At 40.5% G+C, this 72,089-nt stretch overlaps 4 protein-coding genes and 1 non-coding gene across 6 annotated transcripts; 1 reads left to right on the top strand and 4 right to left on the bottom strand.

Moving 5' to 3' along the window:
• Window positions 1–6,446: 6,446 nt before the first annotated feature.
• LOC118984604 (olfactory receptor 7D2-like) lies at window positions 6,447–7,385 on the bottom strand. The gene has a single exon (XM_037042746.1). The coding sequence runs from the start codon at window positions 7,383–7,385 to the stop codon at window positions 6,447–6,449; it is 939 nt and encodes a 312-aa protein (XP_036898641.1).
• A 13,951-nt stretch (window positions 7,386–21,336) lies between these two features.
• LOC118984603 (olfactory receptor 7D4-like) lies at window positions 21,337–22,558 on the top strand. The gene has a single exon (XM_037042745.1). The coding sequence runs from the start codon at window positions 21,337–21,339 to the stop codon at window positions 22,279–22,281; it is 945 nt and encodes a 314-aa protein (XP_036898640.1). The 3' UTR covers window positions 22,282–22,558.
• A 25,139-nt stretch (window positions 22,559–47,697) lies between these two features.
• Window positions 47,698–47,827, bottom strand: LOC118984665 (small Cajal body-specific RNA 24). The gene has a single exon (XR_005065960.1).
• A 519-nt stretch (window positions 47,828–48,346) lies between these two features.
• On the bottom strand, window positions 48,347–59,709 carry ZNF317 (zinc finger protein 317). 2 transcript variants are annotated; one of them, XM_037042725.1, is made up of 8 exons: window positions 59,520–59,696; window positions 55,639–55,735; window positions 54,270–54,389; window positions 53,628–53,767; window positions 53,119–53,245; window positions 52,517–52,612; window positions 51,938–52,023; window positions 48,347–51,457 (listed from the first exon to the last, which is right to left on the bottom strand). In XM_037042725.1, the coding sequence occupies exons 3-8, from the start codon at window positions 54,298–54,300 to the stop codon at window positions 50,141–50,143; spliced, it is 1,797 nt and encodes a 598-aa protein (XP_036898620.1). In that variant the 5' UTR covers window positions 54,301–54,389; window positions 55,639–55,735; window positions 59,520–59,696; the 3' UTR covers window positions 48,347–50,140. The 2 variants fall into 2 exon arrangements, with proteins under 2 accessions (XP_036898620.1, XP_036898619.1); XM_037042724.1 differs by lacking the exon at window positions 55,639–55,735 and having other exon boundaries at window positions 59,520–59,709.
• Window positions 59,710–66,179: 6,470 nt separating this feature from the next.
• On the bottom strand, window positions 66,180–67,124 carry LOC118984643 (olfactory receptor 7G3-like). Its single transcript, XM_037042778.1, has one exon. It carries the CDS (start codon window positions 67,116–67,118, stop codon window positions 66,180–66,182), a length of 939 nt encoding a protein of 312 aa, XP_036898673.1. The 5' UTR covers window positions 67,119–67,124.
• Window positions 67,125–72,089: the final 4,965 nt, after the last annotated feature.

Genomic DNA, 72,089 nt, shown 5'->3' with positions numbered 1-72,089 from the left:
CTGTCTATTACAAGAAAAAAAGAACAGTTGTTTCAAAGCTGCACACAACAGAATATTCTGCATTAATTCACTAAAACATTTGTGTTAAATTCATGAACACACCAGTGCAGTCAACTCCAACTTCAATCACTTGAAATTCTGCTATACATTAAAAGAAACTGGTCAGATGAGGAAAGGAAATCAGCCTGACTACTGAACATCAGAAATAATTATATTACTTGTAGATAATATTATGGACACTGAGGTGAAACAACAATAACATCAATATTGAAGTGCTATCAACGAGTCAGATGTGCTGCAAAATACTTAGGGAATATAACCCAATCACATTAGGGACAAAACAGACGAGGGACATGCAGCATAGTAGAGGTCAGAGTTGGAGATTCTCTGGAAAATAATTGTTATTGTAGAGAGGCTGGCTCTAGGTTATAAAAAGAGAGAGAAGGAAACAGAACAAAGGCTGGAAAACACCAGTTTCAGTGGAAACTAAAGTACCTTCAAGGAACAGGGACTTGATTGTTGTAAGCCATGTAATGCAGGTCTGTCCCAGTCTAATTATTCCAGAGGTAAAGCCCGGTACCCATATTGTCTTATTTCCTTTTCATTCCAGGGGCCCTCACTGGAACACAATGACTCTCTATTAAGGATACCACTCCATTGAAACTTTCTGGCCTCCAAGGTCTGAGCCCAGGAAACCCAATTCATTGGGTTTGTATTTGGCTGGCATCAGAGAATTAAGGAAAGGGGCAAAAAAAAAAAAAACCCAAACCACATTTAAAGGTTCCACTATATCCAGGGTTGAATTCTCAGGGCTCCCATTAAATAAATTGTTCTCTTGTCTTTTCACTCTCCAAACTATTCAGGTTTCATGGGATGCAAAGATTAAAGAATGAAAATTTTCATCTAGTGTTGTGTCTGTATAAGCATCAAGGGGTGAGGTGGGCGGGGGGAGAGATCAATGTATTTCCTTCCATCAGAAACTCTTGTTTCTTTGGCTTGACTCAAAAGCGACAAGGTGTCTCCTGAGGAATGCATAATTTCCTCAGGAACCAAAGCTAGAAACCAACTTCCTTCCCTTGTTCTTCCTTTGAAAAGCCTTTGCATTTCATAAATTCCTTGGTGTCTACAGTGTCATGTAGTGAAGAGGTCCTTTCAGAAGACAAGCAGAGTGGTTAACAGTTCAGTTCTGTCAAAAGGACTAACCAAATGAGGGCTGAAAGTTTTTTTCACATTTGCTGGTGACATGTACCACCTGTTGACATTAATGAGGGCCATTTATTATCTCTAAACAGAAGAGCAAAGACTGAAATAATCCAAGTAGAATGGCTTAAAGAATGGGCATTGGGGAGATATAGGTGACAAACATAACACACCTGTAATGCTTGTGGGAGAAGGGAAGGAGAAAGTGAAGCACTGTGTAAAGAGAGTATGGAACATGAGAGGGTTTAAGGAAAATTTTAATGGAAGATAGAGAAACAGGTTAGTTTAAAAGAGAACAACCAAATTTAGTGCAGGCATTTGAATACACAGGAAGTGCTGACTACATAATCCACAGGATGCAGCATGCACTCTGAATCACTGACAGTAGTGTGCTGTATCTTTGATCTATAGCATATGTGGGTCCATAAATCAAGGGTTGGAAGTAGAAGTGGCCCCTTCTGATGACACCTCCACTGAGCCACTTGGGAAGTTTGTGCTGCGGATCTCCACAACTCTGGCCTCTGCAGGTTCAGAGGCCTTGACTCCTAAAGATACACTCCAGACATATGGCAAAAGTCCTGTTGAACTTCAAGCTCTACTGCAGCATGGCCCTTCAGGTTCTTCACGCCAAGAAGAGGAGTCACCATTTTGGAATGACACTGAAGCTGGTTATCAGTGTCATTATGTGACCACAGCAATAGGCATGTGACCACATGCACTGGCACACTGCTATTCTCAGTGAGTGGCTGGAAGCAGCTCAGGAGCAACCTCAGTGCAAATACAATGGTGAATGCAAAAGTCTTTCGCCAGTTTTGTTCCCCACAGCAGGAGACCTGAGTGGTGTCTCCTGGGTGAGGCAGCTTCCTTCCACTGAGTGCTATTCACAAAGAGAGCTGAGGGCTTTCAGATGGCTGGAGAAATAAGCCCTTCATCCTGATGAAGGATCTGGGCAACAAGCACAACATTCTCTATAGTCTATCCCCAGCGACAGTTGAGTCAACCTTTCTTTTTAGCCTCACAAGATTTTTAAACTTTTAAAAAAATTTTTATTTTTCCATTACAGTTAACATCCAATGTTATTGTATATTAGTTTCAGGTGTATAGCACAATGATTAGATATTTACATGATTTATGAAGTGATCCCTCAAAATGGTCTAGTATCAACCTGGCACCATACGTAGTTATTACAATATTATTGACTATAAACCCTATGCTGTTCTTTACATCCCCACAACTGTTTTGTAACTACCAGTTTGTACTTCATGCCTTCACCCTTTTCATCCAGTCCCACAATGCCCCTCCCATGTGGCAACTATCAGTTTGTTCTCTGCAAAAAGGCTGCACGAGCCTTTTTGCTTCATTTGTTGCTTTATTTTGTTCTTTAGATTTCACATGTAAGTGAAATCATATAGTATTTGCCTTTCTCAGACTGACTTATGTCACTTAGCATATTACCCTCTAGGTCCATGCATGTTGTAGTAAGTGATAAGGACCCATTCTTTTTCATGGCTGAGTAATATCCCATTATAGACATATCACCACTTCTTTATCCAATTGCCTATTGATGGGCACTTAGGTTGCTTTCATATCTTAACTATTATAAATAATGCTGCAGTGAACATAGCAGTGCATCTAGCTGATGATCAGTGACGTTGAGCATCTTTTCATGTGTCTATCAGCCATCTGTATGTCCTCTTTGGAGGAATGTCTATTTAGGTCCTCTGTCCATTATTTAATTTAAATTGCTTGGGTTTTTTTTGTGTTAATCTGTATAAGTTCTTTATAAATTTTGTACATTATCCCCTTATTGGATGCATCATTGGCAAATATCTCAATTGGTAGGTTGTGTTTTTGTTTTGCTCATTGATTCCTTTGATGTGCAAAAACTTTTTAGTTGGATGTAGTTTCATTTTTTCCCCTTGACCAAGGAGAGATATATCAGAAACAATATGACTAGGAGGAATGTCAGAGACTTTACTGCCTTATCAGATATATGATTTGCAAATACTTTCCCCCATTTGGTAGGTTGCTTTTCTATTTTGTTGATGGTTCCTTTTACCATGCAGGATGTTTTAGTTGGATGTGGGCTCACTTGTTTATTTCATACTTATTTTTTTGGTTTTACTTGGATCAACCTTCTGTGTAAGTTTTGGGAAAAGCTCCTCCATGGTTTCAATGGGTCTGTTTTGGGGAGAGGGTGAGTGAGATGCACTATAAAGAGGAAGGACCAGTGGGAAAAACTACAGCTTCTCCTACTATAGGTGAACTCAAAGCCACAACAAATTCTCAGTGTGTCTGTCCTCTGCTATCCATTCTCAGTTCCCCTCACCCTGGAATAATATACCTGCTACTCTGCATGGCTTACCTGATGGAGTGACCCTGACTCTCCTCCCTGAGGGTTCTGAGGTCCAGGTGACTTGACTAAGGTCATATAGCTAGTAATATACAAAACAGGGATTTAATCCCCAGCACCCTGGCTTGGACCCCCTTTAGGTGAGTATTCCATAGTTCAACAAGTATTAAACATTGTGCAATTTGACTAAAAATAGCAGCAACTAGAAACAAAATAAAAATTCCCCTTTTCATCTCTGAAAGTACAAGTACTTTAAAACATAACAATAATCAAATTTATCAAATGCATCTCTCTGGTGAGAGAACGCTTATTAAACCAGTTACAGACTGGAAGGTATAATCAGGAGATAAGGTTTTGACTGTAAACATAGAGTGCACATAGATAGGTAAATGCATCCTTTGGGTTGCCTACCATATCTCTCATTATTCGCATTTTCCAAACTTTCTCACATTGTTATATATTACATTTTTATTGCCAAGCATACTTAAAAGTGTTATGAGTTTTAAATACTGATAAAATAATCAAGGAAATATATCTAATGAAAAAATAAGCCAATAAATATTAAAAAGAAAAATATAAAACAATTAATTATTTAAACAACAAATATTCATATTAATTATGATGTTATTGACTATACATAGTTACAAAGTCAATATACTTATTATGGTAGTTATTATTATATTAAATGAAATTAAACATACATACCCACATAAAACTTTCTACTGTTTTATCATTCATATAGTTCTAGGTTGTTCTTCTTCTATCATTGAACCATCTTAGATCCCTGAAAATGTTTTATTGTGCCCACTGGCTCGCCCATAATGATGGCTCACCCATGAAACACCCTGTTTCATCTTCTCCATGGAAAACTCTTCATTTACTAAGACACTGAGAGAGAAGAGCTAAGGGACATGTTGGAGCCTTAGGTTAAAATCTGGTATAAATGAGTAGAGAGATAGAGTAGAGGGCTGTTCAATAACATAACTGCAGCTGGACTTTAATTGAGATCCAGCTCGATTCTGGACAGAAGAGAGACCGTTTCCCATAAATTCCCTGAGACCATCTGGCCCTCTCTCCTATGCCCAGGAGTGCCATTTGCTGGAACAGGCTGCTGCCCTTCCTCAGGCAAGCAGTAAGGTTTTTCTTCCTTACCTGGGGTGGATCATGCCCCAGTAATCCCATCCGCATTGCCCTGTCCTATATAACACCTCACATCTGCCACATGGCATGGATGATAGCCATGTCATGTTGCTGCCGCCCAAGACAAGCCTCATATGTAAATTCCCTTAACAAACTCTTAATGTAATGATGGAGTCATCAGCCTCTTTTTCTGTTCTCTTGGCCCTGGGAAATTTTACATGTCAGGTAGGTAGGTAGGTAGGTAGAGAGATAGATGGAAGATAGATAGTTATAGACAGATATATAATTATACTACATGTATTACATTAAGCCATAAGGCAAATTTTTTGAATATTAATTTTTCCTTTGAACAAAGTAACCTGGTGATAATCAGACCTCTCTTTGTCACTGAACACATCACCATTGCTTGTTGATATACAAAGCCTTGAGACTTTTGGCTATTTGATTGAACAGTTAAAGTTGGACTTGTGAGAGAGATTGAGATGTTGAGATGTTCAGGTTTCCAAGGAGTAGATAGGAGTAGTCCTTCCAAAAAAAATCTTGCAAATTCTGGGTAAACGAAAGTAGCAATTGGCTGTTCTGGAAGTACTCCTCTCATTCTGGTCATGATTGTCACGTCATATCACAGTCTCACATCACACTGAAAAGAGGTTATGAATTAGTGGCACTAACAGAGTTAATGGGATTTTCTATTTAAAAAGTCATTTATATATGGACTTAAGTAACTATCCAGAAAAGTCCTACATGTATTTGCCAGTCTTACATTTATTAAACTATTTTTATTTTATGATGCTCTATTCCACAATAGCCATATTAAAGTCAGACTGAATAAAAAGATTAATTTACCAGCTCTTAAATATACCAGGCTAAAAGGAATACATCAGTTCCACTCATATTTTATTGGACAGATAAAATGATATTGCCTCCTTTACCTTCAAGGAAAAAGGAAATGCAATTCTTCTGGGTATGCAAAAGGAGAAGATAATCAGAAATATTGTTGATTGACAGTAAAGTCTACCATAGAGACGTACACAGCAAAATCTCTTTGAAAAACTGTGAAGATTGTTAGATCTAAGACTATGGCTCAGGGTTAGAGTTCTAGGTTTGAATCCTGCATCTGCCGCTTGGTCTCTCATCCCTCTGTAACTTTGGGGAAGTCTTATTTTATTCTTAGCTTTCTGAGAATCTCATTTTTATCACCTCTAAAATGGGGGCATAATTTTTTCTATTGGGAAGATTAACATAAGGTAATAGAGAACAGTTATCACAGGCATGCCATATAATAAACACTAACACATCAACAATATTTTGATATTCATTTTAATCATACTTTATCCAGTTTAAAAAAAATGCTGTTGGTGATATACCCACACAAACAATGAAGATTCACAATCAAACACAGAAATAAGGTGAACAATCAGTAGTTTAAGCACTGGAGGCCAACATTTGAGATAAAGATACAGTATACACTTCAAATTCAAGTTCAGGACTCACTAGTGTAAAGGTAAGGAAGAAGATAAGAACCTAACTTTTGGACAACAGATAAGACAAAATGTCATCAGATAAGTTACTGGGAGATTAGTTGCTTACATGTGTGTTAAAAACTAGGAGAGAGCAAAGTCATAAGTCCTTAAGGACTAGATGAAAGAACGAGATGGCTCGAGAGATTCAAGAGTAAGAACTAACTTCAGGATACAAGTTCTTGCCACTGGTACTCACAAAGCTCCTCAGTCCCGGGGCAATCACAGATCCATCACAGATAAGGGGATGCTCTGCTGAGGAGTCTTCCCAGGGCCCCCTTCACATCCTTGTTCCTCAGGCTGTAGATGAAGGGGTTCAGCATGGGGGTGACCACAGTGTACATCACTGAAGCCACTGAGACTTTCTGGGAAGAGTGAGTCACTGCAGAAGTGAAGTAGACTCCAATGCCTGTTGCATAAAATAAAGAAACGACGGAGAGATGAGACCCACAGGTGAAAAATGCTTTTTGCTTTCCCTCTAATGAGGACATCTTCCTTATGGATGAAGTAATTCTTGAGTAGGAGAAAAGGATCCCCAGAAGTGGGAGGACACCAAGCACACTAGTCATAAAATATATGAATACATTATTCAGGAAGGTGTCAGAGCAGGCCAGCTTGATGATCTGTGTTAGTTCACAGAAGAAATGTGGCATTTCACGATCTCTACAGAAACTCAGTTGCATCATCAAAGACATATGGAGAAAGGATGTTATGACACCGATGAACCAAGTAATAAAAACTAGCAGACCGCAGAGACGAGGCTTCATGATGACTGCATAGTGCAGGGGCTCACAGATGGCCACATACCGGTCATAGGCCATCACGGTCAGGAGTAGAGTATCCAGGATAGGAAACAGCATGGACAAATACACCTGAGTGAGGCAGTTCATGTAGGAGATGGCTTTGCTCTGTGTCTGGATGTTCACCAGCATATTGGGGACTATGGTGGTGCTGAAGCAGATGTCAACCAACGACAGGTTGGAGAGAAAAAAGTACATGGGGGTGTGGAGGTGGGAGTCTGAGCTGATGATTAGGATGATGAGCAGATTCCCAAGCACAGTGACCAGGTACATGGACAGGAACAGCCCAAATAGGAGGGGCTGAAGTTCTGGGTCCTCTGAGAGCCCAAGGAGGATGAACTCGAAAATTTCTGTTTTGTTTCCTGCTTTCATATAGTTGATTCACCTATGAAGGAAGAGACAAGAACAGCATGAACTAGTATAAACTAGGACCCTCCACATAATAGAAATGTTGACTATGCCTTTCATTCAAGTCATTTATGAAGTCTGTCAGTTTGTCTAGAGTTGGGTCTCCATTCACTTATAAATGGAACCTAAAAAATGGAGTCTCTTATCCCACCCACTCATCTTAGCCACCCATTTTACAGCAATGAAACCAAAATGGAATCTTACCAAGTGGAGCTCAGAATTGCTGCCCACCTATCTTAAAAATCCATTTTATAACAACCCTGTCAGATGGTCATGAAGCTTCAAAATAGGATGAATCAACATCACATTTCCCTTGGGTAGGAGGCACTGGAAAGGACAGAATGTCACTACTGTGGGATTTTTGCCCAAGACACAGGACTTCAATCTAAAGACTATGGCACATCAGATAAACCCAAACTGAGAGACATCTAAAAATGTCCATGTCACCAAATTGACAGGAACTGTTCTGGATTAAAGGTGGCTAATGAGAGGTCAACCAAATGTAATGCGTGATATTGGGTTTTCTTTGCTCTAAATGACATTATTGGGACAACTGTCAAAATAGAAATGAAGTCTGTAAATCTAATAATAGTATTATATCAACATTAATTTCCTGATTTTGACCATTGTATTGTGGTTATGTGAGGAAATCATCCCTGTTTTTAGGGAACACTGAAGATTTAGAGATGCAACTTGCTCTCCAATGGTTTTGCAAACACACCCACATGCATGTGCACACACATGTACATGGGAGAGAGAGAAAACTGGATAAAGAAAAAAGTGAAGGTGGTAAAAATGTTAACATTTAGGGGGTCCAGTAAAAGATATCCATAAAAACTACTCTTTCAACTTTTTCTTTAAACCTGAAATGATATTAGAATTAGAAGTTAAAAACACTTTCACATAATGTTCAATAAGTCAGGGTAGGAAAATAAAAAAGAAAATCCACCCATGAAATGTCAGAAAGAGGCAGACTTTGAAAATCATTGTAGCTGAGGCAACCACTCACAGGTGTGGAGCCCACATTCACACTTACCTGGAAACCTCAGCCAGAAGAAATTCGTCTAAAGTGGTCCTGGACAAGATGCACCTTAAGCCCCAAGTGGAAGCAAACACAAACATCATCTGGAAGGTGCTTTCCTCTGGGGATTTTTGCCTCAGTGTCCATAAGGGAGATGGGTCTATGATTTTTCTTTCTTTTACACCCTTTCTAGCTTTGCCAGCTCATGCTGTTTCCTTCCAACCTCCCCTCTTATTAAGCACAGCGCTAGTCTTTCTCTCGCTAAGTTCCAACACATGGTCCTTCTCAGGAATCCTACAGTGCTGTGAGTTTCCCCTAGCCACACCTGTGTAAGTATTGTCCTTGAAGGGTGCTCCTTCAAGCCTTTGTCTTCCTGTGATCATTCTTGTCCTTATCTCTTATACAGAACATCACTTCCTCAAACAAGCCTTCCTGAACCCTGCCCATCCACCAAGTACAGTCCCCCTAATCTAAGCTTTTATAGTCCCTGTATTTTTCTTCTTCATTGCCTAAGTCATACTTATGTTTTCACATTTACTTATGAAATTCCTTGCTTAATATCTGTCCCTCTCATGACTGAATCATAAACGACACAAGTTCAGATCACATATTACAAAATGTATTTATCCTAGTATTCCCAGTGGTTTGTTCTCAAAGAGCATAAAAAGTTGAATGAAGGTTGGAACAATTGTTTATATATATATATATGTCTTGTTTGTGATATATATATCTTATTTGTGATATATATATATATCACAAATGAGAAATCTATAAATTATTCTCACATTATTGATGCAGCAACCTGCAAAAGCAGTAAGATGATGTTATCTGCTTGATGCATGAATAAGTCAATGTGGAAATAATGACAGTTGCAACCTAAATGTATATGTAATGAAATGTAACAGTCACTGATGGGAAGAGAACAGAACTTTCCAGTCATGTGGAGTAGAAGGATACTGCCTTCAGGTGTTAGCAAAGCACTATGCTAACCAAGTGTTAATCCAAGATACATCATTAAACCCTAAAAACACAAAGCAAACTCATGAAAAGCAGAAAGGAGAAATCATGCTTGCTGTTATAATAATTTCACATAGTTTCTAATAATTCCAAAAAATGCCATGTGACAAGAAGAGTAAACCAGATACAATAGTTGAAAACCAAACACAGAATTGGCCACTGTCAGCTGCTGATAGGATTACCTACCTGGGAACACTAATGAAAGTCACCAGTTTCATCAGCTTTCTTATGTCCTTGCACAGAGTCATTAGGGAAGATCCAGGGAAAATGGGGCTGTTCACAATTGCAATGACAACACACGTGGCACCTGGCACAGAGTGGGCACTCCATGCATATCTGTAGGATCAAACAGTGTGGGTAACCTTTTAGAAACCAAACCACGAAGGAGCCAGGGTTCCCCAGTGATAACCTGCATCAGAGGCACCTGGGGGGGCTCATTAAAGCAGGCTGTCGGGTCTCATCCCTGGAGATTATCAGCAGGTCTTGGGTGGGGCCTGAGAATCTGCATTTCTGGCAAGCTCCCAGCAGACATGGGTGCAGGAGAACAGATGCTGCTGCTTCAGGAACCACACTGAGAACTACTGTACTAGGGAAGGACAAGGAAGCTCTTAGCAGGTGGGTTGGAAACTTTTTATGCTCGAGAAAGTGCCAATTCCTACCAACACTGAGCAAGTCACTGGGCCCAAAACGAGTTTCTTTCAGAACTGGAGGTGACAGAAAACAGCTGCAGTGGAATCTAAAAAGATGTAAATAGCCAGGAAAATAAATTCCAGAGAATCAAATAAAATTATCTTGGGATATTATCAACTATGTTACCTCCCTCCCTTGTGACTTTTTAAATACTTCTTTTCATACACAGTACTCATAAGGCTAGATGGATGACTCACTCCACTAGGATTGCTTAAACAAGTATTTGAAAAAAAACTCTTTCTGCTCTGACTGTTGGATGCTGAAGACAGACTCACCCAGGGAATGATAGGGAGACAGAACTTGTCACAAAGTCATATCTGTGAGAGGTGCAGGTGTGGTCTCTCCCAGTCAGGTGTCATTGAACTATGGTGAGGATGCCAGGGAAGTATTTGTAGGTCTCAAGCCTCAGGAGAATGATTTCTCATCGTTCCTCATTAAATAAATTGTTTCTTTGATGTTCTCCTCTTGAAGTCACTAAACTCCTTTGGGGTAGAGAGCAAATGGCAGAATTGAACGTGTGTGCTAATTCTGTTTCCAAGAAGGCAGCTTTGGAGCCAGATGGATCTCTCTACCCTGACCACTGCATCCCACTCCTCACCCCACAGGCCTCTTCCTTCATTGTCATCACCTTCCTTCATTGGCTTCGAGGAAAAGAGATTCACCCCTCCGGAATGATCTGTGCTGCAAAGACTCATCTCTCTGTAGCCACAGTACTTAGGGGCTCAAAGTAACATGGAAGAACATGGAGATGCACCTGTCTCGGTGAATCCCTTTGACTGGATAGGCTATGTGGTGCTGAATATGCTGTGGAGATAGAGAAAGTCATGTTTCAAGAGAGGAAGAGTCAACCCTGCAAAATGATGGCCTAAGGTCAAGTAAAGTACAGGTTGATCAATAAGTCTTGGGTTTAGTGATATGGAAAACAACAGAGCAATTTTGGTAGAGCGATGCAGAAGAATCTATTTCCAGTGGGCTTGGGAGTGACTTAGCAGTGAGGAAACTGACCTTGTGAGTGTAGAACACTATCAAGATGTTTGGCTGTGAAGAGAAAAAGAGAGAGGATAGTACTATAAGATTTCTTTTTACATTTTAGATATGATGAAAAGTAAATGCTCTAGTTGACTGTAGAAAATTATGTTGATCCTCTATGATTTACCATAAAAATCAGAGTTCAGCAATGCATTTTTGAATTATTTATTCTTAATTCTAAGTGAAATATACCACCCTTTAATTAGTTGAGTCAATTAGAAATAGGACAATAAAATCAAAGAGTAGGGTATGTTAACACAAGTTTAGTAAGTAAAAGAAGTTTCCTATCACCAAGTATAACATCATTAAATGAATAGCTTTCTTCTGCATGGCTAAGGAAAACAGTATCAAGACAAAAAGAGAAGCAACAGTTTGGGAAAACATATTTGCCAATGATACCTCAGACAAAGGTTTAATCTCCAAAATATACAAAGAACTCATTCGACTCCACTCAAAGAAGACGAGCAACCCAGTTAAAAAATGGGCAAAGGACTTGAACAGACATTTCTCCAAGGAGGATATACAGAGGATCAAGAGACACCTGAAAAGATACTTGATATCGCTAGCTATCAGAGAGATGCAAATTAAAACCACAATGAGATACCACTTTACACCAGTCAGAATGGCTATCATAAACAAAAAAACAAACAACAAGTGCTGGAGAGGTTGTGGGGAAAAGGGGACCCTAGTTCACTGTTGGTGGGATTGCAGATTGGTACAACCAGTATGGAAAACAGTATGATATTTTCTAAGAAAACGAAAAATGAATGTGCCTTTTGACCCAGCAATTCCACTGCTAGGAGTATATCCTAAGAACCCTGAAACACCAATCCAACAGAACCTATGCACCCCGATGTTCATAGCAGCACAATTTACGATAGCCAAGAGTTGGAAGCAACCTAGATGCCCATCGGTAAATGAGTGGATCAAAAAGCTATGGTACATTTACACAATGGAATTCTATGCTGCAGAAAGGAAGAAGGAGCTCCTACCTTTTGCAACATCATGGATGGAACTGGAGAGCATTATGCTGAGTGAAATAAGCTAGGTGGTGAAAGACAAATGCCATATGATCTCACCTTTAACACGAATCTAAACAACAAAACAAACAAGCAAGCAAAATATGACCAATGACACTCAAATATGGAACAGGCTGACAGGGTCCAGAGGGGAGAGGGGAGAGAATCATAGAGGAAAAGGGTAGGGACTCACATGAATAAATATAAAGGACACATGGACAATAATTAAGGTGGGGGGCAGAAATGGGAGGGAGGTGGGGAGCACGGGGGGGGGGAGCAGGGCAGGGAATATAAAACAGAAAATTGTACTTGAATAAGAATTAACTTTAAAAAAAGAGAAAAAATAAATGAATAGCTTTCTACCACATATATATCATTGAAAAAACACCTATAATCTGAATGGTATCATCCAACAGCCACTGAAACTATAAATACAAGACATCAAATATTATATAGGTAATTTCATCATCCCTTTTAGTAAATAGTCTTAGAGTGCAACAACTCCATTAAGTAGGTTAAAAATACAAATGCCATGATTTTATATTTTGTGGCTATGAACTGAACATATTACTTTATTAAAAACATTGTGTTTATTTAGAGAAGGGGAGGGAGGGAGAAAGAGAGGGAGAGAAATACTGATGAGAGAGAAATATAGATCAGTCGCCTCTCATAGGCACCCCACCCGAGACCAAACCCACAACCCAGGCATGTGCCCTGATCAGGAATCAAACTGGTGACCCTTTGTTTGCAGAATAACTCCCAACCAAGTCACTGAGCCTCACCCATCAAGGCAGAACATATTTCTTAATAAATTTCCTCTTTAGTCTTTTCCTGATAATTTCCTAACAAAATTTTAAAAACTAAATAATAATTTGCTTTACATCTATCCAAAAAAAAGCTTTTCTTCATTTTGTGTGCAAGATTCCAAGGCATATTATAGCTAACCAAAGTTATAAGCTCAGATTTGTTAAAAAATGGTTTTAAACTTTTGTTGCTTGTTGACTCGTGTTCACAGTAGCATTACTCACAACAGCCAAAAGGTGGAAACAACCCAAGTACTCTATTGGCAGATGTGTGGATAAACAAGATGTGGTGTACCCATACATAGAATATTATATTGTCTTTAAAAGGAAGGGAATCTGACACTGGTACAACATGGGTGAACCTTGAAGACATTATGTATGCTAAGAGACACTAGGCACCCACAAAAGGACAGAGTTTACATGATCCTTCTTATATGAAGTTCCTAGGGTGGCCAAATTCATAAAGACAGAAAATAGAGTGATGATTGCCAGGGAGGAGGGCTATTTCAAAAACGAACTTGTGCTACACCAGGGTGCCTGGGTCACAAGTGATGAAAAGAGAATATTCCTTAGATGTTACAGGATTCAAACTCTATGTAGTGTTTGACACAGGTGGGATCCCAGAGTATTTCTACATTCCCATGTGCCAAGAGAAGCAATATCAGCCCTGGCTGGTGTAGCTCAGTGGATTGAGCATGGGCCTTTGAAACAAAGGGTCACCGGTTCAATTCCCAGTCAGGGCACATGCCTGGATTGCAGGCCAGGTCCCCAGTAGGGGACGTGTGAGAGGCAGTCACACATTGATGTTTCTCTCCCACTCTTTCTGCTTCCCTTCCCCTCTCTCTAAATAAATAAAGAAAATATTTTTTTAAAAAGAGAAGCAATATCTACATGTGAACATCAAGAGGAATTAAGGTCATGATAATTACAAAAAATTATGTGAGCAGTGGGGCATGTTTGCCAAGCCTGGATAATTGGTTTTACAACCTTTTCTAATCCACAGACCAAAAAAATGACCCAGGTATTGCAAGCAGACTGCTCTAGCAAGGAGCCACTGCATGGCCCTCTTGATGTCCCTGTTTCTCAGACTACAGATGAAGGACTTCAGTATGGGAGCGACACCAGTGTACATCACTGAGGCTTTGGGGAAGCTGACTCAGTTAAACCAATGTTCACTCCAATGCTCGCTGTATGGAATAATCAAACAACTCAGAGTTGAAAACATGTGGGGAAGGCTTAATGCTTCCCACCAATGGTTGGATTCTTTGAATGGAGGAAAACATATTATAGTAAGAGAAAAAAATCCTTAAGGTAGGGAGAAAGCCAGAAATGGGGTCAACAAGATACATGACTATATTATTGGTGAAGGTGTCAGAACAGGCAAGTTGCAGAGCTGAGAAGGATCACAGAAGAAATGAGAAATTTCCACATTCTTGAAGCAGGTGAGTTGTAACACAATCAAATTGTGCAGCTGGGAGTCCAAAAGGCTGATAAGAAATGACACCAAAACCAAGAAACCACACAAGTATGAGTTCATGATGACTGGGTGACCCATGAGTGGGTGACAGGTGGTCATAAACCAGTCATAGGCCACCACAGTCAAGCATATAGCATCCATACACCCCCAAAAAGATTTGCAAGATACACCTGAATTAAGCAGCCCACATAGGAGAAGCCTCTGCTATGATTTTGGATGTCCACTATCATCTTGGGGATTGTGGTGGAGCTGTGCCTGATGGCAACCATGGACAGGTTGGAGAGGAAGAAGTACACAGGGGTATGAATGTAGCAGTCTGAGCTTACAGCCAACATGGTGACAGGTTCCTAAGTATGGTGACCAGGTACATGGACAGGAACAGCCCACAGGGGAAGGGCTGAATTCTGAGACTTGTTACATTTGTGGTTCTGTGTAGCTGGGACACCTTGAATATTGTAGATACTCAAATGAAAAATAATTGGTCCCATGTGTCCACTACACAGACGATTTAAATAGTCCCAAACAAGCACCATTTTATCTTCTCTCTAGTTCTATGGGACAAACTTGAAAGGCAGGAAAGAACCTAATTTGTGGAAGCTATATTGCCCATGCTGTTTCTATTAATCAGAGAGAGGGTTATATTCAAAATTTGGAAGAAATTTTTGTTTTATATTTCATGCTTCCTCTGTGACAACATATAAGCCCTAGGGAATCAAAAACAAATGAGATGCAATAGTTTATCTCCAAATAAGTATCTACTTAAATGAGGACAAAAATAAAACATCCTGTCAGGGATCAAGGTAAATCATAACTCCAGCTCACAGGACATTTAAGTTGAATGACATGAGGATCAGCCTTATCATTATTAAATATAATACCCAAAACTTGTTTTTCACTTACCTTATGCACCCACCACATATTGAGCCCATAGGGATCACCCACTATCTGTTAATCATTACTCAGTGCAGTTGTATCAACTCAGCATCAAGCCAGGCTCAGAGATATTAAGAACTGTCCCATGTCACAAAGATAATAAGTAGAGCAAACAAGGATTTGAAATTTAATTGTCAGTCTCTGAGTCTGACTTCAGTTTCCCAAATTTATTAAGTTTTAAGCAGTGCCCATAGGATTTAGCCACAGATATATCTGAGGTACATTAAAATTTTTTCTTCTTTATTTTTATTGTTGACACTGATACAGATGCCCCATTTTTCACCCCTTCCCCCTGCCTCCACCCAGGCCCTGATCCCTCTCCCCTGGCCATCACCATACTGTTGTCTGCATCTAGGAGTTATGCATACACGTTCTTTGTTTAACACTGTTTCTAGTTTTAAAACTCTTTTCAGTTTTCTGAGTAGAAATGGAACCATGACCTGATGTTATGTCTCTCTTTGAGATTGACTGGGCTGATTACATGCATGGAGGAGGAAGTGGACAGCTCTGGAGGAATATCCAGGAGTGGTGGCTTTGTCCTCAATTACTGTGTGCCAACTCTGTCTTCTTGGCCTCCTCAGTCCTCCACCGTTCCTATAAAGATGATGCAGCAGGAGCCACTCTGCTCTTTGCAGTGGTCTACCAGGAAAATGCAAAGGGAAGAGCACAATGAGTAGGTGATCTCCACCTGGAGTGTCCAGGGAACTGAAATACCCAGTTGGGTTGGCAGGAGAACACTGGCCAGGTACCCTGGGTCAGGAGTCAGAATTCCTGATTTAAACTTAGCTTCACTTCTTTCTGCCTCATGACTTGTACAGATGACCTAAAAATGTTATGCTTCTTTCCTTTTCTATAAGATAATAATAAAATGTGCAAATAGATTTTGAAGGGGATTTTGCAGATGAAGTAAAACAAGCTACATGGCACACAAAACTCAAAGTCTGGCATTTAGGAACCTGTATGTGGCTCCAGTCTGGCTCCCAGTGGGAAGAAGAGATCACTCCACTGATCCTCAAGGGAGGAGCTCTCCAGAAAGAGTCAGAAGAGCAATTTATCTAATGAGAAGTAAGTAGATTCAGAACCAAATAATCCTCCTGTTCCCTTCACTTCAGGCTAATTTCTCCTGGGCCAGCAGGAAGTTCCCTTGGACCATGCTAGGTGTCAGTCTACACTTAGACTGCACTTAGCAACATCATCCCTGTTCCTCTTATTCATCCCCCATTAGAAGTAAAGATTATAAAGCCCACATCTTCAGCAATTCCATTGTGATGCACCTGCATTCTCAGAAGCTGCTGCAACAGAGGTAAGAGGGAGACAAAAGATATACTCACATACACTCCTGGCACATCAGCAGGGATATAGAATGAGGAAAAGCCTACCAAAGCCAAGCAAGGTAAAGTCCATGGCTCTGAATGGAGCTATTCCCAGCCTTGCTAGACCTGATGTTCTCTCACCTCTGTCTTTAGGCCTGCTGTCCTTCACTGCCTCTCATTTCTGGGCCTCCCACTCATAGCCCCCTCTTTACTCACTTGAACTTTCCTTCCCCCATTTTTTTGGATGGGACACTTTTGCATCTATACCACATCTTCCCTGTGCCCAACACTGAGCTAGGTGCTGCACATGAAGAGGCAACTATATCATGTTGCTCTCCTGTGAGGATGAAAATTCTAGAAACAAACATGTGCATGCAGTGTGATGACTTGCCCCATGTGTAGTCCAGTCTAACAAGGTTCAAAGAATGTCCAAGGAGAGAGTGGTCAGCGCTGCATGGAGGCATCAATAAAGATTTCAGGACAGTGTGGAAGGAAGGATAGGACTCTTCCAGGTGAATACAGAGGAGAAGGACCCTGAGTGAGAGGGGCTGGTAAATGCAAAGATCCAAAGCTAAGAAACTGTATTTAATGTTCCCAGGATTATAAGATGTTGAATATCTAACAGCAGAGCATTATTTTCCAATGGATAAAAATGTGACTCATAGAAATATAAAGAGAATGTATGCCGAAGACTTATTTATTCATGAGGAGTGAGTGGAGTAAAGCTAGTTTGCATAACATTTGAAGAACAGAAATTTATATAGGCAGGAAAGGAATAATGGAATTAATTTCCAAGTTGGATGCAAAAATATAAGAAAAGAAAACCATAGCCTTTGGGATTATCTTTTCTATCAGACAGAGATTCCCAAGGACAATAACAATAACCTTTGGGGGTAATTTTTTTAGATGAAAAGAAATAATTTGTATGTCTGCCAGACAGAATCACTTGCAATTTATTTTTCTTCAGTATTTTATGTATTTTTTTAGAGTGAGGTGAAGGAAGGGAGAAAGAGAGGGAGAGAAACATCAATGTGTGGTTGCCCCTACTGAGAACCTGGCCTGCAACCCAGGCATGTGCCCTGATTGAGAATCAAACTGGTGACCATTTGGTTCACATGCTGGTGCTCAATCCACTGAGACACATCAGCCAGGACTCACTTGCAATTCATTAAACTCCTATGAGCACTAACTTCACAGTGTCTACACCCCAAGCAAACAAAGGAACATTCTTCAGAAAGTGAGAGAGTTAGGCAAGCAACTAGACAATACTTCAGAGTGATAGCCATCCTCTTGCCTCAGTGATAAGTTTTGGGGAATTTCCTTCTCAATGCAAAGGATGGATTAGAAGCCAGAATGAGTGTGGTGGGGTGGGAGATGAAGACAGCCCAACAGGACAGGGGCCAGGACATGAAGAGCTCTGGAGTTTAGGTTCTTTCCTGGAGGAACAGGGAGCCACCGAGCAATTTTTAAAATGCATACAATGCTGATTTTGGAACTATTCTGACATGCCCCGCAGAATGGACTAGAAGGGCGTCAGACTATATAGAGCACAGGTGAGAGGTTAGCAGGATCTGAATTAAAGTGGCATTGGTGAGTGAAGAACATCAGTTTATTTTGCCATTTTGATGCCAAAGACAGTCAGTCTTCCTGAATAATAGTGTTCACTTATTCACCTATTTTATGAAAAACTATTGTAACAACAGCCGTCCTCACCCATCCCTGACTTCCCCTGTCTGACTGTAGAGCTGCATTTATGTCTATCACAGTTTTAAAAGTTACCTACCCTCATCACTAACCTCTTTTACAAACTTTATTGGATCTCCAGATAAGTTAATGTTCCTTAACTTTGATCAGGTAATATTTCTAATCACTTTCCTCAAGTGGATCATAAGGATCTTAATTAGGATAATTAGTGCAGAGGAGTCAAAGGCAGCAATGTTTCCACAGTACTCAAAGCTACAGAAAGACAGAGCTCTCTCCTCTTTCATTTCTATACCAAGCCCTCACTCAGACCCTGGCATACAGTAGGCACTCAAATAACTGTGGAATAAATGAAAGACAAGGAGACAGAATCTTCCAAATATGGACAAAATATTTAAAGATGACCATGGTAAAGAGAAATGACCCTCAGAGGGAGGAACTAAGATCACATAATTTATAAAGAGACATGTTTCAACTCAAAAGAAGGGACTTTTTCTTACATGTGTATAAAATTAGAGACAGCTGTCCTGGCCAGTGTGGCTCAGTTGGTTGAAGCATCTGTCCTGTAAGCTTAAGGACTGTGGGTTCAATTCCAGACAGGGCACATACCATGGTTGTAGGCTTTATCTCCAATCAGGGTGTATATGGAAGGCAACTGATGTCTTTTTCCCTCTTACTCTCTCCCTTCCCCTCTCTCGAAAGTCGGTGAGCGTGTTCTCAGGTGAGGATAAAAAAACTAAAAATAAAATTGAAGACAGCTGTCTCTGGGTTAATAAATTCCCTCCTATGGCAGCAACCTAATATTTGAACAGGAACAAAGATCCGCCTTTTTAATGGAGTGAAATAAAAAGGTAGAGAGCTCTCATTCTCTCTCTGTTCAATCAAAATGCCTTTATGATAAACAGTGTCTTTATTCCTGGTTAGAGGGTTTTGATAGGCGATTTCCTAGTCCCTCAAATTTTCTTTTAACATATTTTTTCTTGATTAATTTAATTTAATTTTTATTGTATTTTAAATACATATTTACAGAACACCTGTTACGTGTTAGGTTGGCCCAAAAGTCTGTTCAGTTTTTTCCATAAAAGAAAATACATATTTAAAATTTTTTTCACCAGTAATTTTATTGATTTGGATATTTTGAATATTTCGGCCGTCTCCTGCATGGTAGAACATTGCTTGTTCTCAATTACCATCTCGATGTGATCTCTACCAACTTCAACTGGTCTACCCAACTGGGGAGCATCTTCCAGTGAGAACTCTCCAGCATGAAACTTTGCAAACCACTTTTGACATGTTTGATCAGTCACAACACCTTCTCTGTACACCGAACAAATCTTTTTTTTACATTTCAATTATATTTTTACTTTTCTTGAAGTAATAAAGCATAATATGCCAAAAATGTTGCATATTTCATGCCATCCCCAATATTAAAGTGGCTGCACAAAAATTCACCAATTTTGATAAGTTTTTTAAATGCACACCAATGACAGCTGTTACAATACAATCTAACAAAATCGTTTTGAATGAAGTTAAAGAAAACTGGGCACTACTGGAGCCATGGTACAGAAAAAAAACACAATACCAGGTACTGCGCTAAATGCTTGGGATAGAAAATGAAAATGAAATAGAAAAGGCACAGTTCTCCCATCTAAAGAAATTTAAAGAACTATAACGCAAACATTCAGGACACAATGAGAATGTATGGTGGGGGAGTCTGATTGGCCTTTGGCATGGAGGTGCATCGCAGTCATTACAATGGCACAGGGCTAAATAGGGACAGCAATGAATTACTTGTAAAATCATTTCCCAATACCTTCTCTGAGCCAAACTTGACACAGAGAATGGTCTATTTCTAGATGCTGGTAAAGGACCAGGGCAAACAAAACACATCATTAGCTCTTTTCTCTCTTTCCCTTCACTCCCTGAGTGTACATTCCAAGGGCCCTTTCTTTTCCTTCTGCAACTTGTTTCCTAAGTCTATGTGGTATACTGCTTACTATTACTACCTCTATAACTTTTTAAATAAACCTTTAAAAATTATGTAGTTTTTCTTTATATATGTGGATGTGTGATATTTTTTCTCTAGTTCTCTACCTATTTTTTTCTTTTCTCTTTTTTTATTGTTGTTCAAGTACAGTCTTCTCCACTTTTACCCTACCATGGTCTCCCATACCCCAGCCCCCCCGCCTCCTACTCTCAAATTTACCCCCTTCGACTTTGTCCATGTGTCCTTTATATACGTTACTTGATGGACCTTCCCCTATATTCCTCCATTGTCCCTCTCCACTCTCCCCTCTGGTTACTGTCTGTCTGTTCTTTATTTCAATGTTTCTGGTTATATTTTGCTTGCTTGTTTGTTTTGCTGATTGTTCCCTTCATGACAACACGGATGAAACTGGAGAGGCTTATGCTAAGTTAAATAAGCCACGTGGTGGAAGAAAAACAGCATACGATCTCACCTATTAGTGGAACCTAATCAACAAAACAAGCAAGCTAAATAAACTCTTTTTTAGAAAAAAAAAACACACTAAATTCTGCAACTGCCAATGGCCTCCTCATCCTCTACATTTCCTTGGACCCGAAGACACCACAGCTACCAGGCAGAAAGGAGATGCTGAGGAGGCTGATTGTCCTTTTAGAAGAGGTACAAAGAGGTGGACTAGCTGGGAGTCAGGGATAATGCAAAGGAGACCCCTGAATGGTGTGGGACATTAATTTTAAAGACAAAGTATTCCAGGTAGTAGTGGTGGAAGCATGGAAGGAAAGGTACCATTGAAGAGATTTTCATCAAATAAAGAAAACTCTTAGATAAAACACAAAAGTTAATGAGTGAATGAGTTTGAAATGGATGGCACATTCCTGTTTTGTTAGTTTTCATATTATTCTTGCCTCTTTCCAGACAATTCTCATTAATGTATATGGAAACAGGGAATCAAACAGCTACTTCAAAATTCATCCTTCTGGGACTTTCAAAAGATATGGACCTGCAGGCCCTCCTCTTTGGATTGTTCCTTTACATGTACCTAGTCTGTGTTACAGGAAACCTGCTCATCATCCTGGCCATCATCTCTGACTCCCACCTCCACACGCCCATGTACTTCTTCCTCTCTAACCTGTCCTTCACTGACATCTGTTTCACCTCCACCACCATCCCAAAGATGCTGGTGAACATCCAGACACAGAGCCAAGACATCACATATGAAGGCTGCCTTACCCAGATGTATTTTTTCATGATTTTTGCTGGGCTGGATAATTTGTTACTGACTGTGATGGCCTATGACCGGTTTGTGGCAATCTGTAACCCTCTACACTACACAGTCATCATGAACCCTCGCCTTTGTAGTCTCCTGCTTCTACTTTCTTGGTTAATCTGCCTGACATATTCTTTGTTGCAAAGTTTGATGGTATTGAGGGTGTCCTTTTGCAAAGAGACAGAAATTCCCCACTTCTTCTGTGAACTTGCTCAGATCCTCAAGCTTGCATGCTCTGACACCCTTGCCAACAACATCCTACAGTATTTTGTAACAGGTCTGCTGGGTGTTATTCCCCTGGCTGGGATTCTCTTTTCTTATTCTAGAATTATCTCCTCTATAATGAGCATTTCGTCTACTGGAGGTAAGTATAAATTCTTTTCCACCTGTGGATCTCACCTCTCCGTTGTCTCCTTGTTCTATGGTGCTGGCCTTGGGGTCTACCTCACTTCTGGAACAGCTCATCCCTCCAGGAAGGGTTCAATAGCCTCAGTGATGTATACAGTAGTTGTCCCCATGCTGAACCCATTCATCTACAGCCTGAGGAACAAGGACATGAAAAAGGCTCTGAGGAGACTTTTCAGCAGAGGAGCTCACTCTTGGTGAGGTCATGCAAGTTAAGGCAACAGAGATCCAAAGTGCTGATAACTAGTGTTCCTGGATATGTAGTCTAAAGACAGAGAAGAACTGCTATTCATGATATACTAGAAGACGTTTCTGAACCAGTGACAAACTTGAAGGAGGACACCCAAATGCCCACCATCTACCAAGAAAAAAGAATGACTAACCAATAACTAAACTTGTGAAAATGAACTATTTTAAAAATGCAGACTCCTGCAAGCATCTAGAGAGGAGAAAGCAAGTCAAGGAATGCAGTGAAGGAGAAGAGGAAAAGAGTGACAACAAATGTTTACACATTATTGACTCATCGTTATTCCTAGGTTATGTTCTAGCTAGAACAAATCACTATGGACCATGTCTTTCCTGGTCTGTCGGGAACTGTTATCTTGGCTGTCATACTGACCTCCTTGACCCCATAAAATTTTACTTGCTGTATCCTGCCTTGGTGGTGGCCATTGACCTATACTTTAGACTTTAATAAAAAAGCTTTGTAGTGTGTACTTTGAGAGAAAATTCTGAACTTCGTTGATCCCTAAGCTCTAGCAGATCTGAAACAAGAGTCCAAAGCAATCCACTCTGTCTTCCTTGCCTTCTGTTCATGTTTCACCAAATCTTGACATGCCTGGCTTCTTTTCACAAGTTAGACTTCAAGTCAAAACTCAGCTCTTCAGAGGCCCACCCTGGCCACCATACCACTAATCACTCCAGTTTTCACAGCGCTTACCATATTTTGGGGGCAGCAGAGCACAGTGGCTAAGAGGGCTCTGGGCTTAAATATTTTCATCACTTACTAATCTTACCTGCAGTTACTTCTCTGCACCTCCACACCCTCATCCATAATAATAAGGATGACAATGCATTTCCTAAACAGTTCTGGAGGGCAGGGGTGGGATTAAGCATCACACACGAGGGCACCCAGAACAGTGTCTGAGTCAATAATTGCTAGCCACCACAAGACCCACGAGGGCTACCAAGATCTCTGTTGACCACACAAAAATGCAGAGATTGTAAACTATCAGTAGAGTCCAGGAGAGAATTTCTCTGGGCCCAGAGACTAAGGATTAGACCCGGAAAAGACCCCAGACAAGGACTCCTTGCAACAGGGAATGGGGAAAACAAAGCATCCTTTATACTTGTTCAGGCCCCTGGGGAGAATCTCTTAAACTGTGAGCAAAAATTAAAAACTTAATTTAAAAAAATCTGTCTTGGATTGTCTGGATGACTGCGGAACTCTCTTGGTGATCATTGGATTCAGACTAGGAAGATTCTAATATTTGAATCCTCTCTTTACCATTTATTAGCTTACTGAGCATCTCTAAGCAGCCTCCAATTCTTTATGTGTCAATAGTTGTTGGGGTAAAAACAGAAAATTGGTATTAAGTGTCTAATATACAAAACATAGTGGGCATTGTAGTATGAACACAGCGTTTAATCATTTGTGGCCCCGCCTTGTGCCAGAAAGAGGCAGATCAGGATGCTGGAACTCAGAAAGCTCTGCCCAGCCTCATTCTTCAGCAGATATCTGAGGGTGAGGTAGGTACAAAGTGATTGCTTCTGGGAAAAACAAATCACTTTATTTAGTGCAATACGGTTTTACTACCAACCATTCTACAGAGCACCTGGCCCTGGTGACCTGGGTAGATCAGATGAAGCCAAGAGAGTAAGACCACACTAATAAGCTTAGAGCATTGTCTGATTTGTCCTCCATCTTTCAATTCACCCCTGGTACAGAAAATTAATTACTCTATGATTTTTCTAACCTCGGTATTATTATCATTTGAGGCCAGATAATTCTTTATGATGGGGCTGTCCTATGTATTGTAGAAAATGTAGCAGCACCTGTGGCCTTTTACGCTACAGACCACAGCTTCCCTTACCCTCTCGCCTCAGTCATTCACATGCTAAAACGTGTCCAGACATTACCAATGTCCCTAAGGGTCACAATCACTCCTGGATGGGAAGCACTGGTCTACCATGACTCAGCAGAACCAAGGAAAGGAAAATGCAGAGAAAACGAAGTGAGGGGAAAACCCTGGTTTCCCCAAGGCCCAGAACAGACTGGAACTAAGCTACCAGTCTCTGGGCAAGAGAGGAAGCCTCAGGTCTACAACAGAAGCACCAGTGCCATTTGCCGAATAACCAGATGAACAAATTTTAGTGGCCCAAAGCTCCAGAGGACGAGACCCTTGCTGGTTCACTGCCTGGGGAATGATTGGGGTTCCAAAAGAATATGAGGGAACTTTGGGGGTTCACCAACCTGATTGTGGTGATGGCTTCCAAGTGTACACAGAGACCTTCACGTGGAGACCCCAGGGAAGGACTTGGGGGGCTATGAAGAAAGGGGGTGATGGACCCTTGCTCCTCAGCTTTGACAAAGCCTGAGTCCTCATTCTGTCTGTGAGAAGTATCCTAATCTCTTGGCTGCCTTACTTCCCCTGCTTGACTTAAGCCGAAACAATGACAGAGGGCAGTGCAGCCCTGTGCTCTACAGAGCGGGCTCCCCAGGTGATCAGGCCTAAGAAAGAATATATAAAATCCTGTGAAACCTTCCTTGCTAAGAATGCTCTCAATTAAATGATAAAGGTCTGAGCAGGAAATGCATTTGTTTCCCAAAGTTTTGTAGCCCTTTAGCTAACAGACCCTGACTCAGAATAGGCCCTCATACTTCTTTGTATGCTATCTATTGTTTGATCCTTACTGCCTGACAATTATTAATGAACTTTACCTGTATTCCTGCACAAACTAAACCCAACAAAAGCCTGTCCCAGCAAGGGTTAGGGTGCTCTCCCCTTGATAGAATGGCTAGGCTGCTTCGAGGCGCTTCCCCCTTAAGGGAGTAGCTATGCTGTCCCTTTTCCTCCACAGAACTCGGTAGTCCATGTGAATTTGTCTCAAGTCTCATCCATAATGCCGCAGACACTGTCTGTGTCAATAAACAATGACTTTTATTTATGACATGAATCACACTGTAAAGAAGATGAAGGGAAAACAAAAATTTAGAAAAGTCATTCTGGTGGAAGAAAACAAATTCTATTGAGACAGAAAGCACAGGTTCAACAAGGGGCCCTATGCATGGCCCTGGGACATGCTCCAAGGTCAGCACTTCCAGCTGGGTGAGAAGCAGGGGAGGGTTCTCCAGACAGGGTCACTGCTCTTATCTGAGGAGATGCTCAGGGTTGGGGACCCAGGCAGCAACCTCACTTCCAGACAACAGAGCCCCACAGAACTTGGAACCCTGGTAACCAGGCAGCCACATTCTGAAACTGCCCCTCCCCTGGTTCACTTAGGTAGACGTATTTCAACCAGCAGGATGTTTTCTTGTTGTCTGACTGTATCCTGAGCTAAGGCCTCAAAAGAAGGAGTGGTGACAGTGTGTTTTGGCCACCCACAACCCCCTGGATCCAGACTCAACCTAGATGCCTGTGGCCCTTTTCAGGTGGAACCCAGAGGTAACACACAGGGAAGCCCAGGGCAGTTTTGTTTGGGCCAGGCCAACACTCTGATCCCATTTGAGCAGTCCTATGTCACCTACCTGTGCGTGTGTATAAGGGGACTCACATGAATAGGGCCTTCCCTCAGCAAGAACAGACAGAGGAAGGTGAGAAGCCTAGTGGGCCAGTCACATTCCACCCCAAGTCAAGGCTGCCTGGATGGACATGGAGTATGGCGCCTGCCCGAGGTTCAGCCCAAGCCCAGGAGGTGAATCTCATTTCCCCTGGGCAGATGTGTGTGTAGACACAGGGCTGGGCCTGATCCTAGAGCAGAAGGTACAGTGGGCAGGAGCAACAGCAACTAGGGCTCAGAAGGGCTCTAGGCCTTGGGACTGGCTGTCAGTCACTGTATTACAGAGCTCAGCCCAGGTCCTGTGGCACCTTTCTCTTTGAGAAAGACCCTGGCCCTGTCTCCACCACTCAGGGGCATGTATGCCACACAAGTGTGGGCCAGAGAAGGCCCATTGTGACAATAGCCACACAGGGTTGTGCCCGTTGTGACTGGGAGTCTGGTACCCATGGATGGCCAAAATAGATTCTTCACCTGAAGCTATCCAGGCTCCACAGGCAGCTCAAAATTTCAGAATCCATCTTGGAGCATAGTGGCTATGTTACTGCAAGTGGCCAAATGATGTGGAGCCCAAGGGTGAGAGGGTGGAAGAGAGGGGTGTGAGTTGGAGGTACAATCAAGTATATGGGGTAGGGTGGTGCCAGACACACAAGAAGCCCCCACAGGGGCTGCCCAGGCGCAAAGGCCAGCCTCACACCACCAACTGCTGGTCTGTCCATTGGGAGGACATCCTGCAGTGGGTCCTGGGCTGTGGCTTCTCTGGAAAGTTGTGGCTGTGTTTTATCTGTGGGGGGACATGGAAACCCAGGCCCGTGGGTGATTGTTCTTGCAACTCCAGTAGGAGCTCAGGGGGTGAAGCCTGCTTTTGCTTCAGCACTTGTCCTACATCTGGAAGAGCTGGATGCAGGGTCAGACCAGGAGGGGTGCCCATCCCCACCAGCTGGTCCTGCCATCTCCAGCAGCTGCTATAGCTCCAGCGCTGGTGCCCAGGTCAGGCTGTGCAGCACCTGCTGATCTGACTGAGGCCCCACCCTACCTGCCCTGGTTCCCACCACAGGGAAGGAGCTGCCCCTACAAAATGCACCAGGGCCAATTCTAGAGCTGTCTGTTATTGAACCAGCCCTCCTACTCCCACCAGCAGTTGTCACCTTTTCCTTTTATATTGTTATACTTCCCCTTTCTACAGGGCATGATTAAGATTTAAGTATTGTTCATATTGTAAATTGGGCTATCTCTGAGCATATGGGCATTCACAACACTGCACAAGGATCACCACTGACCAGCTACTGGATGTCCCATCCCCGAAAGGGAAACAAACCCTGCACTGAAAGTGCTGACTCCCTACTTCTCCCACCCCTGGCAACCCCTGATGAGCTCTCTCCCTCCTTTTTTAACTTATTCTGGACATTTCCTTATGTGGAATCTTACAATGGGTGTCTTCTTCTGTTTGCTCACATACTTCTGTTATTTAAGATGAAAATCCCAGAGGCATTAAAGATGTTATATAGAAAGAGAAGCCCTTTTGGTAAGTTTGTGCATAATCTTGGGGTAGACACCGCTGCACTAAGTGTGAGGTGGGGATCAGAAGCAAGTGGGACAATAGCTGGCTCATCCTGTGCCCAGACAAAATGAAAAGATACAGAAATCTGGGAGGACAAACCACAAGCTGGACAGCATTCCTCATGACACAAGGCCAGAGGGAGGTGTCACGCAAGTCTGTTTTTTAAAGGGACAAAGGTGCGCACGTGCACTTCCAGTGAGAGGCACTGCACACGTCTCTACATGTCAGAGATGCCCAACCTCCCAGATGGGGACACACCCACTGTCAACACTGGAGACAGAGCACTGTCACCCTCAGACTGGCAGGATTCTGTTCTGGTGGCTACCAGCCCTGGGGACACAGTGAGGTAGCAGAGGCCCCAGCTGATCCCCTGCAGAGAAGGGGGAAAGGCCCTTCCTCCCTTGGGAGAACAGTGTGCAGGACCCGTCCCAGTTCCACAGGTGCACACCTTCACCTGGCATTATTCATCCAAGAGGTCCCCTCACAGCAAGTCTTGCACAGTTCTTCAAAGGTATATTTCCAAGGCTCCCCATCCAAGCACTGATGAAACTGCTAGGAACTGGGAAGAGCACTAATGTTCACCAAGAGGATGGGATCCACTAATCCTGGTCCACGTGGACGAGGAAAGCTGAGCAGCTGCTAATATGGATGCAGGGGTCTCTGCATGCCGACAGATAAAGACCTCAGGAGTCTTCTCTGGTGAGACACGTGGACCAGTGGTGTGCATCCAGGGTCCTACCCATTAGATGATGTACATGTAATTTCCTCAGGCAGACACACGTGACAATTATTCTTCCTGAATAGCTGCTTTTGGGTACTTTTTTCCTCAAGCATCAATGATTCCTCTCCATTCTTCAAACTGTCATTCTCAGGCTTAGAAACTGGAAACCACAGAGACCAGGTTCCTATAGTTCTCCAACATCACCTCCCCTTGCACAGGATCCAGCCCAATCCTCTGGGGTGGAGTCCATGGCCGTATCCTTGAATGTCACGGATGCCTGGGATTCGGCTGTGAGGCACAGAGCTGCCACTTCTCCCTTTTCTGTGCTCGTCTCTTGGGAAGAGGAAGAATCCTGGGAAGACACAGTTCTCTTTTTAGGCATTTCAGCCCAGTCTCTCTCCATGATCACCAGTCTGCCCAGTTCTGAAGATTCTGATCTCCCCACCCCTTCAGTTCAGACCTCTGGACACAGCCTCCTGGCCCTCCTTCCCACCTTCCCTCTGGGGGCTCTGGGGAAAGGCCTGGATCAGGTAGGGTCAGTTTCTTCCTCAGTCCTATGAGGGTGGCACCTGGAAGCCTGGGGACGGCATCCCTGAGAAAGGATCCTCAGATGCCTGCTCCTGCAGCTCGGAGCTGTATCTCCCATCTGGGCTTGACAAAGGCTATGAACTTCTTCGGCCAGCTTGGATTCCAAATTAACATTTATTTATTTATTTATTTTTTTGACAGAGAGACATGTTTATCTCTGTTTGGAAAATTGCAGTACAACACTCCGGCATTTCAATTATATAACTATGAGTGCATTAAGTGCTCTGCTAATTGCTGCCAGGGGACACCTGGCTTTGTTAAAGTTTACAGTCCAGTTGAGTAGACAAAATAAACAGGAGATGATGACGATGAATCCAGGATACACGTAGTTAAACAGGTGGTAGCTGTGGGATATGCTATAAGGAACACTGGAGGGAGAGATGCTGGTTTTTTGAGATAATTGGGACACATCATAAAAAGAAAGTGCTATTTAGATTTGGTTTTGAAGCTGTGTTAAGCACCTCATCTATTGTCATGCAACCGTTAGCTATTCCAAAAATCCAGTTTTATTAGTGCTGTTCTTTATTTTTTCCAATTTTTTAAAATTTAATTATTTTTCAAGTACAATTTTCTGTCTATTACTCCTATCCCATCCCACCCCCATGCTCCCCCCTCCCTCCCATTTCCACCCTTCTCAGTTGTTGTCTATGTATCCTTTATATATGTTCCTCTAAATCTCTCCCCTCTCCCCTCTGGTCACTGTCAGCCTGTTCTCTATTTCAGTGTCTTTGGTTATATTTTGCTTGATTGTTTGTTTTGTTGTTTAGCTTCCTGTTAAAGGTGAGATCATATGGTATTTGTCCTTCAACACCTGGCTTATTTCACTCAGCATAATGCTTTCCAGTTCCATCCATGATGTTGCAAAAGGTAAGAGCTCCTTCTTGCTCTCTGTAGCATGAAATTCCATTCTACATATGTACCATAGTTTTTTAATCCATTCATTTACTGATGGGCACCTAGGTTGCTTCCAACTCTTGGCTATTGTAAATTGTGCTGCTATGAACATTGGGGTGCATAGGTTCTTTGGGACTGGTGTTTTAGGGTTCTTAGGATACAATCCCACCAGTGGAATTGCTGGGTCAAAAGGCAAGTCCAATTTTAGTTTTCTGAGAAAATTCCATACTGTTTTCCATAATGGTTTTACCAGTCTGCGATCCCACCAACAGTGGACCAGAGTCCCCTTTTCCCAACACCCTCTCCAACATTTGTTTTTTATTGCTTTGTTTATGATAGCCATTCTCACCGGTGTAAAGAGGTATCTCATTGTGGTTTTAATTTGCATCTCTCTGATAGCAAGCAATATTGAGCATCTCTTCATGTGTCTCTGGATCCTCTGTATGTCCTCCTTGAAGAAGTATCTGTTAAGTCCTTTCCCCATTTTTTAATTGGGTCAGTTGTCTTCTTAGAGTGAAGTCGTGTGAGTTCTTCGTACATTTTGGAGATTAAACCTTTGTCTGGGGTATCATTGGCAAATATGTTTTCCCATACAGTTGGCTGTCTTTTTATTTTAATGCTGCTTTCTTCAGCTGCACAGAAGCTTTTTATTTTGATGAGATCCCATTTGTTTATTCTTTCCTTTATATTCCTTGCTCTAGGGGACATATCAGTAAAAATGTTGCTCCTGAAATATCTGATATTTTCCTGCCAATGTTCTTCTCTAGGACTTTAATGGTGTAACTGCTTATATTTAAGTCTTTTATCCACCTTGAATTTATTTTGGTGTATGGTATAAGTTGGTGCTCGAGTTTCATTTTTTTGCACGTAGCTGTCCAGTTCTCCCAACACCATTTTTTGAAGAGGCTATCTTTAACCCATTTTATGTTACTGCCCCCTTTGTCAAATATTAATTGACTGTAGAGAGTTGGGTTTATTTCTGGGTTCTCTATTCTGTTCCATTGGTCTATGTGCCTGTTTTTATGCCAGTACCAGGCTGTTTTGATTACAGTGGCCTTGTAATACAGTTTGATATCAGGTATTGTGATCACTCCTACTTTGTTCTTCTTTCTTAACATTGCAGCTGCTATTCAGGGTCTTTTATGGTTCCATATAAATTTTTGAAGTGTTTGTTCTATGTCTGTGAAATATGCCATTGATACTTTAATAGGTATTGCATTGAATCTGTAAATTCCTTTGGGTAATATGGCCATTTTGATGGTGTTAAATCTTCCAATCCATGAACGCGGTATATGTTTCCATTTGTTTGTGTCTTCCTTGATTTCTTTCTTCAGTGTTCTTTAGTTTTCTGCATACAAGTCTTTTACCTCCTTGGTTAGGTTTATTCCCAGATATTTTATTTTTGTTTTTGCTATATCGAATGGGATTTTTTTCTTGATTTCTGCTTCTGCTGCTTCATTGTTAGTATACAAAAATGCCTTTGATTTCTGGATATTGACTTTGTATCCCGCTGTTTTGCCAAATTCATTTATTAGTTCCAGCATTTTTTTGGTAGAGTCTATAGGATTTTCCATGTACACTATCATGTCATCTGCAAACAATGACAGTTTTGTTTCCTCCTTCCCAATTTGAATGCCTTTTATTTCCTTTTCTTGCCTAATCGCTGAGGCTAAAACTTCCAATACTATATTAAATAGAAGTGGTGAAAGTGGACAATCTTGTCTTGTTTCTGATCTTAGTGGAAAAGCTTTTAGTTTTTGCCCATTGAGTATGATGTTGGCTGTAGGTCTTTCATATATGGCCTTTATTATATTGAGGAATGCTCCCTCTATTCCCACTTTGCTGAGTACCTTTATCATAAATGGGGGTTGTACCTTATCAAAAGCTGTTTTCAAGTCTATTAATATGACCATGTGCTTTTTGTCTTTGCTTTTCTTTATGTGATGTATTACATTTACTGATTTGTGGATATTGAACCATCCTTGCATCCCTGGGATGAATCCCACTTGGTCGTGGTGTATGATCTTTTTGATGTATTGTTGGATACGATTTGCCAATCTTTTGTTGAGGATTTTAGCATCTATGTTCATCAGCAATATTGGCCTGAAGTTTTCTTTCTTTGTTGTGTCTCTATCTGGTTTTGGAATTAGGATGACACTGGCTTCATAAAAAGAGTTTAGGAGTTTCCCATCATTTTAGATTTTTTGGAATAGTCTGGGAATGATAGGGGTTAGATCTTCCTCAAATGCTTTGTAGAATTCTCCTGTGAAACCATCTAGTCCAGGGCTTTTGTGTGATGGGAGTTTTTTTTATTACTTCTTCAATTTCATCTGCTGTTATTGGTCTGTTCAGGCTTTCTACTTCTTCTTCATTGAGCTTTGGAAGATTATATTTTTCTAGAAATCTGTCCATTTCACCTAGGTTTTCAAATTTATTGGCATACAGTTCTGCAGAGTAGTTTCTTACAATCCCTTCTATTTCTGTGGTATCAGTTGTAATCTCTCCTCTTTCATTTCTGATTGTGTTTATTTGGGTCCTCTCTTCTTTTTTAAAATAAATATTTTTTATTTTTTTAAAATAAAATATTAAATATTTTTTTAAAATAAAGGTTTTACTGAAATTATGGAAGGTGAGTTTAAAAACGTTTACTTTTGTTTTAATAGGATCTACTATACACCAATATTCTAATGCTCATCACTCTGCAATGCAATCATCTACATCTCCTGGTTCCCTCTTCAATTTTTAGAGTAAACAATGCACACATTGGAGTAAACTAAATGAAATCAAGGTGAAATAAAGCCTCATAAAATAAGTCTTTCCTAAGTAACAAATTATGGTTTTTGAGTAATTTTACAACCCAATAATTAGGTTCTCCCATCCAAGTACTAACCAGGCCCGACCCTGCTTAGCTTCCGAGATCAGACGAGATCGGGCGCGTTCAGGGTGGTATGGCCGTAGACCCAATAATTAGTTTCTGTTTATTTTCCAAAGTCCCTATTGCCTTTCATTATGTTATCTTAATACATCACTATCAATGTGTTGGTTTTTGTTCCTGCAGAAGTGGCTGCTGAGCCAAGGATTAATGTGCAAACACTATTGGAAGGAGCAAGGAACACGGATGGGAGAGAGGAGAAGTGGATGCACAAAAGAAAATATATCGAATAAAGCTTACACCATGTCAGGCACTGCTGAGAATGAACAAGAGTTTCATCCTGTCATGAAATTCCAGCAAGTGGTACGAAATCTAAACCTCAGCATTATCCCAGATAAAGGATGAAAGATACACTATATCCCACACCTCTCCATCAAAAAATGTAAGACATAATTCTCTGTCACTTTTGCTGCCATGTATGGGGCAAAGTATGTTCTAGCTGGTGCTGGATGTTGGCAGCCACACAGTGGAAGTAGCAAGAGGATCCCAGGGAATGTGGGAGGAATGTGGGAGGAATGTGGGAGGAATGTGGGAGGAATGTGGGAGGAATGTGGGAGGAATGTGGGAGGAGCCATGGACTACTCCATGCTTCCTTGCAGACTCACTTCTGGAAATACTCTTCCCCCAAAGTAAATTAAGTTCGAAACATGTTCTACCTGTGTGTAACTATTATTCCTGATGCACTTCCACAGAATTTAAAATAATTATTCCAAAATAATTAAAACATGTGAGAAAACAAATTTTATTTTATTGTATTCATTATTACTTGTTTTTGGTTCCTAGAGGGCATATCTCAAAATTGCAATTATGGAAAATGTAAAAGAAAATGGGAAAGGAAGGATGATGAGTGGAAGAAACAATCACAAGGACTGACGTGTATCAATTTTCCCAGGCAGTGATTTCTATGTCATCTGAAGAAAACACCTTTAAAACCTAGATTCCTCCTTTGAAGTTGAAATCACATCACTGTAGTTGTGAAAGGGAGGATAGCAAAGTCACCTGGCCAGGCTGTAGTCCGCCTCAATGTCAGACTTTTCTTTTGAAAAGTGAAGTAAATGAGAGACAATACCTCAAAGAAATGTTTTTAACATGAAATTAAGTCATTCATGTGAAGAAACACGTAGAGTCCTGATATTGTAAACATTTTGTTCTGATTACTGCATGCTTTTCACTCCGTTTCTTCTGGGGAAAAAAAAAACAAGCATACAAGCAAATTAAGGTGAAGATCAATCAGGTATGAGGACAACTTTCTGGGAAACTAAGTCAGCACTTGAAATGCCAAGTGCTTTAAATTTAAACTTAGAAGTCTTTTTCTTTTATTTATTTGTTAAATTTAACTCTTGTTCAAGTACCGTTTTCTTTCTTGTATTCCCAGCCCTGCCCCCCCAAGTGCTCCCCACCTTCCACCCATCTCTGCCCCCCACCTCAGTTATTGTCCATGTGTCCTTTATACTTGTTCATGTGAGTCCTTCCCCTTTTCCCCTGTGATTCTCTCCCCTCTCCCCTCTGGACCCTGTCAGAACGTTCTGTATTTCAGTGTCTTTGGTTACATTTTGCTTGCTTGTTTGTTTTGTTGTTTAGATTCCTGTTAAAGGTGAGATCATATGGTATTTGTCTTTCACCGCCTGGCTTATTTCACCCAGCATAATGCTCTCCAGTTTCATCCATGATGTTGCAAAGGGTAGGAGCTCCTTCTTCCTTTCTGCTGCATAGAATTCCACTGTGTAAATGTACTACAGTTTTTTGATCCAGTCATTGACTGATGGGCATCTAGGTTGCTTCCAATTCTTGGCTATCATAAATTGTGCTGCTATGAACATCGGGGTGCATAGGTTCTTTTGGATTGGTGTTTCAGGGTTCTTAGGATATACTCCTAATAGTGGAATTGCTGGGTCAAAAGGCACATCCATTTTTAGTTTTCTTAGAAAATTCCATACTGCTTTCCATAGTGGTTGTACCAGTCTGCAATCCCACCAACAGTGAACTAGAGTCCCGTTTTCCCCACAACCTCTCCAGCACTTGTTGTTTGTTTCTTTGTTTATGATAGTCATTCTGACTGGTGTAAAGTGGTATCTCATTGTGGTTTTAATTTGCATCTTTCTGATAGCTAGCGATATCGAGCATCTTTTCATGTGCCTCTTGATCCTCTGTATGTCTTCCTTGGCGAAGTGTCTGTTCAAGTCCTTTGCCCATTTTTTAATTGGGTTGCTCATCTTCTTTGAGTGGAGACATGTGAGTTCTTTGTATATCTTGGAGATTAAACCTTTTTCTGAGGTATCATAGGCAAATATGTTTTCCCAAACTGTTGCTTCTCTTTGCATCTTGATACTGTTTTCCTTAGCCATGCAGAAGCTTTTAATTTTGATGAGATCCCATTTATTTGTTCTTTCCTTTATGTCCCTTGTTCTAGGGGATGTATCAGTAAAAATATTGCTGCGTGGAATATCTGATATTTTCCTGCCAATGTTCTCCTCTAGGGTTTTCATGGTTTCACGGCTTATATTTAAGTCTTTCATCCACCTTGAATTGATTTTGGTGTATGGTGTAAGTTGGTGCTTGAGTTTCATTTTTTTGCATGTGGCTGTCCAGTTTTCCCAACACCATTTGTTGAAGAGGCTATCTTTACTCCATTTAATGTTACTGCCCCCTTTGTTGAATATTAATTGACTGTAGAGAGTTTGGTTTATTTCTGGGCTCTCTGTTATATTCCATTGGTCTATGTGCCTGTTTTTATGCCAGTACCAGGCTGTTTTGATTACAGTGGCCTTGTAATACAGTTTGATATCAGGTATTGTGATCCCTCCTACTTTGATCTTCTTTCTCAAAATTGCAGCTGCTATTCGGCGTCTTTTATGGTTCCATATAAATTTTTGAAGTGTTTGTTCTAAGTCTGTGAAATATGCCATCGGCACTTTAATAGGTATTACAATGAATCTGTAATTGCTTTGGGTAGTATGGACATTTTGATGATGTTAATTCTTCCAATCGATGAACACGGTATATGTTTCCATTTGTTTGTGTCTTCCTTGATTTCTTTCTTCAGTGTAGTGTAGTTTTCTGCATACAGGGCTTCTACCTCCGTGGTTAGGTTTATTCCCAGATATTTTATTTTTGCTTTTGCTATATCGAATGGGACTTTTTTCTTGATTTCTGCTTCTGCTGCTTCATTGTTAGCATACAAGAATGCCTTTGATTTCTGGATATTGACTTTGTAACCCACTGTTTTGCCATATTCATTTATTAGTTTGAGCAGTTTTTTGGTAGAGTCTATAGGATTTTCCATGTACACTCTCATGTCATCTGCAAACAATGACAGTTTTGTTTCCTCCTGTCCGATTTGGATGCTTTTTATTTCCTTTTCTTGTCTGATTGCTGTGGCTAGAATTTCTAATACTGTATTTAATAGAAGTGGTGAAAGTGGACAACCTTGTCTTGTTCCTGATCTTAGTGGAAAAGCTTTTAGTTTTTGCCAATTGAGTATGATGTTGGCTGTAGGTCTCTCATATATGGCCTTTATTGAGGAATGCTCCCTCTATTCCCACTTTGCTGAGTGTCTTAACCATAAATGGGTTTTGTACCTTATCAAAAGCTTTTTCCATGTCTATTGATATGATCATGTGGTTTTTGTCTTTGCTTGTGTTTATGTGGTGTATTACATTTACTGGTTTACGAATATTGAACCATCCTTGCATCCCTGGGATGAACCCCACTTGGTCGTGGTGTATGATCTTTTTGATGTATTGTTGGATACAATTTGCCAATATTTTATTGAGGATTTTAGCGTCTATGTTCATCAGCGATATTGGCCTGAAGTTTTCTTTTGTTGTTGTGTCTCTGTCTGGTTTTGGATTTAGCATGATGCTGGCTTCACAAAAAGAGTTGGGGAGTTTTCCCTCCTTTTGGATTTTTTGGAATAGTCTGTGAAGAATCGGGGTTAGTTCTTCCTTAAAAGCTTTGTAGAATTCTCCTGTGAAACCATCTGGTCCAGGGTTTTTGTGTGATGGGAGTTTTTTGATTACTGCTTCAATTTCATCTGCTGTTATTGGCCTGTTCAGGTTTTCTGCTTCTTTTTCAGTGAGCTTTGGAAGATTATATTTTTCTAGAAATTTGTCCATTTCATCTAGGTTTTCAAATTTCTTGGCTCTGCAAATTACAGCTCTGCATAATAATTCAAATTTCTTGGCTCTTTCAAATTATAGCTCTGCACAGTAATTCCTTACAATCCCTTCTGTTTCTGTGGTATCAGTTGTAATCTCTCTTCTTTCGTTTCTGATTGTGTTTATTTGGGTCCTCTCTCTTTTTTTCTTAATGAGCCTACTTAAAGGCTTGTCTATTTTGTTTATCTTTTAAAAAAAACCCAACTCTTGGATTCATTAATCCTTAGAATTGTGCTTTTAGTCTCTATGTCATTTAATTCTGCTCTGATCTTGGTTATTTCCTTCCTTCTACTTGCTCTGGGCTGTCTTTGTTGTTGTTCTTTGAGTTCTTGCAGGCATCGGGTTAGGTTGTTTGTTTGAAATGTTTCTATTTTCTTTATGTAAGCCTGTATTGCTATGAACTTCCCTCTCAGGACTGCCTTCACTGTGTCCCATGAGTTTTGGGTTGTTGTGAGTTCATTTTCATTTGTTTCCAGAAAGTTTGTGATTTCTTGCCTAATTTCAATCTTGACCCATTCGTTGTTTAATAACATACCATTCAGTCTCCATGATTTTGGGTGTTTGGGGTCTTTTCCTGTGGGGTTGGTTTCTAATTTCAGTCCCTTGTGGTCAGAGAAATTGCTTGGTATGATTTCAATTTTCTTGAATTTGTTGAGACTCGTTTTGTGTCCTATCATGTGGTCTATCTTTGAAACTGTTCCATGTGCATTTGAAAAGAATGTGTATTTAGCTTCTTTGGGATGAAGGGCGCTATATATATCAGTCAAGTCCATTTCATCTACGGTGTTGTTTCATGCAGCTATATCTTTGTTGATACTTTGTTTGGAAGATCTGTCCATTTTTGATAGTGGGGTGTTAAAATCCCGTACTATAATTGTGTTGCTGTCAATATCTTTCTTGAAGTCTTCTAGGATTTTTCTTATATATTTGGATGCTCCTATGTTGGGTGCATATATATTTATAATTTTAATGTCTTCTTGGTGGATTCTTCCTTGAGTATTATGAAGTGACCTTCTGGGTCTCTCTTTATGGACCTGTTTTTGAAGTCTATTTTGTCTGATATGAGAATTGCTACCCCGGCTTTTTTTTTTCTTGACCATTTGCTTGGAAAATTTGTTTCCAGCCTTTCACTTTTACTCTATGATGATCTTTTGTCCTGAGGTGGGTCTCCTGTAGGCAGCATATGTGTGGGTCATGCTTTCTTATCCATTCAGCTATTCTATGTCTTTTGATTGGAGCATTTAATCCATTTACATTTAAGGTTATTATTAATAGGTATTTATTCATTGCCATTTATGTACCTGTGTTTGTCTCCGTCTCTCTCTTTTCCTTCCTTTCCTTAAAGCATCCCTTTTAGTATTTCTTGTAGAGCTGGTTTGGTGGAGGCATATTCTTTTAGACTTCTTTTGTCTTGGAAACTCTTTATTTGGCCCTCTATCTTGATTGAGAGCCTTGCTGGGTAAAGTAGCCTTGGTTGTAGGCCTCTGTTTCTCATTACTTGGAATATTTCTTGCCGTTCTCTTCTTGCTTGGAGTGTTTCCATTGAGAAGTCAGTAGCTAACCTTATTGGGGCTCCCTTGTATGTTACTTCCTTTTTCTCCCTTGCTGCCTTTAAGATTCTCTCTTTGTCTTGGAATTTTGCCATTTTAATGATGATGTGTCTTGAAGTGGGCCTCTTTGGGTTCCTCTTGAATGGGACTCTCTGTGATTCCTGAATTCGTGTAACTTTTTCTCTCATCAAATTAGGAAAATTTTCCATCATTACTCTTTCAAATAGGTTTTCTATCCCTCGTTTTTCTTCTTCTCCTTGTGGTATTCCTATTATTCGGATATTATTATGTTTCATATTATCTTGCATTTCTCTTAGTCCCTCTTCATTCTTTTTGAGCCTCTTTTCCCTTTCTTGCTCTTTCTGGGAGATTCTTTCTACTGTGCCCTCTGACTCGCTGGTCCGATCTTCTGCCTCATGGATCCTGGTTTTCATTCCTTCTACTTGTTCTTCAGTTCAGAAATTGTATTCTTCATTTCCTCTTGGCCTTTGCTGATACTTTCTATTTCCTTTTTCATGTTCATATAGTTTGCGGAGAGCTCATTGTAGCTCACCTCTAGTTTCTGGTAGCTCATTGTGAGCTCTTTGACTTTCCTGATAACTAGTGCTTTGAATTCAATATCTGATAGCTGACTTGCCTCTCTTTCATCTGACATTATTTCTGAGACTTCCACCTTTTCTTTCACTTGGGCATTGTTTCTTTGTCTTCCCATTGCTTATGAGACTCTTCTTGTTAGCCTCAGCTTCTTAAATTTATCTGTTCTCACTCCCTGGGTTTATGTTGTGGACTTCTGTGGTAGAATACCTGTGAAATTCAGTTGTGCGGTCTCCTGTAGGTATCTTGATGTTCTCTGTTTCCACCTACTCCTTTCTTTGTGTGTGTGTGATCAGTTGGAGGGGGAGGCAAAATGCTTTATGACAGCAAGAGAGTACTTTATGATATTTACAGTCACAGCTGGCAGAGAAGAGATAGAAGATCTTTAGGTTCTATATAGTGTTAACTGTAATCTTCTACCCAATTTGCCACCTCTAGGAAAGGATAGACCAAAGATAAGCCTCTTGTTGGGGCGGGAAGCCTTGTGAGTTGTATCTAGAAAGTAGTGAGGTTGCGGGTGGTCAGATTTTGAGGTAAGGTGAGAGTAAAGAATAGTAAATAGGCGTAGCGTGTGAGCAAGTAGAGTTAATCACTACAGTAGTAGAATTTAGGAACCTGTAAAGTGGGCTAAGACCCGAGAGATGTGTTGTGAAGTATTTAGAGTGGTATAGAAAACAACAAACAAACAAACAAACACACACACACAAAAAAATGGCAAGAGAAGTGAGGAAAAAGCAATAAGTTTGGGGTGAAAGGAAGAAGGACTAAAACAGGAAAAAAGAAAGGAGAGGAACAGAGTACTGAAAGACACAGCAACAATAAAATTTAAAAAATATACGATTAGTGAAAAAAAGTTTTAAAAAAGTTAAACAAAAAACAAAAAATTCCTCCCTTATTAGTTTCAAACTGTCCAATCCTGTTTTTCTGGTTTCGGCAGGATCCCTCTCTGGGCTGGGTTGTAGGTCCAGGCACACACCCACCCGCCAGCCAGGCTACCAGACTGGGGTGTGGGCGCCTGCCCACCCGACAGGCTGCCTGGGTCCCACAGGATCTGGTACTGGTCCTTCTCAGTTCTGTGGCTGGGTGAGAAGAACAGAACACCTCAGAACACCTCAGTCACAGAACACCTCAGTCCACTTTCCAGTAAAAACTTCTCCAGAAAGCTTGCCTCTCAGCCCAGCCCAATCCCCAACCTGACTGGTTAGGACAATGCTCCTCTCAAATTTCCTGGGCTGGCAGGCTGGTGGGCTGGCGACCACAGAGATCGCAACTGAACATGGCCCCCTGTCCTTGCCGCCCTCCCTGCAAACCTAGGCAGACAGGTCTCTGCCACCCAGCCCCACCTAGATGGTGAGGGAGGGAGCCAGCTCTTCCACGGACCCCGCAGCTGGCCCAGTGCTCCACTGGGTGCTGGGCTCTCTATGAGTCCTCCGTGTCACTGGCCGCAGACAGAAGCCTCTACACCCCTAACTCGGAGGCAGCAGTGGCTCCAAGGCGTTACGGGCTGTCCGAGGGCAGCCGGCCCTGCCCCTACCACTTTTGTCTTTACTCACAGGTGCTGAGCTGCTGATGAGTCCTCTGTGACAGATGCCCTGATGCTGGCCGTAGACAGAAGCCTCTGGGCCCTGGAAGCTGCGGCAGCAGCAGCTCTGAGGTCTTTATGCACCAGCCAATGTCTGCTGGTCCTGCCACTGCTGCTTTTGACTTTACTCACAGGTGCCAGATGCCCTTGTCGCTGGGCGCAGGCGGAAGCCTCTGGGCCCCAACTGCTGAGGCAGCCACAGCTCCAGGGCCGTTATGAGCTAGCCACGGGCTGCCACCGGCCTGGCCGCCTCCGTCCTTACTCGCGTCCCTGAGACCCCAACAACCTGTAGCTGTCTGGTTCGTCACTATCTCTGGTCCCTTATTTTCATAAATGTTGGGATATTGTTGGTTGGGAAATTGATTGCACTGTTCTTCAGTAAATCTGCCAGGATTTTCTCCCAGGGGTACGAGAACTGGAGTCACTCCTTCCTACTTCGTCGCCATTTTCCTCTCCCCCAATTAATATTTAAATTGAGACTGTTATGTAAAGTATTAGTGTATGTCTCTGTGTATTATATAACCTGTCTCATTTATCCCTCCAGCTTTACCTTCTACCTCTAAGACTGTCCTTTTACATGTCAGAGAATGTTATGCATTTTGTCTGTACCTTACACACAGGACTGGCATGCTCGTTCAACACCACACATAAGCCTTCTACACTTAGCTTGTAACACCTCTGCCATATGGCTTTCCTTGACAGCTCCAAGTTCAACATCCTGTCCTGGAGACTTCCTGAATGAATTAACTGTTTCTCTTCCTTGGCTTTTACTCCTTTAAGGACAGTACCATTTCTTACTGTCTTTCTTCTCAAAGCCTAATTCCATGCAAGGCACTTAACTGACAGTCACTGGTTCTCTAGAGAGGAAAAAACCCTGAGTGAATTGGCATTATTCAGACAATACACAAGACAGAGCTGCTTACTGCTGAGAGGCCCCAATAATTGAAAGCCATAGTGAGACAAGACTAGGTAAGAGTATAATTAGAAGTTCCCTCCAGAGAGATTGTGTAAGATAGATCTGTGCCAAGAACTGGCAAGGAAGTGCAATAACAAGCAAGAGCTCTGGAACACATAGGTGGAGATGGGACTTCAGTTTCCTTCTGTGCTAATTAATGTGACAGAGGGATTGGGCACAGAGGGCATAATCGCACTGCATTGCAAGGCTCCTAATTAAGAAATACCAACTTTGACTCAGTGCTGAGAGGCGTGCTCTCCTCCCCATAGGCCTGGCCTCTAGGGCATTCACACTTTTTTTTCCACACTAAGAGCCAAGCAATGAATGCTATTTCTTCACTAATGAGCCTGGGAAAACTATGGACCAAGGCCTGTGGCAGACTTAGCACCTCTTTCAAAGATGTGAAAGTGCTCCTACCACTCACTCAAACACCTGCACAGAAGCATTCTAAGTGCAAAGGAAGGGTGGAGGCATCAGGAAGGTAAAGGTGGACAGAAGCCCTGTGGCCATATACCCCTCCCATCATGCACCATCAGCCAATGACTCACCCTTTGGTGCAGGCAAGAAAGGCAGGGCTGTCTGAACTGTCAGTACTCTGACAAAGGGTCGGATCAGAGCTGATATGTCTTGCACAGGCAAATGACTACCTTACTGTGGTGTGTGGAAGACTGTCATTAACCTACCTAGAAAGTATTTAAATCTACCATCTTCTTGTGTGAGGTAGAAAAAGTGTTTTTTTAAAAATAATGATAAATATTAAGTCAGAGCAATTGTCGAGGGTGTGAGTCTGGAACTTGTCTTTGGAAGCAGATATATTTATTTACTTAGATTCCCAAGGAGCATTTGGGTAGGTTTGAAAAAACAATCAGCTTTTATTCTGAATTTAGAAAAGTAGCAGTGGGCTAGACATATAAAGAAACTCACGTTGCTTACACTAAAGGGTGAGAATAATTTTCTAGGCCTTCTGTATAGTGGGAATAGAGTTAAAAGAACTGCTAGTTTTAGCCCTTATACAAGGAGTCTGTAGAGGGGCCCAAAGAAAATAGGGGAGACAAAAACAAGGACACTAGAGAAACCTTTAGCCTCTGACCCAAGAGCTACAGCAACCAGTAACAGACTAACTTCTAGCTAGGAAAAAATGAAAACAAACCACTAAAGGCCTATCTGTCTACTGCTGTTCCTTTTTCCCCCCAACATACTAAAGCTTTCAACCAAAAAAATTGCAAGACATGTTAAAAGGCAAGAAAAAAACATCTAAAATGAGAAAGCAAGCATCAGAAACAGACTGGGATATAACAGAGTTTTGGGGATAATCAGATGGGGAATTTATAATAACTATGATCAATATGTTAAGGATTCTAATGGAAAAAGAGAACATAAAAAAACAAAAGGGTAATGTAAGCAGAGAAACTCAAATCCAAAGGAAATGCTGGAGATCAAAAAAGAAAATGCAAGGGGAGGAAAAAAACAGTATCTGAGAACTGTGGGACGACTACAAAAGGTGTAACATGTAATGCGAGTACTGGGAAAAGAATGAGAGAAAGAACCAGAATATTTGAAGTAATAATGGATAAGAATTTTCCAAAGTGAATGAATGACAGACACCAAACCACAGATCCAGGAAGCTAAGAGATCATCAAGCAGGATCAGTACCAAAGAAAATCTACAGCAAGGCATATTATATTTAATTTGTAGAAAAATCAACACCCAATACACCTAACAAAACCAAAATAGGCTATCTGGAAATTTAAATACTTAGTAACTCCCACATAAAAGGAGGAATACAAACTTCAGCTAGATTCTCAAAGAAATAATAATGCCTCCCTAAATGCCACCCCTTGGCATGATCCTATCTCCAGGCCTCAAACCCCAGCAGACCTCACCAGGGTCCATGCACCCACGGCAGCTTATGCCAGGCCAGATGCTGCCTACCAGCCTCTTTCAGAAAACCCACCGAATCACATCTTGTTCCTCCCCAATCTGCTGGGAGACCAACAAGCTCATACTGTCCATGCTTTTCAACCAGTTCCCTGGCTTCAAGGTCTGGCTGGTCCCAGGATGGAATGACATGGCCTTCATGGAGTTTGACAATGAGGTGCAGGCAGGGGCTCCTGGGGACTTGCCACAGGGCTTCTAGATTACCCAGAACAACCCCATGAAGACTCCTTTGCCAAGAAGTAGTGCCTTCTCTTCCTGCCTGCCCCCATTCCATTGCAGGACTCCCCATTTCCCCTTGGCTTAGCTCCCTGAAGGTAAATTCCCTGGGGAAGGGGTGCTGCTTCCTGGAGCCACGTGAGTGGTCGCACAGCACTGTACCTAGTCTGTTGGCAGCTATTGCACCCAACACTGTTAGGCTGGAATTAAAGTTTGGTTTTGAGGTTTGTTTATGTTTGGGGAAAAAATGAGGAAAACAGAAAACAACAGATCTAACTAGTCAAAATTCCATTAAAAAAAAACAACAAACCACTATTTCATTTAATTCAGGAAAAGAAAAAGCAAATATACAAAAAAAAATAGGTGTTGAGCATTGAATCAGAAAACATTTTAAAAATCATCAGATGATTTTGCTAACCTCTACACTAGATGAACCGGACAATTTCCTAAGAAAATAGATTACCAACACCAATGCCATTCAAGTTAGAAAGCTTAACACAGAGCAATGTCCATAAAAGAAATTAAAGTTCCTAAAGAAATATCCCATTAGAACACCACTTGACTCAGTTTCACAGGAAGTTCTACCAAACCTTCCAAAACCAGAACACTAATGCTGTATAAATTATTCCAAAGCATTGAAAAGGTAATTAAGAAATCCTAATTCCTCTTATGAAGCAAGTATAATAATGCCTAAGTCAGATAAAGAAAGTGTAAAGAAAACTACAGACCAATTATCACTCACACACACCATGCAAAATTCTAAACAAAATACTAGCAGATTCTAAAACCACATTAATAATACACCATGATCAAGTGAAATTCATTCAAAATACAAGACTTTTTTTTATTGTTGATGCTATTACAGATATTCCACATTTCATTCCCCTTTTGCCCCCCTCCACCCAGCCCCTACCCCCACCATAGCCTTCATCACATTGTTGTTTTTGTCCATGGCTATGCATATATGCATAGATGCTCTTTGGCTAATCTCTTAAATCATATATTATATTAATACATCAAGAGAAAAAGAATCATGATCTTCATAGATGCTCAGAAAAACTGACAGAATTCAAACCCCATTCATGGTAAAAACATTCAAGAATATAAAATACCTTCACAATATGATAAAATAAACATTTACCTTCATTCTAAAAAACATTGTCTTAATTAACAGAAAAACAATAGGGGTCTTAACCCTAGGACAAGGCCATAATGCCCACTATTTATCACTGCTACAATTTATTATTGTACTAGAGGTACTAGCCAATGCAATTAGACAAGCAAAAATAATTACAGGCTTAAAAATCGGTAAACAAGTAAAGCTATCTCAATTTCCAGATGATACAATAGTATGCCTGGAAAAACCCAGAAAAGCAGTAATAAAACTTAAAAAGTAAAAGAATTCAGTGAAATAATAAGTTAAAAAATTAAGATACAAAGTTAGTAGCTTTCTTCTACAGAAACTATGAAAAAGGTCATAATAGTAATGAAAATTTCATTACAATAAGATTAAATACTTCGGGAAAACAACAAAAACTTGTTATAAGGAAAACTGTGTAAGAAAAGTTTTTGAACATTCCTGACAAACACCAAAGTAGACAAACAAATGGAAAGACATCCCGTTCTTGGATAACACATTATCAAGATGTAGTTCTTCCATCATGAACTTACGAATTCAAAGCAATGACAATAAAAATACCAACAAGCTAATTTTAAGAGTTGGACAAGACAATAGGAAAGTACAAATATAAAAAAATAGAACACCTAGGGAAATATTTAAAAAGAAAAATCATGAGGGGAAACCAGTCCATACAGACATTAAAAATTATTATAAAGCCTCTTACAATTTAAACATTGTGACAAAAGAATAAAGTTCAGAATAAGGCCAAAGACATATAAAGCTCAGTATATGACAAAGGTGACAGCTCAAATCCCTAGGGTAAAGATGTACTTTTTAAATAAATGATCTGAAATAATGTGAAAAAAATCCTACCTCACACAATACACACACAAAAAAATCAATTCTATGTGGGTATAAATGTAAATGTATATATTAAAACAATAGAACTTGTGGAAGAAAATGTAGAATATCTTCCTGCCTTCAAGTTAGGCAAGTATTTCTACTGAGGAACAGAAGAACACTGTCCATAAAGATTAAATGACATTAAAATTAAGAACTCATTTTATCAAAAAATACCAATTAAAACACCGAAGAGACAAGCTACAGGGTGGAAGAAAAGTATTTGCAAAACATATCTAATCACTGGGTTCTGGAAGGGGTATCTGAAATACATAAATCAGTAAGAAAAAGGCAGGCAACTCCAGTATCTTATCCAACTAAATAAAAGGGCTTCTTGGAAAGCAAATTTGCGTAACCATTTTGGAAAAATGAACATATGCATCCCATGTGACCCATGAATTTCAGTAAAGAGTACACACCCAAAAGAAATATACATTTGTACACTATCAGAAATATTAAAATATGCTCATAGTAATATTCATAATAGACCTAAGTTGGAACATCTAATACCCGTCCATCATCACAAACTGCTTAAACAAATTGTGTAATGTTCAAAACAATACAACACAATGAAATGTGCTAGAGATACTCAAATCAATATGCCTCCATTTCACAAAAATATTAGGGAAAATTAAGACAGACACACACACACAAAACTGTGGCTGGTGTGGCTCAGTGGACTGAGTGCCAAACTGTGAACCCAAATGTCTCAGGTTCAATTCCCAGTCAGGGCAAATTCCTGGGCTGTGGGCCAGGTCCCCAGGTGCAGGGCACAAATGTGAGAAGCAACCACACATTGATGTTTCTCTCTCTGTCTTAAAAAAAAAAAGGGCAGAAACAAAAGAACATATACTGTATGGTTCCATTTGTATAGTGGTAAGAAAGAAAAAATCCAAGCTATGTTGGCTTTTTCATCTACAGAGTAAGGAAGGGTTTCTCATTTGAATGAGGCAAGAAGGGGTATCAGGAATGCCGATAATACTCTTTCCTGCCTGATGACATGTATTCACATGATAATTTTCCTTTACATGTGTGACTTAAGCATTTTTCTGCATTTCCCTACAATCTGTTTTAAGTACTACCACACTCACACCAAGTATCAACACTGTAGGAATGACTTAGGCATTGCTAATAAACAGAACATGCACAGACCTCATGACCCAGCAACCCCACACTCTGGAATAACTCACCAGTACACAGGGAGATGTGTACCAAATTTCGCAAAGCAGCATTGCTCATAACTGGGAAAATGGAAACAGCCCAGTAACTAACTGTACATCAGCAGGCGAAAAGATAAGTTGGGGGACAATACATAATCTAAAGTGAAAATGAAACTACAGGTATAGTCATTACTATGACTCTCAAATCACTGCTAATCTGACCACCATGACATGTAACTTGACTTCTGCAATGGCCTAACAGGTTTGTTTGTAACCTGTCCCTCTATCCTATCAACCAGAAGCCACTGTGATCCTTTAAAATCATCAATTGTATAGTTGCCACTCCTCTGTTCAAAACCCTACACACTGAGAATGAAAGGCACTCCTTTCACACTTAAGCCACAGGATGTGCCCATGGATCAGGACCCTCATCTAGCTCTGACCTCATTTTCTGCAGCTCTTGCTCGATCCACTTGTCATACTGGCCCCTTTATCCTATGCATTTTTTTCATGGCCTTTGAACTGCTGAGGGTGCTCTTCCCCATTTTATAATACAACCCACACTTACAGGTCATTTACATCTCTGCTCAAATGTCTCCTTTAACAGGCTCCCCCAACCACTCCACAGCTCTCCTAAGGCCCACATTTCTCTCCATCATCACTATGCTTAATTTTTCCTCCACTGCATTGCCCACCACCAGACACACAATATATTTACTCATTTTTCAGGTGCCTCAATCCTACATAGAACGGAAGCAACTGGAAGGCAAATATCCTAATTCACTCTATAGACCTGGGGCACAGAACAAGCCCTAAGACAACGATGGGCCTTGAACCAGACACCAGGGTTTAGATACAAGCACTACCACTTGCTAACAGGCTGGCCTCAGACAAGTCACCAGACTTCCTAGCCTGATTCTCCATGCACAAACGCAACTGACAGCACCTGCTTTTTCAGCACTTTTGTTTTTTAAATGTCAGTAGTGGAACAATTCACCCTTTTTACTTGCAAAAGATGAATAGAAAGATACTGTATTTCTCTACGACATTTACAAACAGTTTTCTTCACCTTAAGAAGAAACTGAGTAAAAGTAGATGTCCACTCAATGCAAGTTCTTCATAATAAGTCAGGAAAATAAATGTTTTAAGTAGAACAAAGAAATGAAACTTTAAAACTTGGTTTTAAGAATTTAAAAATCCATAACAAAGAATTAAAAACATAAACAGGTAATATCCACACATGTAGCAGTTATAAAAATGCATTGGTGTGGCTCATTTGGTTGGGAGTTGTTCTGCAAACAAAAGGTCACCAGCTCAAATCCCGGTCAGGGCACATTCCTGGGTTGTGCCCAGGAACCCACGTTTCTGGGTTTGGAACCCAGTTGGGGCACATGCAAGGCAACAGATGGATGTTTCTCTCTTACATCAATGTTTTTCTCCCTCTCCTCCCTCCCTTCTTATATCTCTAAAAATAAATAAATAAAACCTTAAAAAAAAAAACTCATTAAAGACTAGGTGAATGGTTTAGACAGCATTCAGCTGGATGAAGCAGAACCCTCCCTCCACCAATAAAAAACAAACAAACTAGTAAATAGGAAAAAAATGAAACATCCAAAGCAGCTTAAACCAATTACCAGTTTTATTTTTTTTTTAATGTAATAGGAACTCTGGAACAAATCCAGGATTGCTAGAGACACTCAAAGAAGCCATAGGGAAAGCCAGACTCATTTTTGAATTTGCTACAGGATCCTCCATAATCTGTGCATCGGATTCTCATGGTCACAAAATGTACCTTTTGACACTAGATACTGGATGTCCTTGCAAAGTGAGAAGAAAGGAGAAGAGAAAGCAAAACAAACATATGGAGAATTCAGGTAGGAAAGGCCTCTTTTTCAAGAGTATTTTCAGAGCCCATACAGTAACACCTGCTTACCTGTTAGTGGCCAGGTTATGGAACATGGACAGTACCAGATGTGAGAAAACGTTTTAGACATGAGAAAACGTTTTAAGAGATTTTGAAAACAGTACACCTTACTAATCTGACAAAAACTGGGTTTTTTGATATAGAAGATGAGATACTGGGGAAGCAACTACAAGTATATGCCATATTGGTTGGAACATCCCAAAGGACACACATGATAAAGACATCATGCTCTGATCACAATGCACTCAATTTGGAAAACTATAACAAAAAGGCATTTTTCTAATACCCGTTACACAGTACTTAAGATTTTATAGAGTCTACTGGTCAAGTAAGTCATCCAGAAGAAAATTAACACATTATTAAGAATGAAATTATAAAATTACTACATACAAACCTCTTGTGATACAGTATAAGGGAAATTTAGAGCATAATCTTAAAAAATGAACATTAAAAATGTATGAGCTACAGTCTGTGTTCATGATGAAAGACAAATGCAATCTCCTGTTCACTAGAAAAATTCAACTGGGGTGTGAATGAATTCTCCTAAGTTCAAGTGGGGGGCTGTGGCTGAAATCATCTCCACAAAAGGATTGTATTTTTGAAGTTTTAAACATTCTACTGTAAATACTTAGATTTCATAAAAACTGAGGGGCTGCTGTAGGCCAAGGTTTCTCAGCCTCGGCAATTTCGACATTTGGGACACATAAGTCTTTGTTCTGGGAGGCTTCTTCCTCTGCACTGTAGGACGTTTAGCAGCATCCTTCATGTCTTCCAACCTAATCAGTAACACTTTCCCCAGTTTTAAAACCCAAAATTGTCTCTAGAAACTGCAAAACATCTCGTGGGGAGCAAAACTAGCTCCTGTTGAGAACCTGCTGTGCAATGGGGGCTGGCAGACTTTTTCTGTAAAGGGCTACACAGCAAGTATTTTAGACTTTGTGGGCCACATATAGTCTCTGTCACATATTTTTCTTCCTTACAAATGTAAACTATTCTTGAGAACTATACATAGACAGCTGGCTATAGCTTGCTGACCCATTACTGACTTTCCCGTGTTTATTTTTTATAGCTGTTTCTCTTTTGTGTTACTTCTCTCATGAGGAATACAATGAGACCAGGAATTGTTTGCCCATTTGATGAATTTACAGATTCTCCCTAGTGTGCTTACTCATGTGTTAGAAGGTGTCAGGTGGTACTGTAGTCATTTTAACTTTAAACACCAGGCTAGAGTTTCTCTCCTTGTCATGTTTGTTAAGCGTTCAATGCATACTGACGGCTTCTCCACACCACAGATACACATTTTCTCCCTCAGCAGGAATTCTCAGTGATGAGAAAAAAACTCAGGTCTTTCCAGTCATTACACGAACTGTATTTCTGCGATGTTTCATGTATGCCTTTGTCCAGTAAGATGAGTTCAGAAAGGCTTTCCTACCTTCCTTACACTCACAAGGTTTCCTTCCAGTCTGAACTCCCATGTTTCTTAAAGATGTGTCACTGGAGCCTTTTCCACACTGATGACACCAAGAGCTTCTCTCCCCGGTGGGTTTTCACATGACTCCGAAGAGATGAATGATCACTGAAGGCTTTCCCACAGGCCAGGCACTCGTAAGGCTTCTCGCCAGTGTGTATTCTCCTGTGCACATTAAGGTTTGAGCCTATGCTGAAGGCTTTCCCACAGTGATCACACTCATACGGCTTTTCTCCCGTGTGGCTCCTCATGTGTGTTTTAAGAGTTGACTGGTTTCTGAAGGCTTTCCCACACTGCCTGCATTCGACACGTTTCTTTACAAGATGAATGCTCATGTGCCTCCTACGGGATAAGTAATCACCAAAGACTTTCCCACAGGCAGCACACTCATAGCGTCTCTCTTGGGTGTGTATCTTCCTGTGTGCAGTCAGGTTTGAGCTCGCACTGAAGGCTTTCCCACATAGGTCGCACCCGTATGGCTTCTCTCCAGTGTGAGAATTCATGTGTGTCTTAAGGATGGACTGGTTTCTGAATGTTTTCCCACACTGCCTACATTCAATGGGTTTCTTTACAATATGAATTCTCATGTGTTTTCTCCGTGATAAAAGATCACCAAAGGATTTCCCGCATTCTTTACACTCATATGTTTTCTCTACCATGTGGTTCTTCTTGTGCAAATTAAAATTAGACTTCCATCGAAAGGCTTTTCCACACAGGGAGCATTCATAGGGTTTCTCCCCAGTGTGATTCCTGACATGCTCTTTGAGATGTGAGGGGTGCTGGAAAGCTTTCCCACAGTCTTGACATTCATAGGGTCTCTCACCAGTGTGGGTTCTTTTATGAGCAATGAGGTGGCAGCTTCTGCCATATGCCTTCCCACACTCATCACACTTGTAAGGTCTCTCTCCAGTGTGAACTCGCATGTGTATCTTCAGGGAAGAGAGGGTTCGGAATGCATTTCCACATTGACTGCAGTCAAAGGGCTTCTCTGTGAGGTGAGTTCTCGCGTGACTCCTAAGTGCTGAGGGGTCATTGAAAGCTTTCCCACAGGCACTGCACTCATAGGGTTTCTCCCCAGTGTGAATTCTCCTGTGCCGTGTGAGGGAAGCACTTGTGGTGAAGGCTTTTTGGCACTGATGACATTCATGCATTTTTCTCCCATTGTAAATGCTCACATGTTGAGTTAGGTGGGGTCTATTCTTGAAAACTACCCCACAGTTCCGGCGGTGATAGGGCCTCTTGCCAGTGTGCCTTCCCATTTGCTGAGTAAGATGAGCACCCATGCTAAAGACTTCAAACAGGGCATATTCAGTGGATTTCTCTCCAAGAGGAGTTCCTTCCTGTTAATTGAAAGGTAAGTGCTGAGTAAGGCATTTCCACTATGCATTACATTCCTAAAACTTATCCCCACATAAACTGACATAAATCAAAGCACATCATTATGCCTAGAGATGTCAAAATTCACAGTGCAAAGTACTGTTCCTGCCCCACTTGGACTCTATCAACCAGAACAGGTGAATGCTGTGTACGCCCCAGGTTCCACGTGTGCCACTATTACAAAGCTCTCTACATACACTTTGTTAACTGTTTAAATCTGAACTGAACCCCAGTACTCAATGAGAACCAGTTATAGGAACATTTATTCATCAGAACTCTAACTGGAAAAATCTGGGGTTAGTAACTGGTAATATTCAGTGTCTCTGACACTGTTTCCTCTTGAGGAATGGCACTGACCTACTTCTTAAGCTCCTTTTCTACCTTACATTGCCCCAGGTGTATCCTGATGTGGAAGATTCAGCATCATGCCAAGGGAATCTTACCATTGTCAAACCACTGGATGTTTCCTTCCCAAAAAAGATATCTTGCATGAGAATGGACCATCTGCTTTTAGATGGAATCTCCCAATCTGAAACAAATTGGAAAAAGACAAACCTGCTGGTAAGAAAAAAAAATGGTGGCATGCTGGTGACAAAAATGAGTGAATTTTGGGGGAATAATCCTAAAGAAGGAAAGGTGATGTGAACAGAAAGAATGCACACAAGTTGAAAAGACTGAAAAATCTGGCTGTGGGAGATACCTAGCAATGACAGGGGTAGCAATCTGTGCTGACACTTAAGTCAGCACACCAAATATTTCTTTAAAGACTGATACTAATAACAGAAAGAATATGATCAGGAATGTTGACTATGAAAGGACAGAAGAAAAAGTCCGTGTGGACATGTCAAATTACAAGGTGAGAGGACAGTGAAACCAAAGCACCTATGAGAGACTGGAGGGGCAGCAAAAGACAATGAGTATTTTCAAATTACCTTGGGTGACCTTTGCTAGTGTCCCTCCCTCCACCCCAGTCACTGGATACAGTCAACACACAGAAGCACTTGTGTTTGCCTGGTGCTTACCGGGACATGTGCCTTGGGCAAGTCCCCTCTCCTCTGTTCTCAGCTCCTCTTCTTGCTCCAAGTGGGAGATGAGGCTGGGTTTCCCCACCTGACACCCTAATCATGGGGAAAGACACATGTTGAGGGTGGATTGTGCAGAGGACATGGGTTCTGAAATCAAGAGTTCTGAAGATGAACAGGACTGACTTAGGAGCAGCAAAATGATAATGACAAATTTCTAAGGGACACAGTGAAAGGCTTTCGTAAAAAACAAAAACACAAATACCCACATATTTTGCCCTTCAAAAGAGTACTTAACTCAGAAATTAAGGATTTCTTAGTCCCAAAAACCTATGCCCATGTGTACTAGAAACCTGTATAATTTTGTTAACCAGTGCCACCCCAATAAATTCAGTAAAAAAAAGAAAGAAAGAAACCTACACCCAAGCTCAAACACACTCAATAATCTCCACAGCCAATGCAACAGACTTGTCTTTGTATCCGTGGGGAGATACCAGGAGGACCAAGTCACAACTGTGTTCCAAATCACCACCCAGCTGCCAGGTCACAGCAAGTACTTAAAAACATTTTATTCATAAATGAAGAAATGATGCCAGTCTTACCAACTGAGGCAAGGTTGCTATAGTTCTCCAGCATCACATCTTTGTATAGTTTTCTCTGAGAAGAATCCAGCAAGGGCCACTCCTTCTCAGTAAAGTCCACTGCAACATCCTGGAAAGTCACTGAGTCCTGAAACACACACATATTTGGGGTCAGTGAGAAACTGACCTGTGCTCACCAGCCAGCAGTTGTCTTCTCTTCCCTGTGAGGTAATCTCATCCTGTCTCACAATGTTAGATGCAATTTTCACAAGAGAGCAAAATCTCTCTCCACTTTTAGCCTGGCCCGAGCCCTTTCAACCATATCATAAGAGAAACATTTGGTACAAATTCATTTTCCCTAACAATCCTGATACCAGGATGGCCTCGCAACATTCTTTGGCTCTTTCTCTTGATCCCTGATTGGCCTCAGTTAGCCTAAATAAGGGTTTAAAAAAACTTTACTATATGATATTGGTGGTGTTTTAGGAAGTGCCTCTCCCACCCTCAAGGCCCCTGAGATTTTGGTATACCTGGGAACCAACATTAGTTGGCATATGAGGCTCTAGGCCATTATAAGCCAGCAGGTCCACATCTTGGTGACAAGAATAGTCTTTCAAAGCAAGAGGAATCTCTGACTCCTGGATATGGGCAAGGTCCTGGGTGGATACAGCTACAAAAGACAGGATCCATGAGAAGGAAAGCTTGTCTGACACTCACAAACCACAAAACTGTACATGTGCATGCATGTCCTCAATCAATACAAACATACACATTTGGTAACAATCCACAGTAGCCCTGCTCTGCTCAAGGACAAGAAAAAAAAGGTGGACCAACACACCATAAAGAAAGTGATATACAGTCTGAATTTATGAGTGAAGAAATTAAAGCTCTAAGAGGTAGAGCTTTTATTTTGCCCTGATTTATCAAAATAACAAATGTGATAGTGTAGGGTTACAATTGTATTCTTCCTTTCCCACTACTATACACACTCCCTCCCTCACCCTAACTCACAAAGACCCTGAATCAGGCCCCTGGGAGGCCTCCCAGACATTTGCTCCCACTGCTTTCCAGTTCATCCATCCTCCCATGGCAGCCCTCCCTCTGTCCTTGGTGAAGTAGCAGTGGTCACTTAAACTTGATTTCTGAGGGTATTCTTTACCCCAAGAACTTACCACATGCAGGAGAGAGATCAACAGCTGCCATCCTGTGAGAATGACAATGAATTTGCCTAAACAGAGCACTGGCATCAGAAAGCTACTCTCTTGCTGGCATGGGACTCTTGGAGCAGGCCTCTGGGGTAAATGAGAAATAGATTACTAGGAGAAGTCAAGGCTTTTTATCTCCTAATCACAGGACAATTCTAGATTTTTGCTCTCCAGTATTTCTTCTTCTAAGCCACAAGTCCTGTCTGATCCCCAGCCTCTACCTTACTTAGGCAAAACCTCCATGCAATGTGGTAGAGAACCTTGACCTGCTTCAAATAAGATTCAGATTCATTCCAAGTAATTTGTCATCAATACAACTCTGTTACACTCTCTCACTCATTATATATACACTTGGGCCATAGACATTTGTTCTTCAACTTCAATGTTTGCTATGGTTTTGGGTGCTCTAGTATCCATGAAGACAGGCCATCTAGCACTACACGTTCCAATCTCCAATGCTGTTTGGCCTCACTCCATACCAACACACACAACTGTGGGCCAACACTCATGCCTTGTCATCTCTAGTTATCAACTTTACCTTGCAGACAATGATTTAGAAATCTGTTCTGTGGACAAACTTTCACACAACATTCTTCTTGCATAAACTCTTTCACTTTAGAGAGGATTCCAGGCAACTCATGCTTCTACCATTTTGCTCCCTACCCAACAGCAAATTCCTCTTATCACTGCCATACCTCTCAAGCTGAGATTCATCACAATTCATCATGTCTACAATTTATTTGTCAAAATTCCTTTAACCTTCTGCCTATGATAACCCCAAATCAGCAAAGACCATCCCACACACAACCAGCAACCTTCGAAACTCAGAGGTGTTACCCTGCGAGGAGTATCTAAAGAAACACATACTAGGCAACTCAATCTTCCAATTTCCCAGTAGCCAGATAAAAATCTCAACGTTTTTTTCCTGAATAAAAAACTGTCTTACCATTACCCTTACTTTCAGCAAATAATCTTATTCCTTTCAAAGGAATCACAAGCAGGGGGAAAAAAAAAAACAATTCCACATATGACAGCATAAAAATATATAAAATATCTAGGAATAAATCAAAAGCTGTGTAAGACCTTGACAATAAAAACTTAAGCACTGCTGAAAGAACTTAAAAACCTAAATAATTGGGGAGGAGTATAATTTTCAAGGACACTAAGAGTCATTATTAAAGTGTTTGTGTTGCCCAACTTCAGCTGCAGATATAGTACAGTCCCTAGCAAAATCCCAGCAGGGCTTTTTTCAAAACTTGATAAATCAAATCTAAAATGTGTATCAAAATGCAAAAGACGCAGAAGAGCCAGACAATGTTAAGTAAGAAAAACATACCTGAATGATTCATACTACAAACTTCACCACAGTAATGAAGTTACAGGAATAAGCACAGATGATACATCAATGGGACAGAATAGAGTAAGAAGTAGACCTATAAGTGCAGAGTTACATAATGTTCAATAAGGAAACAAAGCAATTCAATAGGGAAAGCAGTCTTTTTTACAAATCTATTTTAAAATTATAGTTGATATTATTATATTAGTTTCAGGGGTACAACATTGTAATCAGACACATATAACTTATGATCTGCATGATAAGTCTAGTACCCATCTGGCACCATACATAGTTATCACAGTACTGTTCACTTAAAAAGGGACAGCAGTCTTTTTAATAAACAATGCTAGAAGACTCAATGGGAAAAAAGGAACTTTGACTTCTATTATTGCCACACACAAAAAATTTGAATTTAAAAATCTGTTTGTAGCCAAGGCTGGTATAGCTCAGTGGATTGAGCGTGGGCCTGCAAACCAGACGATTGCAGTTCGATTCCCAGTCAGGGCACATGCCTGGGTTGCAGGCCAGTTCCTGGCAGGGGCCAGTTCCCAGCAGGGGATGCATGAGAAGCAACCATACATTGATATTTCTCTTCCTCTCTCCTTCCCTTCCCCTCTAAAGATAAATAAATAAATATTAAAAAAATAAAAAAAATAAAAATCTGTTTGTGATGAATCGAACACCAGAAAATAAAATCCAGTGACTATTTTAATGACTTTGAATTATACAACAATATTTTAGACTAGACACAAATAAAACTAGACCAGAAAAACCTGTAAGTTAAACTTTACCAAAATAAAAAAATTTTAATAATCCAATAACATCATTAAGGAAATGAACAGGCTGGCATAAAAACAGACACATAGATCAATGAAACAGAATTCAGGGCTCCAAAATAAATTCACACATACAAAGTCAATTAATTTATGACAAAGTAGCCAAGATTAAACAATAGGGAAAGGACAGTCTCTTCAATAAATGGTGCTGGGAAAACTAGGCAGCCACATGGAAAAGAATAAAACCAAACCACTATCTTACCCTAGACACAAAAATTAACTCAAAATAAACTAACACTTGAAAGTAAGAACTGAAACCATAAAAGTCCCAGAAAAAAAGAGGCAGTAAGATCCTTGACAAAGGTCTTGGCAATGACATTTTTGAATTTGACACCAAAAGCAAACAAAAGCAAAAATAAACAAGTGGGACTATATCAAACTAAAATGCTTCTGTTCAGCAAAGTAGATAATCAGCAAAATGAAAACGCAACCTACTAAATGGGAGAAAATATTTGTAAATCATCTGACAAGAGGTTAATAACAACATAATATATATGTTTAAAAAAATCACAACCCTCATACAACTCAATAGCAAAAGAACAAACAATCCAATTAAAAAATGGGCAAAGGCTCCAAATAGACATTTTTCCAAAGACATACAAATCGCCAGCAGTCACACAAAAAGATGCTCAACATCACTAATCATCAGGGAAATGCTCATCAAAATCATGACACACCACCTTACACCTATTAGAATGGCTATTAGCAAGAAGACAAGAGATAACAAGTGCTGACCAGGTCTGCACACTAGTGTTGGTTGCGGGTGTGGTCCGAGGTCCCAGGGAAGGCAACCAATGGATGTTTCTTTCTCACATAGATGTTTCTTTCCCTCTCTTTCTCCCTCCGTTCCCTTCTCTAAAGTAAAATTAAATAACTAAAATTAAAAAAAAAATAAAATCCTACAAAGAAAACTCCAGACCTAAATGCTTTTCCTGATACAGCTCCCTTTCTGGAACTAGTTACTCTATTCTTAGGCAAGATATTCCAGTGTTTAGAAAAAAAGAGGGAACAGCACCAACTCATTTATTATAAGGCTGGCATAAATCTGAAAAGAAAAAGAAAATTATAAGCCAATTTCGCTGAAACATAGATCCAAATCACCCCCCAAAAAAGCAAATGGAAGCCAAAAGTAGTACAATAGTAAGTATCTTTTCTAAGTAAGTTATTTTCCAATGCACATTTAATGTAATATTAGAAAACCTCACTGGTATGATTCATCACACTATCAGACAAATTAAGAAAAGCATATTATTCACTCACTGATTCCATGAACAAACAGTTCTAGCACCTTTACAGGCATCCTTTAAGGTGCTGGAAATATATTAACAAACATTTGAAAGTAGATACTAGAAAAAAATAACTTGTAAAAAGCTACAGCTGTTCATGAGAAAAGAGAAAAGCTCTTAAACTAGGAAAAGAAGGGCATTTTCTTGATCTAATCAATACTATCTTTAAAAACCTCCAGCAAGCACTAAAGGCCATTTACCTTAAAGTAAAAAACAGGACTGTCTCCTTCCCAAATTCCATTCAGTGCTACGAGAAGTCCCCAGCTAATCCAGTAAAGAAATTTTTTAAAAACTACACTAAACAAATAATATTTATAAATATTTACTTATCCATTCTATACAGATAAAATTGTCTATGAAAACCACCTAGGACACTACATAAAAATTAAGACAATTACATTATCTTAGCAAACTTTGTGAAATTCAAATTCAATATACAAAGCTGTTGGGCAAAAAAAAAACCACCATAATTTCAAAGCATGCCCAAACACACAACAAACTTCCCTGGAAAAAAAACTAACAAAAACCCAAACAACCCTTAAATTCTTTTTGTTGGTATTCATAAAACTTATTAAAAGACATTATAGAATATGTAAATAGATAAATTTTGATTAATTACAAGATTCAATGGCATAATAATGTCAATATTCTCAAAATTAATATTCAACACAATCTGAAAATAAAACCCCAGTAGGTGGAACTTCGTAAACTAACTCTAAAATTTAAGCCACGAGTCTCCATGAATGAATAGGTAAGTGTATGAACTTCACCCACAAGATATTTAGAAATCTCTAAACTAGGATGAGTAGTTGCACCAGTATGGAAAATAGATATGTCTGAAAATACTTAATGACTGTGAGTCCATTCACAAATAATTACTAAAATAAGGAAATACATTTTTGAGAAAACGTATAAACAGCAAAATCCATATAGAAAATCTTGGGAGAAGAGGAGGATGCAATGTAGGAGAACAAAGGTTTCTGAGGTTTCATAATCTTTCTTGGCCTGATTTGTGGATTTGCTTTATGCTGTCCTTTTAATTGTGTTTTTGTGTTTTCATACTTTTTTTCACATATATCCTATAGGAGAAGGATAAATAAAAAGAACCAAGTAAGATGGTAAAAATCAATGCAAAATGTTAGTAATCACAATAACTATTAATGGACCAACTCTCAAGTTAAATAACAATGTTAAAGTGAATTTCTAAATCTACTTAGAGGCTATTTACGGTACATAAGAGTCAAACTTAATACCATAAAAATAATAACATAATAACATAAAAATATACAAGCGCACCGAAAAAAATAAACATAAAAGGCTTTCGCGACAAACGCTGCCAAAAAGAAAACCAGTGTGCCGAGTTTTCTAATATTGGACAAAACTAACCGCAAAAGGGAACTGACCACAAAAGCAAAAGGAAGGTAATTTATCCTCGCGCTCTCCAATTCCTGAGCCACCATAATGCCTTGAACTCATTCGACCGGGCCTTTCCTTCTCCACCCTAAGGTGTCAGTTTTTTGTTTTGTTTTTAACCAGATCACTAGTACCTGCCCCGGCCGCTAAATATGGTCCTAAATGTCAGTCCTCGCGTCACCAGCGTTTTATAACGCTAATCATAGGACCTAAAACACACTCCTCGCCCGGCTGCCTGGCTTCCCAGTCCCAGGTCCCGGCTCCCCTAACTCTTCCTTGCTTGGAGGGCCTCCAGTGCCCTCAGGAAGACCGGGCGTAAAGGGTTAAATGAGGAAAGGGGGCTTACCCAACTGACCAGGGGTAGCGGAGATCTTGGATGCTGCCGCCAAAGGGTCGAGAAGTTCAAACCGAAGGTCCGATCGGCTACGGGGCCGCGGAGTGTCAGGAACAGCTGGGAGAAAACCATAGAGGAGTTCTCCAAGGCCTCTGTACGGAACGGCGCTCGCCTCCCGAGAATAATGGCTTCCGCTTCACTTCCGCCTTCTAAATCTCGCGGGACTTCATTGGCCGCTATAACCCGGAAGCACTGAGCGGAAAGGATTCTGGAAAATGGAGTCCTCGAGCTTAGGGGGTATGGCTGGGGTGCCCAGGTGGATTCTGATGGTTAGGCACATGCCCTCAATTTAAATGTTTGAAAGTCTCCGGACTCAGTTCTCAGGCTTCTTACAATACTCTCTATCGTTGCAACGATTCTCACCTCTTTAAGTACTGTTCCTACACTCAAGACCCAAAATGTCCACTTACAGCCCTATACCTCTAACCTGAATTCCAGACCAACTGAGACATTCACCACTTGGATATTTTACAGACACTTTAACATGCCACCGTTCAATCCCTGGACTCCACCTTCTCAAACCCAAATAATAGGAATCCTACCTTTCCACCTGTAAACCTTGGCAACACCCTCGACCTTTTTGTTTGTCCCCTTGATCCATCATGGGTTATTTAGTTCTACTTGACGGGCAACCCAGAACCTGATCTCTTTGCCAGAATTGTTTTTCATACCTCTGCATCAACTCAAGAGCGGTGATGGTGAGACTTGGAAAAGTCCCCATTAACATTTCGTGGTTCTCTTTTATGACACCCAAGTCAGACATGTAAGAGGCACATCTTCCAGATGAGGGCGTTTATCTGGGTGGGGTGAGAACTCAGGAAGCACTAAGATTAGTTGGCCTCCTAGCTAAAGTTCTAATCCCAACTCCACCAAGGCAGCCACCTCAAGTAAATTGTCTACGGCCTGTTTCACCTGTATAAAAGAGCCATCCTAAAGTTGTTGCAAGACTGAAATGGGTAATGCAAGTATCTCAGATTATTGCTTTTCAGGGACAAGGGGTTGGCAGAGTCCTGGCTCAGTTGGTAGAGCATCATCTGATATGCCAAGGTTGTGGGTTGGATGTCTGTTCCAGAAACAACCAATGAACACATAAATAAATGGAACAAGTGGATGTTTCCATCTCTCTCCCCCCCACACACCAAAATAAATAAATAAATAAATAATAAAATTTTAATGTTTTTGAATACAACAAACCCACCTAGAGAAGTGAGTAAAGATGTGAGGAAAAGTGGAAAGACCTGGAATAGGAGGTGGCTCAGGATTAGGTAGGAAAAACTCCAGAAGAAGTAAGGGATTGGATCTTCAAGATTTAGAGCCAGGACAGAGGACAAAGAAAGGAAAATGATTCTCTGGGATTCAGGCAGGACTGGAGAAATTGGGTAGTTAAAATCAGTAAACAATGTTGGGTCAGAATCAGAGCTTGTCTTCTCAATGCTAAATCCCAGTGAACTCACAAGGAGGATTAACTGATGGAATGAAAGAAGGGAAAAAAACCTACTTAGCCATTGAATTCAGAGTAGGATAATTCTGCAATACTCCCCAAACAGTAAAAAATATTACTAAGGTAAACAATGCCCTAGAAGGGGATATTGGAAAAACCTCATGCCGATCCTTTTAAAAGTAAATACATAATTATTATAGAGAATAAAATATTGATCAGTTACATACTGGTAAATATCCTGGAGAATATATTCATCAATGCTACATCTGATAAGGGGTTAATATCTAAAACTTATAAAGAACTCATACAACCAAAAGAGCAAACAATCCAATTAAAAATAGGCAGAGGACCTGAATACATGTTTCTCCAGGGAGGACATAGAGATGGCCAATAGACATATACAAAGATGCTCAACTTCACTAATTATCAGAGAAATATAGATTAAAATTACAATGAGATCTCACTGCACACCTGTCAGAATAGCTATCATCAACAATCAATAAACAAGTGTTGACAAGGACGTGGAGAAAGGGGATTCCTTGTGTACTGTTGGTGAGATTGCAAATTGTTGCAGCCATTGTGAAAAACAGTATAAATGTTTCTCAATAAATTAAAAGTAGAACTACTTTAATGACTCAGTAATTCTGAGTCATAAATACTTCTGAGTATTTATCCACAGAAATTCAAGACACTAATTCAAAAAGATATATACATCCCAGTGTTCATTGCAACATTATTTGCAAAAGCCCAGAATGGAAGCAACCTAAGTGCCCATCAATAGATGACTGGATAAAGAAGATGTGGTATTTACTATATACAATGGCCACCAAAAAGAATAAAACCTTGCCATTTGTGCCAACATGATTGGACCTAGAGTGTATCATGCTAAGTGAAATGTCAGACAGAGAGAGACAAATACTATACAACTTCACTTACAGGTGGAATCTAAAGAACAAAGTGAGTAAAGAGACAAAACAGAAACAGACTCATGGATATAGAACAAACTGATGGTTGCCAAAGGGGAGTGGGTAGGGGAGCTGGGTGAAAACAGTGAAGGATTAAGAAGTTCAAATTGGTAGTTACAGAACAGTCACGGGGATCTAAAGTATAGAATAGGGAATATAATTAATAATTATAATATTGTAATAACTATGTATGGTGCCAGGTGGGTACTGGGATTATTGGGGGGATCATTTAATAAATTAGGTAAATACCTAACCACTGTTCATCTGATACTAACATAAAATAATATTGACTTCAATTAATGTAAAAATAAAAAAGTATTTGTTTAATTTTAACAAACATACAGAAAGTCAACAAATACAAATTTAAAGTGAACATACCTATGCACAAATTGTGAAAAGGACACATGCCTGTGAAAAGGTAGCATAAGTGGAGCCATTTTAAAATGGAGACACCAGGGTGTTGGCTGCCACCTCCATCCCTCCATGTCATCAGGAAGTTAGCATTTATTGTTTCATGGTGAGAACATTTGAGATCTACTCTCCTAGCAACATTCAAATATAAGATACAGTATATAAGATGTTGCTCTCCTAGCAACATTCAAATATAAGATTATTGGCTATAATCACAATGCTTTATATATTACATCCTCAAAGTTGTTAATTTGATAACTGTAAGTTTGTGCTTTTGTTTTCAATTGAGCTCACTCTTCTGCTTCGTTTTGTGTGTGTGTGTGCGTGTGTGTGTGTGTGTCTGTTTGTTTGGGGGTTTTTTGTGTGGTTTTTTTTGGTCAAAGACAAACATAAATTGAGCAAGTAAGGAAACTGATTTTATTCAGGCTACTGCAGCAGGGAAAACAGTCCAGATCTGGAGATCAGAATGTCTCTGCTGGGTGGTTTTGCTTTAGACTTTTATAGGGAGAAATAGGCAAGTAATAGGTGGGGGGTTGTATGTTTGGAATTGTCACTGTAACTAGGAAGGTCTGTTAGCTGAACAGAAATATTTATCTCTGTGTCTTGCTGGTTTGTCAGGGAAGTTCACCCATTCATTTATAAGACAAAGGAATAGGAATTTGGAGGAGGTGTGTCTGGCCTTGTTTTGGGTAAAGAAGCTGTTCATCAGTGAGTCTTACCAGTGTCAAATGGGGCAGGGAGGTTCTTTGTAGTAGTCAGTCATTTCTGGACGTGGTTTTCCAGCAGCACAGGGGAAGTTCAATATAGTTACTCGGCTTTATTTGAACCACAGACATAAATGCTTACACATCTTCAATTAAAAATGGGTAAGGCACCTTACCCATCTTCAGTTAAAACATTTTATTTTAGCCCTGGCCAGGGAGCTCAGTCAGTTGGAGCACCAGGGTTGTTTCTTAGATCCCCAGTCAGGTGCTGCAAGAATCAACCAATGAGTGCATAGTAAGTGGAACAACAATTCTAAGTCTGTCTCTCTCAAATCAATGAATTAAAAACTATTTTATTTTATTTTATTTTATTTTATTTTTTGAGCAGTGGTTCTCACTGGGGAATGTTTGGCAATGCTGGAGATAATTTGGTGGGGGTCACAACTGGGTTTTGGTGGGGTACTTCTGGCATCTAACGGTGGAATCCGGAAATGCAGCTAAACATCTCATGCACAGGACAGCTGCCCACAGTCAAAAGTTAACCAGCTCCAAAGTGGGGGCAAGGCAGGGGACCCTAAATTCTCTGCCCACTGTCCCTTTGTGAAAGAACCAGGGTTTTGGAAGCTAGGCAAAAATGTCTGAAAACTGAAATTCCTTCTATTGTTCATAAAAGAAGAAAGCTCGAAGGATTTTTACATGCACTTATATTTTCCCCTTAGAATTATTGATCATTACTCTTATATTTGTTAACTATTATTTGAAACATGGCAGCTCAACTTGCAGAATTATTACACTAAGTTTGTCAAATTTTAGTTGTAAAAATTCAGGGAAGGAAGAGCCTCAAATGTTAGTTGAGAACCATGGAAGGGCAGGAAGCAAACTTCTTCTGTAATGGGCCACAGAGCAAACATTTTAGGCTACGTGGAACTAAAAAGAGACTCTGTCTCCCCATGGTCTCCTTTAGTTTTAGACTATGCTTAATACTTCACTGCTGACACTCTGGCCACAAATTTCCCCCACACTGAATGATTATCAGATTCTCTGAATAGCAGCTGGGTGTCCAAGTTAACTCAGTCTGACACTACTTGCCCAGAGACAGCATCGAATCAGACAGGTTCTGGGCTTAGTCCCACAAGACTGCACTTCTCCACTCTCTGCTGCAACTTCAAATGCCAATGGCAAGTCCAGGTTGTCACCTGTGCTTCTCACAGCTATAAACTGGAGGCTCCCATGACCCCCTCCTTGGTTTAATAAATTTGCTAGAGCATCTCACCAAACTCAGGAAAACAGGTTGTTTACTACATTACTTCTTTATCACAAAAGATATTAAGGGGGGGGGTCCATAAGGGTCCTGAGCACAGGAGCTTATGTCCTGTTGTGTTTGGGGTGCATCACCCTCCAGACACACACAGGTGTTCTTGGTGAAATAAATCACTGCATGGAGACTAGGAGAGGGCAGGGCTCCAGAGAGGTGAGCCAGGCCCTCAGCTGGCTTTACCCTTGAGGTTGTCTAGAAGAGGCAGCTGAGTGACTAATATGAGCTTTAGGTATCTGCAGGCTCTAGAGTGAAGGTTGAGAAGTGGGGGCTCCTCACTGTGGGCTGGCATCCCATAGGGATGTCTGTTAGAAACAGGAGAACTAACTGGAAGCAACCCCATGACCATACAGACTGCAGCTGGTTTCCCGTTGCTGGAGGGCCCAAAAGAAGCCCATGCATCTGCAGCCCATTACTACTGGACAAAGCACACTTTAATGCAGCACAGCCAGAGATAACAAAGGTGACTTCATAAATATGAAAGATTCAAGGCACCAGGAGACAAAACAATCCTGAATATTTGTATTTAACGGTCTACTGAGGGAACTACAAGCAGAAATAGACAAATTCAGTACCACTCTGGGTGATTTTAATATTAATCACTCATGACTGATACAACAAGGACACCAAAAAAATCAGTCAAAATAAATAAGATTTAAACACGATTCAATAACTTGGCCTATTGAACATATGTAGGAAATGTACTCAATTTACAGAATTACACATTCATCAAAATACCCATTTTTCTTTCAGCAAAGACTATCTATTAAGTTTGACCACAAGTGTTACAAAAGGGGAGTCTCAATAAATTTCAAAGAATTAAAATTATACAAGATATACACAATGCAATACATTAGAAATCAATAACAAAAACATAAAAAATCCTCCATATATCTAGACATTAAAAATGTACTTCTGTGCCCTGACCAGTGTGGTTCAGTTGGTTGGGTGTTGTTTCACAGAGCAAAATATGGCTGGTTCAAGTTTGATTTGTGGTCAGAGCAAATGCCTGGCTTGTGAGTGTGGTTCCTGGTTCGGGGGCATGCAGGAGGCAACCAATCAATATTTCTCTCTCTTTCTCCTTTCTTCCCCTCTTTCTAAAAATAAATAATAAAATAAAAGCTTTAAAAATAAAAAATAAAAATGCATGTCCATATAACTCGTGGATTAAATTAAACATCTCAAATAAAAATCTCAGCTGACTTTATTCAAATATATTTCTCTGTATAGATTTCAGCAGAAAAGAGAACAAAATAAAGAAAAAGATGAAGACGACTCAAAGGGGAGGGTAAGATGAGAATCGATTTAATCAGCATATTAATGTGCAGGCAAATGAGTATCCACTACAAGTTCACTAACACATGTAGTGTACACTTGATAGTTATTATTTTCCCCAAGCTTTATTGAAATATAATAGACTTCAACACCTGATAATTATTTATTAAAATTTGCTAGTGGTTAATAGACTTATATATTAAATTATCTCATATATCCCAACATATGATATATTCCCAATATCACTGTTAAGTGTGTAATTAATATTATTCTGCTCATTTTGTAGATGGTGAGCTGAATTCAGAGTTAAATTAGCTGATAAATGATGAGTAGTAAAACACAGGACAGCAGGATTTAGTAGAAGGTTGTTTGACTAGAAAGCCCATTATTAACTACTTTGCTAGGATGATTGAGTTATGAAGAGTTCTGATTTCTGGCATATGCAGTATTTCATTCCCTTTGACTCATTCTAGAAGCTCACAGCCAAGGCAGATGGCAAAGTCATGAAAAGAAACATGTTTTAGAGATAAGTTTCCTCAAAGCTCCCTTCATGTCTCTGTTCCTCAGGCTGTAGATGAAGGGGTTCATCATGGGAGTGACCACTGTGTACATCACTGAGGCCACTGCCCTATTCCTGGAGGAGAAAGAGGCTGTAGAACTAAGGTAGACTCCCATACTAGTTCCATAGAACAAGAAAACCACCAACAGGTGAGACCCACAGGTGGAAAAAGCTCTATACTTGCCACCAGCTGAGGGGATTCTCAAGATGGAGGAGACAATTCGAGTGTAAGAGAAAATGATCCCCAAGAGGGGACCCCCACCCAAAAGGCTGGTCATTAAATATACCAGGATGTCATTGATGAGGGTATCAGAACAGGCCAGTTTGAGGATCTGAGCAAGTTCACAGAAGAAATGGGGGATTTTCAACTCTGTGCAGAAGGACAGATGCAACACCATTAGGCTGTGGAGCAAGGCGATCACAATGCTAATGAACAAGGGGAGGAGAACCAGCAGGCCACAGAAGCGTGGGTTCATGATGATGGTGTAGTTCAGAGGGTGGCAGATGGCCACATAGCGGTCATACGCCATCACGGTCAGGAGTAAATTGTCTGTACATATAAAAACCATGAAAAAATATACCTGAGTGAGGCAGCCTATGTAGCTGATGGCTTTGGTTTCTGTCTGGATATTCACCAGCATATTGGGGACTATAGTGGTGCTGAAGCAGATGTCGACAAAGGACAGGTTGGAGAGGAAGAAGTACATGGGGGTGTGGAGGTGGGAGTCAGAGCTGACGGCCAAGATGATGAGCAGGTTCCCAAGCACAGTGACCAGGTACGTGGTCAGGAACAGTCCAAAGAGAAGGGGCTGCAGTTCTGGGTCCTCTGAGAGACCCAGGAGGAGGAATTCTGTTACACCTGTTTGGTTTTCTGATTCCATGTTATTGATGAGTCCGCTGGAAAATAGAGACATGAATTACAATAACATCATTTGTTTGACACAATCTTTTAGCTATTCTTTCAATTCTACTAGTGTTTAAAGATTTTATTTTTTAATTTTTAGAGAGAGGAGAAGGAAGGGAGAAAGAGAGGGAGAAAAATGTTGATGTGAGAGGGAAACATTGACTGGTTGCCTTACACACCCCCAACTGAGAACTGGCCTGTAACCCAGGCATGTGCCCTGTTTGGGAATAGAAACGGTGACTTTTTGCTTTGTGAGACGATGCCCAACCAACTGAGCCATAGTGGTCAGGGCTCTAGTAATATTTAAACAATTCTTCCCTTCAGGTTTCTCTACTCCTTCCTTCCTTCACCAAGTAATTTTTGGGTGATTTGTATGTGTCATGTATTTTTCTAATGCTGTAATTAAAAATGAAAACATATGCTGTTTTATTTTTTAAAGGAACTGTCATTCCCATATGCCGGTTTAAAAATCTAGAACTAAATTCTAGCTGTTTCTTCATATAACACGAAACCTGGTTAGAGGACTTCATTTTCTCAGAGAATCTTAACTCTGTGGTTAACTAGAAACTGAGTCTGCTCATTAATTGTAAGTCTCAGGGATTGCTGGAAATATCCCACATTCTCTACTGCTGCAATGTGAGAAATAGCATCATCAAGTCATTCCTTTAAATATTCTATATTTTGCAGTTAGATAAAACCACTTTATGGGACCCATTCATTTTGAGGGAATTGTTTTTGCTGGGTGGTGATTTGTCATTTGTCAGAGCTTCTAAGGAAGGATATTGTAAGAAAAGGTTGAATGAGTCTCTATTGTGTCTATTGTAGAAATGTCACACCTGTATCTGTCCCTCTAAACAAGAATACTTAGTGCTTTCTCTGAACAACGGATTTGTTTTCTCATGTAATCACAAGTTTCTTTCATTTCTTTGGCTGCTAGGAACCATATAGCTAGATATGTGGACTGTGTCTGGAAACTCAGGGTCACTTTATAATAAGTAACCAAGTAATAATTGCTTTTGACTAATTTTTTCTTGGCAGTCACCTTCCAGTTTATGTCTATATGGAAATGGTTTTGTAATTACCCTCCACCCTCCAAGTGCTCTTGAATGCATTCGAACCTGTGCATCTTTGAGGAAAAATCTTCCCAAAAGTGCCAGTGCGGGTCCAGCATACACCCCTGTGGATCACGTCAGCGGCGTGCCACGCGATAAACCCAAGTCCTCACGCTGACTTTCAAATTCCTCCATCTCCTGGCCCCTATAACAATCACACATGAGGGGATGTACTTTCAGCAATTGCCGCCTCATAAAACTAGCACTCTACATCATGGCCAAGTCCAGAAACTCTCAGGAGAGAAGTCTAAGATGTGCAAATACCAGCACAAAAAACACAATTAATGAAAATATGTCATTTCCTGCTCTCCTCAAAACTGAACTACTTATTTCAGGATGTATACTTTATGCATATTGTTTTTTTCTTTTTAAAATTATTTGGGGGGACAAGGGGACACATTCTTAACAGAAGTGAAGGAAGGATGGAGGGCATGGAGACTTGAGCAAGCAAAGGAGATCAGTGAGCAGGTTCTCCTCTGCCCTCATATGGGGTGGAGTGGGCGAGAACTGCTCAACTAGCTAAGGCGATCACTCAGGTCCCTTTACAGGATCACAGCTCAATCCATGGTTTATGAGGAAGGAAGGACATAGTCTATGACAAGAGAGGGAAAAGAAGTTGAGTGACATTCAAAGAACATTTGTGTCCTTCAAATAAATAGGATGCTTTGTGCATGAAACAAGAAAGGGTCTCAATACCAGGGACATAGTGGATACTTCAGAAATATCAGCTGTAATTATTGCCCTTGTGATTATTTTTATCAATAACAACATCATTGTTAGAGTAGTCTGTATGGGAAATGTTGAGCTTGGTTTAGGATGTTTCTTTTCCTTTCATTTCCTGACATGCAGGCTGTCATCTGTTTCAACAGCCACTACTCTGGAAACATGAGGGAAAGTTATATATTTGGAAAATTTTTAAATGCAGGAAAGAGACTTGATAATTTTTCTGTGTTAGAATGTTAAAGAGTTTCTCAAAAAAATAATAATTGAATTACCATATGATCCAGCAATTCCACACCTGGGTGGTCTCAAACAGATACTTAAACACACATGTCTGCAGCAGCTTCTTCACAACAGCTGAAAGATGGGAGCCACCCAAGTGTATGTGACAGATGAATGGGTAAGCAAAGTGTGGGGTATGCATACAATGGAATGTTCAATATCATTTGGCCTTAAAAAGGAAATTCTGACACATGCTACAACACAGATGAACCTCCAAAACATCATGCTAAATGAAATAAACCAGTCACAAAAAGACAAATACTGTATGATTCCATTTGTGTGAGATACTTAGAGTGGTCAGATGCAAAGAAGCAGAAGAGCAGTGGCCAGGACTGGCGGGCAGTGGACTGGGGACATAGTGTTCCAGTTTTGCAAGATGAAATGCATTCTGGGGGTTCTGGGGGTAAGGGGCAGTAATGGCCGCTCAACAAGGTGGAGGTGCTTAGCACCACTGAACTGTTACTTCAAAATTATTAAAACAGTATATTTCATGTTTTGTATATTTATCTGTAATTAAAAAGTGAATAATTAATACAAATGTCAAATGAACTCTTCTGGTTTGCCTTAGCCATGCTCCTGTCCTTCCCAGTGCTTTGAGAAATCAGCCACCCCTCACACTTCAGGGATGTTCTTAGAGACACAGCCTCATGCTCACTTTAAAAAAAATGTTTTCTCATTTCACATATTTATTTCAACCAAACAGCCTTCATTTGTTTTTAATCCTCACTTGAGGACATGATTCTTGATTTTAGAGAGACAAAAAGGGAGGGAGCAAGAGAGGGAGAGAAACATCAATGTGAGAGAGAAACATTGATCAGTTGCCTCTCATACGTACTTCAAAGGAGGACTGAACCTGTAACCCAGGCAGGTGCCCTGACTGGGAACTGAACCCACAACCTTTTGGTCTGAAGGACAATGCCCACTCAGCTGACCCACACGGGCCAGAGCCATTCTCACTTCTGTCTCACCCTGCCACCTCAGCCAGGGAGTCCTTCAGATCAGGGACTGCTTAATGTCCTTCGTGGAGACTCAGTCTTACCTTCTTCTGTGCTTGGTAGGATCATAATCAGTGTGACTCAGTGAGCACTGTCCCCTGGAGAATCCACGGCATAAGCAAGGCTTAGATCCCCACCAACTCTGTCCCCCCATTTTCCTTCAGGATCCTGGACGGTGGATCCTTGGGCCCTTGCAATGAGACTGGAAAGGAATTACTGGGTGGGTGGGCCTCTCAGTGCCTTTCCATTGTGCCTGAAAAGCTCTTATTCCAGGGACTGGAATGCCTGACCATGTGACTCCGGGGTTTCTTACCTCACAGGAGACAGGAAAAATCACACCAGGGAAAAGAAACCCTCTAAGTGGGGTGAGTGTGGAAAAGCCTTCAGGAGGCGTGTCCCTCTCACACTGCACATAAGAATTTACACTGGAGAGAAGTCCTATGATGGTAATCAATGTGGGAAAACTTTTAGTGTGAGGTGGAACCTTACTGTGTGCAAGACAGTGCGTCCTAGAGAACACCCCATCAATGCAATGTCTGTGGGCACACTCTCAGTAAACTCTTACAGCTCTGGTGCTGTGAGAGAGTTCAGGTGGATGAAACCCTTAGTGACCTCCACTCAGAACGGTGTCCAGTGAACATACAAGCAAATGTTGACTGAAGAGAAAATCAAGTGTGAAGAAGGTGAGAATGTGTCTGAATAACACATACATGGGAGAGACCTCAGCTATGAATGACTGGGAGCAATTCTCTGCTCATTCGTCACCCCTGAAATTTCTGTGGCAGACAGCTCAACACTGAGGAGGAGAACTGGCAATATCTTTAAGACTTGTTACTTGAGAAAAATAAACACCTAATGGATTAGGCTACTATGTTTTCAGTGTGTTTGTTGAGGGGTATGTGTTGGTGGTGGGAGGAAGGTTGTTTTTCTCTTTTTCTCCCAACTGTCAGCAATCACTAACCGATATAGCTTATGGCAATTCAGTTTTAAATAAATTATACATGGTAAAAATTTGAATAATTACTTGGTATATAGGGATGTGTGTTCAATAGATGTTCATCTATTAAATAAAGCTTTTAAACTTTACAAATTATCTATGTACTTGTACATTTCATGTCTCATGACCTGCCATCTCCTGAGAGATTCATTATAGATTCAATGGTCCATAATGAATCTTCCTATAAAAATTGTGGTTGGTTAAATTCTCTTTGGAATTCTGAGCTTTTTACAACACATTATATTTTTTTATGTTTAACATGTACAAAAATGTATAATTGCCCTGGCTGGTGTGGCTCAGTGGGTTGGGCAGCAGCCTGCAAACTGAAAGGTCACTGGTTCGATTCCCAGTCAGGGCACATGCCTGGATTGCAGGCCAGGTCCCTATTTGGGGATGTGTGAGAGATAACCGACCAATGTTTCTCTCACACATGAGTGCTTCTCTCCCTCTCTCTCTCTCCCTCCCTTCCCCTCTTTCTAAAAATAAATAAAACCTTTAAAACATGTATAACTCCATGAATTTCTACAAGGCAAAAAAAAATGTATTAACTACTTCACACACTGGCCAAAAAATAGATTATCAGACCCCAAGAATCATCCTTTAATGCTCCCTTTTGATCACTAATCGGCCTGATTTCTACCATCAGAATGTAAGTACTATATGAAACCATATACATTTTAACATCTTATTGAGATACCGTTTGCATACCATAAAGTTTACCCTTTTGAAATGTAAGATTCAGTGATTTTTAGTACATTTGCAGAGTTACAGTACCTGACAACACATGTTATCATGTGTGCCTGTCACTGCGCATCACTGTTTACAAGATCCATCTGTGTTGT

Source organism: Sturnira hondurensis, unplaced genomic scaffold, assembly GCF_014824575.4.
Source record: "Sturnira hondurensis isolate 20B ecotype Veracruz unplaced genomic scaffold, ASM1482457v3 Scaffold0003693, whole genome shotgun sequence".
Classification (NCBI taxonomy): domain Eukaryota; kingdom Metazoa; phylum Chordata; class Mammalia; order Chiroptera; family Phyllostomidae; genus Sturnira; species Sturnira hondurensis.
The sequence above is the reverse complement of the archived record's forward strand: the minus strand, read 5'-3'. Positions and strand labels throughout refer to the sequence as shown.

Bases quoted from the DNA above. Each gene is read 5' to 3' on its own strand.
- LOC118984604 (XM_037042746.1), bottom strand. From the start codon at position 7,385: ATGAAAGCAGGAAACAAAACAGAAATTTTCGAGTTCATCCTCCTTGGG.
- LOC118984603 (XM_037042745.1), top strand. From the start codon at position 21,337: ATGTATATGGAAACAGGGAATCAAACAGCTACTTCAAAATTCATCCTT.
- ZNF317 (XM_037042724.1), bottom strand. From the start codon at position 54,300: ATGGCAGCTGTTGATCTCTCTCCTGCATGTG. The intron at 52,024-52,516 runs GTAAGCACCAGG...AATTTGTTTCAG, and splicing joins TGCCCAAGGCACATGTCCCG to ATTGGGAGATTCCATCTAAA. The intron at 51,458-51,937 runs GTAAGATTCCCT...TTCAATTAACAG, and splicing joins CATCCAGTGGTTTGACAATG to GAAGGAACTCCTCTTGGAGA.
- LOC118984643 (XM_037042778.1), bottom strand. From the start codon at position 67,118: ATGGAATCAGAAAACCAAACAGGTGTAACAGAATTCCTCCTCCTGGGT.